At 40.6% G+C, this 72,089-nt stretch overlaps 2 protein-coding genes and 1 long non-coding RNA gene across 5 annotated transcripts; 1 reads left to right on the forward strand and 2 right to left on the reverse strand.

Annotated features, from left to right (window-relative positions):
* Positions 1-24,083: 24,083 nt before the first annotated feature.
* On the reverse strand, positions 24,084-27,171 carry LOC110368227 (zinc finger protein 862). The gene is made up of 8 exons (XM_036145646.1): positions 26,148-27,171; positions 25,891-26,062; positions 25,576-25,814; positions 25,222-25,479; positions 24,937-25,119; positions 24,637-24,858; positions 24,389-24,541; positions 24,084-24,305 (listed from the first exon to the last, which is right to left on the reverse strand). Exons 2-8 carry the CDS (start codon positions 25,895-25,897, stop codon positions 24,267-24,269), a joined length of 1,101 nt encoding a protein of 366 aa, XP_036001539.1. The 5' UTR covers positions 25,898-26,062; positions 26,148-27,171; the 3' UTR covers positions 24,084-24,266.
* Positions 27,172-28,029: 858 nt separating this feature from the next.
* LOC118565357 (zinc finger MYM-type protein 1-like) lies at positions 28,030-31,786 on the forward strand. Of its 2 annotated transcripts, XM_036145637.1 has the most exons (5): positions 28,058-28,091; positions 28,174-28,283; positions 28,498-28,573; positions 29,312-29,419; positions 29,549-31,786. In XM_036145637.1, the coding sequence occupies exons 2-5, from the start codon at positions 28,279-28,281 to the stop codon at positions 31,673-31,675; spliced, it is 2,316 nt and encodes a 771-aa protein (XP_036001530.1). In that variant the 5' UTR covers positions 28,058-28,091; positions 28,174-28,278; the 3' UTR covers positions 31,676-31,786. The 2 variants fall into 2 exon arrangements, with proteins under 2 accessions (XP_036001531.1, XP_036001530.1); XM_036145638.1 differs by lacking the exon at positions 28,498-28,573 and having other exon boundaries at positions 28,030-28,283.
* A 25,950-nt stretch (positions 31,787-57,736) lies between these two features.
* LOC118565360 lies at positions 57,737-59,906 on the reverse strand. 2 transcript variants are annotated; one of them, XR_004932338.1, is made up of 2 exons: positions 59,616-59,906; positions 57,737-59,322 (listed from the first exon to the last, which is right to left on the reverse strand). It is a non-coding gene; the product is annotated as an uncharacterized LOC118565360 (long non-coding RNA). The 2 variants fall into 2 exon arrangements; XR_004932337.1 differs by having other exon boundaries at positions 59,592-59,906.
* Between the last annotated feature and the right edge of the window lie 12,183 nt (positions 59,907-72,089).

Below are 72,089 nucleotides of genomic sequence, written 5' to 3' on the forward strand. Positions count from 1 at the left end.
CCAAACTTTCTGTGATTGATCATCATCGGGTCTTCTCTACAATATCCAATGGACAAATGATGACATCACTTAGGCCACGCCCCCTGACAACAGGAAAAACTGCTATATCTCCTACACAGAAACACACAGAGGCACCAAACTTTCTGTGATTGATCATCATCGGGTCTTCTACAATATCCAATGGTCCAATGATGACATCACTTAGGCCACGCCCCCTGACAACAGGAAAACTGCTATATCTCCTACACAGAAACACACAGAGGCACCAACTTTCTGTGATTGATCATCATTGGGTCTTCTACAATATCCAATGGTCAAATGATGACATCATTTAGGCCACCCCCCTGACAACAGGAAGTGTCATGTTTTATTGTTAGCAGTCGCTATGTTACCCCTCTGAGCTAATCAACATGAAACTGTGTCCACAGACATGTTGCTGTGTTGTGGATTCCAAGCCCAACTGGATTCCATGTAGCAGTGCGGCATGGTGGCGTGGCGAAGTCACCTGAAACGAACGCCGCTGCCATATGTCCAACTTCTTCCATAGGTATTGACAAATTTATTAAAAAGTAACTTAAAATTACCTTAAAAGGACAACATTTTAAAAGTCAAAAGGCTTATTTGATGCTTTGAGAACATCTCTTCTATTCGGCTACAAAATCAACTGGATTCGATGGAGCAGGGCGGCGTAGTGCGTGGCAAAGTCACCTGAAACGCCGCTGCCATATGTCCAGACTTCCATAGGATTTGATAAATTTAATAAAAGTAACTTAAAATTACCTTAAAAGGACAACATTTTTAAAAGTCAAAAGGCTTATTTAATGCTTTGAGAACATCTCTTCTATTCGGCTACAAACCAACCAAAACAGGATGATCTTTTAAGCTATAAGACCATTTTAAGATGTCAATACATAGATTTTAAGCTGGTGGGTCGCCACTGCCTCCGGTGGCCAAATGCATCGCTGCATCAACTGATCTGCACCAGTTTAATCTCGTCATGGCAAAATTATTTTTTCTCTTCATGTGTGGCCCTAATACTCCATCGTAAAACACCGCTGTCGTTACCGCGGGCCTGGGAAAAAAAAAAACGCTGCTGCTCCTGGGGGGAATTTTTGATTATGCTCACGCATAGATGTGTAAAACTTCACATTGCAATTCAGACAGGCGCAGACTGAACCGTGCAGTTCATTTTAAAGAGGCAGTTTTGGCGCATATTCCGATAGAAACGGGCTGCGGGGAGCCTAAGTGTGTTGTCGTGGGCGTGTTTACCCGCTGCAGGTAACCGCTGTGAAACAATCAGAAAGATTTCCCTGATTAATAACACTTTTATGGGCGCTCATCTTTATTGTTACTATGTGCTGCTTTACCAGTTCTCTCTCTCCTCTCGCTCGCTCGCTCGTCATCGGACCAAAAATCAAACTGCTTCGTGTTTGTATTTGAAATTGTGCGTCAGACTCAGATTTAGAAGTGTTGTTACGACGTTTGAGCTGTAACTGCAACCGTTATATATATAATATATATATATATATATATATATATATATATATATATTATATAATATATATATATATATATAATATCTATGGTAACTTTACTGAATTTGCAGCTTAAGAAGATTGGGTTTGACAAACAACACCAACTCCCCTCAATCCAGTGCACACAATACCACAACAGACCTCATCACGCTCTACAGTACATCAAGAAAACTAAATCAAACTAAACAAGTTCACTAAAACAAGTTCATGTGCATTTCATGCACATGAAATGAAGTTAATCCATATTTGTGTGTCAGGGTGTCTAAGCATTCTCCAGAATTTGACATCTCAGCAGAGCCTGTAATAATTATAGAAAGTAACATTATAGTTGTTCTGCCTTTTGTTAAGACAGCAAGGAATTCATGTCGTGAATACATTACATAAATAGGATAATAATTCTTAGTCAGAGGAAATCCAAGGCAAAAACAGTTAGAAAAGTTTTGGGTTCATATTTAATCAGAGTGAGACATCACAACTTTGTTAGATCTCTATGTGAATTACGTGAGATAGTGAGTGCTCTCACCTTAAAAAAAGATCTTTGACGTATTTTGCTCCGGTTAAAAGCTGCTTTTCAGCGATGAAGCTAGGGAAACTGCTAATGTTGGAGTTGAATTTGTTCTACACCGCTTCTGCCTTGGAAAATATTTGTCTTTTTACAAAAAGAATGTTTAAAGCCAGATTTGGGAACAAAGGTTATTCAGAGAATGCAAGAAAAGGAAGCTTTTGTGGGGAACTTTTGTCCTAGCTGTCTAGCTGCATATGGCCCCAGGACAGCACAATAGTTTTCTTGAAGTTTAATTTTGGAGAAGTAGAAACAAGTATTAATTTCAAAAGGTAGGTAAAAAAGGAAAAAAGTTTTTACAAAATCTTAAAATGTTGGATAGTCGTTATTTCCATCTTGCTGTGAAAATTGGTGAAATATTATCATTTTTAATGCTTAGATATAAAATCGCAAGGCCATTACTAAAATTGCCTTTTGTTGAAAATGTTTTTTGGCATGCCATACTTTATATTTATAGGTAGCCTAGATGTGCATAATAAAAAAGAGTGGAACTAAAACCTGGTCTAAAATTATTATGGAGCTTTAACTTGCTAAGAGTAATACTGTTAGATGATTATATCTTAAAATGAGATAACTGTCTCAAAAAATGTGATAGTTTATTTGGTCTGAAGAGAGTGATGCAATTCAATGTTATTTATATAGCGACAATTCATGAAATATGTCATCTCAAGGCACTTTACAACGTCAAAATCAATCAGATTATACAGATTGGGTCAGATTATACACATTGGTCAAAAAATTCCTATATAAGGGAACCAGTTCATTGCATCAAAGTCTTGACAAGTAGCATTCTCTCTTGAAGAAGCGTAGAGCCACAGGGAGAGTCGTCTGCATTGTCCATGGCTTTGCAGCAATCCTACCTACTGAGGCAAGCATGAAGCGACAGCAGGAAAAAAAAACTCCCCATTAACGTGAAGGAAAAACCTCCAGCAGAACCGGGCTCAGTATGAACGGTCATCTGCCTCGACAGACTGGGGGGTTACAGAAGACAGAGCAGAGACACAACAAGACAGACAAAAAAGCACAGAAGTTCTACATTAGATGGTAGTAGCGGATGATCTGTCTTCCCTGGATGAAGCCACAGCTAACAGAACGCCAGACCAGGTGTGCCTACAATGAAGAAAAAAGAAAAATCAAAAAGTTAAAAGCTGAAATTAACAACAGTCATTCAAAATTGAAGAACAATAGACCCTGATGTCCTCCAGTAGCCTAAACCTATAGCAGCATAACTATAGAGGTAGCTCAGGGTAACATGAGCCACTCTAACTATAAGCTTTTTAAAAAAGGAAAGTCCCAAGGGCCAGCTTCTAGTGGAGAAGTTCAGTATCTTGGGGTCTTGTTCACGAATGAGGGGAAGATGGAGCGGGAGATCGACAGGCGGATTGGTGCGGCGTCTGCTGTGAAGCGGGCGCTATACCGGTCCGTTTGTGGTGAATCTGCACCAGATTTTTTGTGAGTCGTGGGGGAGCGCTGCCGAACACGTTCGTGTAAATCGCCCAGTGGACGGGCGGGCAAAATGCGTGACAGCATCTGCGGTGGCGGGCGGCCGGCGGTGCGCAAATCCCAGCGGTGGCCAAGGCCGGAGCGGCGCTTTGCTGCGAGGGCCGCTCATCACCGCTTGCGGTTTTTAATTATTATTATTCTGCCCCCCAAAAGAGGGGCCTTTTGGGGGCTTTCTCATTTTCAAAAACTCACCAAACTTTGCAGATGCATGGTGACTATTTAAAAATTTTGTATTTTAAGGTCGTCACAAAAATCTAAAGAAAAATGCCTCAATGGCGCCACCTAGAAATTTTCAAAGGAACCCTTTGCTATTCACTTACTTCATCGTAGAGACATGAGATTTGATACAGTGGTAGAGCTCACCAAGACGCTCAGAATTACAATTAATGTCATACTGCAAGTATCACAGGAAGTTGGCCATTTTAGAGCTGAATGTCTGATTTTGACATCAATTTTAACATTTACAGCGTTTGTATTAGATCAAACTCCTCCCAGAAATTTTGAACGATCAGCTTGAAACCTCGGGCAGTCTGATCATAAGGCATGGCCGATTAAAAGTTATCAAAACGGTTAGTTTTTGAGCATGGTGAAGGAGGGTTAGCAGGGGTCAAAGTTCACCTACTCGCCATGAAACACAAAACTGTTTATATTTCATACACAAAAACTCACAAACCAAACTTTCCAGTAATTGATCACCATCAGGTCTCCTACAATATCCAATGGTCAAATGATGACATTGCTTAGGCCACGCCCCCTGACCACAGGAAGTGTCATGTTTTGTTGTAAGCGGTCGCTATGTTACCCCTCTGAGCTAATCAACATGAAACTGTGTCCAGAGAGAGAAGACATGTTGGTGTGTTGTGGATTTCAGGCCCAACTGGATTCGACTGGAGCAGGGGGGCGTGGTGGCGTGGGGAAGTCACCTCAAACGCCGCCGCCATATGTCCAGACTTCCATAGGATATTGACAAATTTAATGAAAAGTAACTTAAAATTACCTTAAAAGGACAACATTTTTAAAAGTCAAAGGCTTATTTAATGTCTTTGAGGACATCTCTTCTATTCGGCTACAAAACAGGATGATCTTTTAAGCTATAAGACCATTTTTAAGATGTCAATACATAGATTTTAAGCTGGTGTGTCGCCACTGCCTCCGGTGGCCAAATGCATCGCTGCATCAACTGATCTTCACCAGATTTTTTGCGAGTCATGGGGGAGCGCTTGCCCAAGCCTTCGTGTGTATTGCCCGGTGCAGACCCGGCTGCAGAAACAAATTACAGGGGGGGCATTCATTTTTTTAGGGGGGCACACTTTAAAAGAAAAAAAATTATATATATATATATATATATATATATATATATATGCTTCAAGCTGAACAGTGGGCTCTGTGACTACTGCAACGAAAAAACAAATAGCAATAGTGTAGTCGGTGTTGCCAAATTAGGCAGGTTTCCAACCAATTAGGCTTTTGAACAAATTGAGCTGGAAAAAAATAGCTTATGGCAGATTGTAAAAAAATTCGAAAGCTTTTCATTGCATTTGTTGGGCTTTTAGAAAGAATTACTAACAAAATATATCAAAATAGTCATTATCTATTTTTTAAATAAGTGTGAATCTGTCGATCTGACATCATCAATGAATAATACTTATAATGAATAATATTGTCATAATAAAAGAAGAAAAGAATAATGGTTATTCAAGTGTTTGGTCAATGTAAACGCCCAAGAGGGGTTGAGTTCTACCTATCACTTAAAAATATTTCATGACTGCGTGTAAGAGAAATGTTTGATTGGCCTATACTGAGAGAAATTAAATTTATATTAAGGTAGATTTACAACTCATGTTGGGAAGCTATTTATAATTTTATTTTTTCTGGGTGAAATATCCTGATTGTTTAAAGAGATCTGTGTGTTATTTGGTTGTCTGATTGTACATTTTGTTTGAAGCCCATGTGCGTTTTTTTTCTTTGCTTCACCGCAGTTGTGTGCTAATAGCATGTTCTTATGTGTTTAATAGTTTTCTGCTTTAACATGAAAGAGTTTGAGATTTTGGGCTTGTTTTTTTCTTTAAGTTGGGCAAGGTTTTATGCTGGTTTGGGTTACTGGAAACTAACCGTGACAGAGGGTAACATGTGGTGCTGTGTCTTAACTTAAAAGTCCAGCATAAGCTACACGCTAATAAACATGAGCGCTGGTGTCAGGCTGAACATTGACTGAAGTAACAATTCTGACTAGAACAGGTTTTGTAATTACAGCAGCTATGAGAACAAGGAGCAGAACAGCTTGTGCTCGTAGCTGTCCTAGCTAACCCTGCTAGCTGTCCTAGCTAACCCTGCTAGTGTGAATGTTACTCCAGTTTAGACTTCAGTGCTGGCATTTCAAACAGAAATTAATAGCGCTCATTCCAGCTCGCTCTCTGCTTCGTTGTCACTTCTTGTTTGGTAATCAGACTAAATTTCCATCCCGCTCTACCGACACCGACGGTGACCACAGCTGAACACCGCGTCAGCGACTGAAGGCTATGACTCAGTGTCCCGCCCCACTCCAGCTGTGATTGGCTAGCATGTTGCCCTTCAGTCGTTGATTTGATTGGTTAACTTGTATGATTGACACATCAAAGATAGTACTAAAAGGACGATGGCCACTCTGAGGTAAAAAAAAAAATACAGCTTCCTGTCCAGGGCGGGCACGGCCCCTCAATGCCCGCCCATGCCGCCGGGCCTGGCCCGGTGGCCAGGCAGGGAAAATGCGTGACAGCTTCTGCCGTGGCTGGCGGCCGCGGTAAGCGAACCCTGCGGTGGCTAATAGGCCGGAGCGGAGCACAATAAAGATTTAAAAAGAATTGTAAAATATTTTTCTGGAGCTTGACTCAAAGCAAAAACAATGTTTATAATTATTTGTAAACATTTGTATACTCTGTTTATCTTGTTTTTAAGTATTTTATATTTACAATAAAATGCATCATTTATTTTTTAGACTAGTTCCATATGAGAGGTTGCAAGAAATCTTGTAACTTTACTGAATTTGCAGCTTAAGAAGATTGGGTTTGACAGACAACACCAACTGTCCCCTCAATCCAGTGCACACAATACCACAACAGACCTCATCACGCTCTACAGTACATCAAGAAAACTAAATCAACTAAAAGAAGTTCACGAGTGCACATGAAATGAAGTTAATCCATATTTGTGTGTCAGGGTGTCTAATTCTCTCCAGAATTTGACATCTCAGCAGAACCTGTAATAATTATAGAAAGTAACGTTATAGTTGTTCTGCCTTTTGTTAAGAGAGCAAGGAATTCATGTCGTGAATACATTACATAAATAAGATATAAATTAATTATTAGTCAGAGGAAATCCATGCTAAAAACAGTTAGAAACGTTTTGGGTTCATATTTAATCAGAGTGAGACATCACAACTTACGTGAGATAGTGACTTATTTTCGAACGCGGAAGTAACTACGGGTCCCAACTTCCGTTTGTGTGTGCCGCACTTCCGTTTCAGCGCTTCCCTCGGCCAAATAACACTAGTTTGACTGAAATGATCAAGTATCGCGGCAACACTGTCAAAAATTGCAGAGCAATCGAAGTGGCAGGTCAGGGCCACAGCTTTTTCATGACTGAGAGGATGACATGAAAAAGTGGCCTCATCTAACGTACGAGGACATTTTAACCTGTTTTGTGTCGTCACTTGGTGCGGACGACTCTGCAGTGCGACTTTACCGAAGCGAACCTCCGCAGTGAAAGAGTTGGATCGGCGTTAATAAATATCAACAAAGATAACCTGGTATTCATGGAGGCTGATGTCCGTTCAAGCTAAAACTAGTCCGACGTTCACTCTGCTGGATTCTGACTGCATCAACCGGCTCTACCGAGACGACCGAAGCGCTCTGGTGCTGCGACTCCAGGGGAAGCCTTCAGTCATGCAGCGGCGATCTTATGGAAGGTAGGCTGATGAATTATCTGATTCAGAAACATACTGTCTGTTGGCTTGTTGTGATTAGATTGCTGGTCAGTTAATTTTGTAATGTTTGGGATTAAACTGATGTTTTAAGTGGACATCTAAACATTCTGCCCACTTCTTGTTTTGGCTTAAAATTTTAAATTTAAATGGATAGTTTAAGTTATCACTATAAACTATAATCCATATTTTTATATAAATATTACACCAAGGACTGTAATATTAAAATTAACGGTTTCTTTAACTTTGTTAAAAGGTGCAGTTTGCTGTGGCCAAATGTCTGACTGGATTGTTCTGCACAGATGAGCAGCGCCGTCCCCAAAAGGCAGAATGATGGATGTTTTCTGCCCCACAAAGAATTAAATGGCCTACAAATATGCTACAAGTGAAATGTACATAAGATATACTTTATTTCTTTACATGTCCAACGTCAACATCCACTTGATCAAAAATATGAATAAATGCAAATTACATAAGAAAGTGAAATGGATTGCAAAATTTAATAAGACACATTTTAGTTGGACGCAGTTTTTGTTTAAGTAAACATCTAAATAGTCAGGAATTAAGGATATACAATACTTAAAGTTATTAAAAATTAAAAGTAATTCCAAAATGTAAAACCTCAAGGTGCTAAATAAATAATATTTAAAAGCAGAAATCCCAAAACACATTGTTGTGTCTAATAATTCCTCTGGTTTACAGTAGAATATAACTAATCAGGATCTTGTTGACATGTAAACTTCTCTGCTTCCTCATGTATGATTTCCCCTTCATGCTCACAGGAGCTGCACAGATTCTAAACATTGTTTCTATTTTATAAACCAACTTCATGGTTACAGTCTGGGAGATTACTGTGAAAACTCTGAGCCTCCTGATAAGTCTTTACACATGTATGTGGACATTTGCAATCCTCCTTGTGGCATTTACATCCTCATCAGAGGACTGTTCTCCTTTTATAAGTGAATGCTGGTAGAACAAGGTTAAATCTCCTCCCAAACAGCAGATCTCCGAGGGTAAAGCCTCTGTCTGCCATTACTTCATCGCCAGGACAAATATACTCCAGGAAACCCAGCCACATACATTCTTCTTCTCTTCTTTTCTCCTTGGTGTGATCATCAGTGCCTGTGGTGTCAGCATCTCTATTCATAGGTGACTGATTGTGGAGCGGTCCGGTCAGCCTCTGCATCACAGCGGCTGTCATCTGTCAAACACAAGATCGCAATCAGTTTAGCAAACAGCATAAAATATGTCAAGACTACTTAAAACTATGTTAAGACCAAGCTAATAGAGCAGCACCTGTATCATTACACGTTCAAATATTCATATCACACGTTCCTTCCAGTTTTTACAAACACTGGAACCCTGCCTTTTATGTTTTTTGACAGGCTAAATATATTTAGCTGTAAAATCGTTCATTGGATAACTTTACAAACGGACCTCCATAGACCTACCATCAGGGATGAAACTAATCCAGATAATAATTTACAGAGAGAACAAAGCTAAAGACGGTTGTATTCATGGGAAAGCGTATGTTTTATCAGAAGCAGCAAAAACTAACGAATTAAGAGTTAAATAGTGCTAATGTAAACATCCCTACGCTTACCTCTTTTCTCTCTTCTTTACGTCTCCTGTTAATGTTTTTCATGGAACTTCGCAGCCCAGACACTTTTCTGGCATCGTGTGGTCTTCTGTTGGTCTTTTGTCCACAAAATGAAAACAACATACGGTGGTTTCTTCAGATTTTAAGCTTTTTAACCACAGGCGAAGGGATTCCTCCTTCTTCGGCTGAGGGTGAATGAAGTAGGGCGCGTCGTATCCACAGCTTTTGTACACGGTTGATGATTAAAACACTCCTGCTCCACGTAAACCTTTCTTTTACACCCGTTATTATGACAGCCTCTAACCGGACAAACGATCCCGGTCTTCCTCGAAGTCATAATGACGTGTAATTTCAGACACAGTAGCTGCATGAGCCGCTTCTCAGCTAGCTAAACACTGACAGGAAGTGAGCGGGCGGAAGTCTCGCACACACAAACGTCAACTCGCTGCCTCCATGTTTCCGTCAAAAATAAGGTGGAAAAGCTGCTTTTCAGCGATGAAGCTAGGGAAACTGCTAATGTTGAAGTTGAATTTGTTCTACACGCTTCTGCCTTGGAAAGTATTCGTCTTTTTACAAAAAGAATGTTAAAGCCAGATTTGTGAATAAAGGTTATTCAGAGAACGCAAGAAAAGGAAGCTTTGTGTGGGGAACTTTTGTCCTAGCTGTCTAGCTGCATATGGCCCCAGGACAGCACAATAGTTTTCTTGAAACTAATTTTGGAGAAGTAGAAACAAGTATTAATTTCAAAAGGTAGGTAAAAAAAGAAAAAAGTTTTTACAAAATCTTAAAGTGTTGGATAGTCGTTATTTCCATCTTGCTGTGAAAATTGGTGAAATATTATCATTTTTAATGCTTAGATATAAAACTGCAAGGCAATTACTAAAATTGCCTTTTGTTGAAAATGTTTTTTGGCATGCCATACTTTATATTTATAGGTAGCCTAGATGTGCATAATAAAAGAGTGGAACTCAAACCTGGTCTAAAATTTTTATGGAGCTTTAACTTGCTAAGAGTAATAACGTTAGAGGATTATATCTTTAAAATGAGATAACTGTCTCATAAAATGTGATAGTTTACTTGGTCTAAAGAGATGATGCAATTCAATGTTATTCATATAGCGCCAATTCATGAAACATGTCATCTCAAGGCGTTTTACAAAGTCAAAATCAATCATATTATACAGATTGGGTCAGATTATAAACATTGGTCAAAATGTCCTATATAAGGAAACCAGTTCATTGCATCAAAGTCCCGACAAGCAGCATTCACTCCTGGGGAACCGTAGAGCCACAGGGAGAGTCGTCTGCATTGTCCATGGCTTTGCTGCAATCCCTCATACTGAGCAAGCATGAAGCGACAGTGGAAAGAAAAACCACCCATTAGCGGGAAGGAAAAACCTCCGGCAGAACCAGGCTCAGTATGAACGGTCATCTGCCTCGACTGACTGGGGGTTACAAAAGACAGAGAAGAGACACAACGCAGCTGTTTTAGAGCATTGAGCTTGGGTCCCAGATGTTCTGAGTTCAACTCCCACAGACTGCCACTCTGGGTCCCTGAGCAAGACCCTTAACCCCTGATTGCTCCCCAGGCGCCAAACAATGGCAGCCCACTGCTCCCCAAGGGAATGGGTTAAGATACAGAAGTGAATTTCTCCATTGTGAGATCAATAAAGTTCAATAAAGTTGAATTAATGTTATAACTATTGAGGTAGCTCAGGGTAGCATTAGCCACTCTGACTATAAGCTTTGTCAAAAAGGAAAGTTTTAGACTTAGACTTTCTTTATTGTCATTTTGTATGCACAGAGTGCATACAGAACAAAATTTCGTTTTCATACAGCTCAGAAAAATTGCAGTAACTCTACAGGATACCTTGCAGTGAATTACAGTACAGGATAAAAATGCAGTAATAAAACGCAGTTCAGTTACAGGATAAGTTCCAATTGACTTCCGGGTAAAGTGCAGCAGTGAACAGTAGGCAGTTGAAATGTAAACAAATGTAAACATGCAGTAAGTTTCCAATAAAGTGCAGCAGTGATTCAACAGTGGACAGTTGCATTGTAAACAATTATGCAGTAATTCCGGATAAAGTGCAGCAGTGATATTGGAGACTAAGAGTTGAGCAGCATTTATAATGCTGGATAAGGGTACTGTACAAATGTGCAAATCAGCAAGTGTGGTACACAGTCCATTTTATACTTCAGCAGTTCAACAGTCTGATGGCAGCAGGGAAAAAGCTTTTGCAGAACCTGGTGGTCCTGCAGCGGATGCTGTGGAACCTCTTCCCAGAGGGCAGCAGGGAGAACAGTCCATGGTGGGGGTGTGAGGGGTCCCTGATGATGTTACGGGCTCGGGACACACAGCACTGCGATGAAATGTCTTTAATGGAGGGAAGAGGAGCCCCGATGATCCCTTCTGCTGTCCTCACCACTCTCCTCACGATCTTCCAGTCGGAGGCACTGCAGCCTCCACACCACACAGAGAGACAGCTGGTCAGAATGCTCTCTATGGTGCTTCTGTAGAAGGTCGTGAAGATGGGCGGCGGCAGGTGGGCTCTCCTCATCCTCGGCAGAAAGTACAGTCGTTTCTGTGCCCTCTTCACCAGTGACGTGGTGTTCACAGTCCAGGTGAGGTTGTCCATGATGTGCACCCCCAGGAACTTGGTGCTGCTGACCACCTTCACAGCTGAGATGTTGATGAGCAGTGGAGCGTGGTGAGGCCGGTTCTTCCTGAAGTCGACGATGATCTCCTTCGTCTTCTCCACGTTCAGGATCAGGCTGTTGTCTCTGCACCAGCCCACCAGCTGCTCCACCTCCTCTCTGTAGTCCTGGTCGTTGTCGTCTCTGATCAGGCCCACCACCGTTGTGTCGTCCGCAAACTTCACAATGTGATTGGTGGTGAAACTGGGGATGCAGTCGTGTGTCATCAGAGTAAACAGCAGGGGGCTCAGGACCAAAACTGGGAGTTGGTTCCACAGGAGAGGAGCCTGATAGCTAAAGGATCTGCCTCCCATTCTACTTTTAGAGACTCTAGGAACCACCAGCAGACCTGCAGTCTGAGAGCGAAGTGCTCTGTTAAGCCGGGCGTACACTGTACGAGTTTTTCAGTCGTGGTACTTATATACATCTCAAACTGTGCGTCGGAACCGCGGGGTTTAAAAAGTTCACCGCTCACGATCTGTGCGGCGCGACGCTCGGACGAGACCGGACTGCTCACACTGTACGTCGTGTCCCCTCTGGGACCGCTCGCTGTGGTGGCAGAGGCAGGCGAGCGACGGTGGGTGACAGGGACCCAGAGCAGGGGTTCGAGCCCAGCTCTGGCGAAGCCCGCAGGAGGCACCGGGCGTCGGGGGAACGGAGGGGAGAGAGGAGGGACGAGACGCACCGGCGGCCGCGCGGCACGGCAGGTCGCCCGGCCCGCACCCCCCCCCCCCCCGCGGCCAGCGCAGACCGCGGAGGAGTGCTGAAACAGGCGGCGGACCGCGGAGGACTGCCGAAACAGGCGGCCAGCGCGTTGCGCGGACCGGACGGCTCGCCCTCCCCAACACCGGCCGGAGGTTGCTTCAGGGACGCCCGCTTCCCTCCCTCCGCTGGCGGGGACGGAGAGGAGGGGAGGGCGCCCCCTCGTAGCTCTGCTTGAACAGCAGGATGCGCTCACGAAAACCTCACGACAGCCGACTGAATTTCAAACATGTTTGATTTTCACGATCGTCCGATTCCTGATCGGGAGGTAGTCGTGAGAAGCCAGTCCCCCCTCCTCCCCCCCCTCTACAATCAAGCTGAAATTCGGCCCGATTCAAAAAATGCTCGCATGACTGAAGAATCGGCCCGAAAAGGGGAAAAACTCGTACAGTGTACGCCCGGCTTTAGGAACATACGGGGTAATCAGAGCTCTGATATATGATGGAGCTTGATTATTAAGGGCTTTATGCGTTAGAAGAAGAATTTTAAATTCTATTTTTGATTTAACAGTAAGCCAGTGAAGGAAGGCTAAAATTGGAGAAATTGTTGATTTTCATCATAACTCCTTCTGCAGCATTTTGGATCAGTTGAAGACTTTAAACTGCATTTTGTGGACTTCCTTATAGTAGTAAATAATTACAATAGTCCAGCCTTCAAGTAACAAATGCATGGACTAGTTTTTGAGCATTGCTCCTGGACAGAATGTTTCTAATTTAGAAGGTGAAAAAAGGAAACTCTGGAAACCTTTTCAATATGGGATTTCAATGACCTGTCTTGGTCAAAAATAGCCCCAAGATTTTTGACTTTATTACCAGATGCCACATGTGGAATATTGCTAAAGTAATATGTAACACGCCTGGTTAAAAGGTTAAAATAAAATGTATTTGGTTTAAAACGGGTTGATTTACGTTTTCTATACAACCGTCGTTTATTTTGAAAAACGGAAGTTATCGTGACGGTAACAGGAAGTGATATGTAGGAAGGCCAGATAGCGGCCGTTTCTCAATTCACGAGAACGCGAGTCCGTACTCGCGTTCTCGTGAAGTCTGTTCTCGGTAAGAACACAGGAAGATCGGACTTGACGAGAACGCGAGCACGCAGCACGTATTGTGCATTGGAACAGAAGTATACTTGTGACGTCATCACACCCACAGCTCTTGAGCATTCCTTTAACGTTCAAAACTATTTATACACTACACCATCATATCTTATTGAAAACGTTTTTTATTTAAATTAATTTCTAAGTATAGGTATAAAAAATATCTAAAATAATTACAGAACTGTGGGTATAAAACTAGGAATAGCGTGAATTTCTTTGTGGGGAGTTGTAATTGTTGTAGTTGCAGAGGCGATTGAATCTTTAAAAATCAGCACTTTGTAGAAGCAAAATGAGCAATATTGCTGTTGCTTCGGTCGTTGGTCAGCTTTACCAGCAGGCTGAAGAGGAGGTGATGCAGTTGAGGAGGAAAATCCGAGCAAGGAGAAGATTGATGCAGCAGAGGAGGCTCAGAAGGCAGGCTTTGCTCACCCATCTATAGACCCTTTTCACATGACGTCACTCAACTTCCGTTTTGAAGCGGAGCAGGGTATCTTTACTTCCGGCTACATGCTTTTACATAGAAAATTCGGGAGGTGAAGACGTGTTTCACTGATAATCAGCGCGATTTCATAAGGTAAGACTGAGACCACAATGTGTCGCATTGTCTATCTTTATTTTCCTTAGTATTTGTAGCGATCATTGCTGTTATATAGATGCTTTGATCGGGACAGTAACATGAAGATCAAAGCTAACATGCAGCAGCTTGCTAGCTTACCTTACCAAACTTTTACCTATCAGTAATCAGCGTGATTTCATTAGGTAAGACTGAGAGCACAATATTAAACGTGTCTTATTGACTATCTTTATTTTCCTTAGTATTTGTAGCGATCATTGCTGTTATACAGATGCTTTGATCGGGACAGTAACATGAAGATTAAAGCTAACATGCAGCAGCTTGTTAGCTTACTTTACCTGTCATTAATCTGATGTAGATGTTATAAAATTATTACTGTAGCTTTGCTATTATAGAAATAAATCTTGTTCACTGAGTGAAAAAAGAGACATTTATCTGCTACATTGTTTCCCTTACTTGATTATGGTGACGTGTTATATATATTTGCAGTCACTGAATTAAAAAGATCTTATTCCATTTGAATATTTTTGTTCATTCCCAAAAAAAATTACCGTGGGTCTATTGGACAGTACTTGTGTTTGTGTATTATAATTAATTTCTTCATAATATTATTTGCACTTATATTAATGCACTTTTTTTTTTAGTTTTTGTGCAAAATGCCTGAAATTGTTTTATTATACTGTATTAGTAATGACATGTGCTGCTGACCTCTTAGTCAGATCAACCTTTAAAAAAAGAGATCTTAATCTCAATGGGAGTTTATCTTGTTAGATAAAGGTTTTATAAAGTATTATAATTAATGTATTTTTTCTCCCCTTGTGTCCATCTCTCAGCAGCATCATATCCACCAAGCATGGCACAATCACAGAGAAACCGCTACTGCAGTGTCCCATAGTGTTCGAACAACAAAAAAAACTTTCCATATCTCAGTTTTCACGACTTCCCGGCTGATGCTGAGACTGGAGCCTATTGGGTGACAGGAATAAGAAGAGACAGGGGCCAAATTTTAAAATCCTTCGCAGCAGCACTTACGCCTGCAGTCAGCACTTCTCTTCCGAGGACACCTATGTTTCTGCAAGTGGTCTTTAAGAAATTAAACTCCATCTTTATTTATTTAAGATAATTGAGTTATAAGTTTATTTAGCTATTCCCAAGATAATTTCAGTGGCTCACCACGTAAATTTTTATTAGAGCTGTCAAAAACAATTTGTTAATGAAAGGAAATTATTCTGAAAAAATTAATTTCTGCACATACAAATGGTTTTTAAAAATACTCACCTGTACACTGTGATCGCACACTGTCTCTTTCTCCTGCATTGTTTACATTTCAATTGTTTACTGTTAAATCACTGCTGTAATTTACTGTAATTCTCAAGCTGTATGCAAACGGAATTTCGTTCTGTACGCACTCTGTGCATACAAAATGACAAATAAAGTTGTCTAAGTCTAATTGTCACCATTTGTCTATGGATGAACCCAGAACCACACACACGGGACTTAAAATGAAAGTCTTTATTGAAGGTTTGATGGGATGGAGGGTGATGTAACCAGCGAGGTAGAACTGCACGGGAACAGGGTGATGGTGTTGGCAGGAGCTGATGGCCCGGAGAGAGACTTCTTGGAACCAGGAACCCACCAGAGCTCGGCAGCAGGCTCTTCTGTAAGGCAGAGGGAAACTGGAGCAAGGCAGCAGGATAAACAGGATAGGTAAAAGGTAAAATGGACAGAGCTGCTATGAAGTATCTATGTAATAAATAACTAAAATATATGAACTGTGATGTCTGAAGTTTTTTAAAATCCATGTTTTTTTGGTCAGTTCCTGAAAAATAACAGTATAGGACACAAGGGGTTTGCCCCGACAGCAGCATAATCCATAAATACTATAATTAACTGATTATTAGTGTGCATGCAACATTATTGACAGCGTCTTTCTCAGTCTATGGTGTCCTAAACTATCGCAGTTTTAACAGGAATGGGCAGAATTATTTTATTAATTGAGGCTCCAAATCTACTGACGAGACTGAGAAACACACTGAACCCACAGAGGAATTTTGAGGGATACTGCAAAGTCTGCAACCTCAGTAAAATACTACACAAAAAAAAAAAACGGGAGGGAATGAGGCTCCTCATTTTTATTCATAGAGCAGTGACAGCGTACTCTAACTGTGACCAAGTGGCCAACAGCATTGACACTGTTCCAAAACAAAGTATGAAAAGGCTCAACATTATACATCAACTATATCCCTGGTGTGACTCATTGGCTAAAAGCTGTGAAACAAAATAACTGATATAGCAATAAAGCTAGCGTAGCAATATAATGGAGAAATAGAAAACTAATAAATGACAAAAGTCCTGTTGGTAGCATAGCTACCATTATCCTAGCATCTATGCTAACAACAGAGCTAAGAAGACAAAGCTCTTACCTTCATAATCGAAAAGGTATTGTTCCACAAAGAACTTGTCATCTTTGTCGAGTTTGGAGGCTGGTGTGGCAGAAAGCTTTTGTGCCAGTCTGTGCACGTCTCCCAAACAAAATTTGGGTGGATTGGTGAGGGACTGTGTGAATTCCCTATGTAAAAACACTGCTCGCGGAGAAAGCGGAAGTAAAGATACCCTGCTTCACCGCAGAACGGAAGTTGCATGACGTCACTGTGAAAAGGGTCTATTGCCAACTGGTAGGCATTTTAAGATTGACAGCCTATTTCCTACTTTTATCTTTAAAAAAACCCATTGATGATGATATTAAAAACGTGATCAGGTTGAAATTGTGACTATTTTTCCTATATTAATAAAAATGAAGACCCAGTTTTAACATTAATAACAGTAGGGTTAAGCTACTTTATTGCACCTCCTGACCTTCACAGCATTGATTAAGAAAGGAAAAAAAAAACATTTTTATGTCTGTCCACCTTTACAGTGATTAATCTATAAATTATGTGCAGTTAGTTCAGCCCATTTTTTCAGTGAAATGGTAAAAATACCAGAGAAGGGAAGCCATTTGTTACATTTACTATACATTTTACCTTTTCTTTCTTGAGAACTATAATAATCTGCATGTTAAACAGGTATAGTTTTATGCATAGAAAAGGTGACAAAAAACAATTATGGTAACATTTGGCATTTTTTATTTACATGAAGAAACAGAAACAAAATATGTGAGGATAAACACTTCTGTGCCAATCCTCCAAATATTTTTTAATGAAGGGGACCTGAAACCAGCCTTCAGGCTAAACATGGCCACCATCGTCCTCCTCCTTCAGCTGCTGCCCATCCAGAAGGTCCATGGATGGCCACAGGAGAAAAAGGTGCTGGTGATCCTCTACTGGCTGGCCTGTGGTGCATCCTATAGGGAAACAGCTTGCCAGTAAGATCTCTTACCTTCTTGTCCTTAAATAGAGCCAACAATGACACACAACTGATACATAGATTATATTAATTGGATAGAAGATTAAGACAAATCAGCATATTACCTAAATTACAAGTTAATTTTATATTTGGTCCAGGTCAAGTGGAGGCACGCTACAACAGACACCACGCCAAGGCTGATAAACATCATTGAGCGTGTCTTTGGTGGTCTGAAGACACGGTGGCGTTCCATCTTCTTCAGGGCGCTGGAGGTCCGCCCGACGTTTGCCCCAAAAGTAATCACCGCCTGCTGCATCCTTCACAATATTAGTATAGAGGCAGGGGACCAGCTGGACGTGGAGGATGAGGAGGTTGATCCAGAGGAGGACGGCCACCCGGCAGCTGAAGACAGGGAGCTGCTGCAGCTGGCTGCATGTTTAAGTGAACATGACTACACCTGACCTAATGTAGATCAGTTGGAGTCATGTTCACATGCTGCTTCATTTCTTTTTTTTTACCACCTGGAAAAATACATAAAATAATGTGTAAATTAATTTCCATTCCAACTATTTTCAATTGTAAGTTTATAGGCATTGTCTGTTTGTATAAGATCTTAATGAGTTATTTCTTTGTTTTAAACCATGTTAGTAACTGTTAATAATTTGTTGAATATATTACACCTTCATTCTTTTCCAAAGATTAAACATTTGTGTAAAATAAATGTCTGTTTTTTCATATACTATTATTACTATTATTTTCTTTCCCTCTTTCTCCTCTCAATTATTCGTGTCCTGACTCAGAAGAAACTCACTTAGATAGGAAAAACATTTATAGAATGTATTTATTTATTTATTTTATATGCTGCTGCCGTCCTAGGCAGACATATACAATTTATTCCAGCAAGTATTGAGTTAATAAAGCAACACACGTCATATAAACACAAAACAAATAAATAAATCATAACCAGCGGTATTATGCACTCTACTTCTTTTAATTATGCTCTAACTCTGTAAACAGGCCACATAGAGAAAACTTAAAAGTATAATGTTCTCGCCTCAAACGATCTTAAAACGTACTTTTGAACAACAACAGCAGCAGAAAAGGGAATTTTTTAACTTACCGCTGTGAGCTCTGTTTGCGCTGTCTCGAGTCAAGCTGCGGCCGCGGTGCATTCTGGGCAAGCGGTCAGTCTGAAGAACGCACAAGTCTGCTCTGATGCATGCTCGATAAAGAGGGCGGGCGAGAACAACATCCGGGGAATTCGGCGCGTTCTCGATTTGGCGTTCTCAGCATTGGAACAGTGCTCGGGCTGAGGCTGATGACGTGTTACGAGCACACGAGCACACGAGAACGCTCAAGAACGCATATTGAGAAACGGCCAGCGTTTTTCCCACTGAACTATACAATACACTGGAGTGCTGATTTTGCCGAAAAACTGAAGTCACTGGCCGCCATCTTGCTACTCCCTACTCTCACAGAATCCCATAGGATTTGCTTGGAATAACAAGCAGTTTTCTGGCTGTGTGAAAACGTTTCACAGGTAATTGTACAGTCAGTGGATGTACTAACACTATCAACTACTAGGAAATTAGGTGCTGAAATATTTTACATGTTATTCATATTAAATATATATAAATGTATATATAAGTACGTGTATATGTATATATGTATATATATGTATACACATATGTAAATATATGTTTTTGTATATTGTTATTTATATATTTATAAATTTTAAACATATATATTTAAATGAATAAAATGCAAAATATTTCAGCACATGACTTTCTCAGTACTTGATAGTTATAGAACATAACATAAAAGTATATGGCATTTGACATTTTAAAAGTCTTAAGCCCCCCCTGAACATGAGAAAATCCTCGTTATTCGATGCTGTAGCGCACATATTCCATAGTTACTGGGGGGAAATAGGGAGTACCAATATGGCGGCTGGTGGCTTCAAAGCGACTCGTTCAAACAGACGGTGATTAGCACTCCAGTGAATTATATAGCTCAGTGGTTTTTCCCTTGGTCACTGATGCACAGAGCGCAAGTCTACTCTCCTGTTGGTTGAAAAATAAAAAAAGAAAGAAAGGAGGGTACGGAGAGCGTTGAAGAAACACGTTTATTGCTGTTTTTCCTTTTTGATGTTAAACTTCTTGGTAAGCTGGCACACATGTTCTCATTTAATGTGCTGGAACTGCTCCTAGCAGATAAGCTAACTCATTGTTTCGGTTTTTGCACATTTTCAGTTTTTGAAAGAATGTTTTGTGTTTAAAAAGCATTTATTTGAACAAGTACATTCATAGTGATAAGCACTGCATAAATAAAAAGTGGAGCAAAAGAGATTAAAACTTTAAAGGGACTAGTCACACTTGCAAATTGTGACTGCAGCCAAAATTACAAAGGTATTTTGGGATAAATTTGTAATTTTAAGTTATTTAAAATGGAAACAAAACAGCTAAGCTGTGATTTGTGTTACATTTTGTTTATTTACAATCTAAAATCCTCTTTAGAAGGGTTTTCATAAGAACTGTTGGTTAAACATTATACTGTAAAAAGTAATGTGTTTGCCATATGTAAGTGAATTCATTGGTAAAATGTTATATTTCATTTTATTGTACATTTTATTTGTTAAAATTACATTTTGGCAACAATGGAGATTATATTTAGGAAATAACTCTAGTTAACCGTTGTTAACTCCTGTTGGTTATTATTCCAACTGAGAATTTGAATTTCTGTTGTACAACACATTTAAATGATTATTTAATCATATTTCCAGGCTTCAAGCAATTGCATATTGGAAAATTGGGACTATAAAACCTGTTTTGTTAATAAAGGTCAGGTCTTTTGACTACGTTGAAATTGATGAATCCAGCCTTAATGTCCAATGAGGTTGATGAAAACTGATCCATTGATGGCGAGCCTTCCCAGTCGGAACGTTAGCTCTACCACATCATTCACCAGATTCTGTGGTAGGATTCTGTCAGTTCGTTGACAGACATCAAGAGAACCTACTTTGGATACAATCCCTGACTTGACTTATTCCCCTGACTGACTAACTGACTAACGAACTTGAACAATTATTGAAGTTTGAAGCTACAAATTCCAGAAGAACATTCTCCAGAAGGACATTTTATTTTCTTAGTTTTATTTTGGGCCCATAGGTATTGTTGTTTTTTTATTGTACACTTTTAAATATCTGTTACTAAAGGTACATTTAACTACAAATACTTGTGTCCATCACTTATTGCTATCTTCTCAGCTCCTATGAACCTAGAGCGTTAGACGTGTACATACCCTGAAATTGGTTAAAAATACTTTAGCAATATTTCCAATTGATAAAGTGTTACTGTTACAGTATTTCTTTTGGGTGTGTATCCACCAATTTAACTGTCAAACTTTCATAAAAGCTGTCTTAATGCAAGAAACGAAACCCTTAAACACATGAAATAACAATTAACTTTAAAGAACTAAAAAGGTTTTGTTAACTTTTGACATAAAGCTGGATTAACAGCTAGTAAGATACCTCTGATTAAATTGGTATACTAATGTTTAAACCAGGGGTGTCAAACGTACGGCCCGCGGGCCGAATCCGGCCCGCTGAACGCTTTAGTCCGGCCCGGTGGCCCAATGCATTATCATTATTCAACAGCTGTATCTCCTCGCCGCATCGACCGATCTTCACCAGATTTTTTGTGAGTCGTGGGGGAGTGCTGCCCAACGCGTTCGTGTGAATCGCCCAGTGGACAGGCGGGAAAAATGCTTGACAACTTCTGCGGTGGCTGGCGACCGGCGGTGCGCGAACCCCCACGGTGGCCAATAGGCCAGAGCAGCGCTTGGCTGCGAGGGCCAATCATCACCGCTTGCGATTTTAATTTAAATTAAATTGCAATAAAGTTACTCAAAACATCCGCAACAGAATCCTGAGGGTTTTCAGGTGAATCGGTGGCTCAGCGTGGATCCAGATAGAGATCGGCCACTCTTCTAAAACCTGAAACGTCTCTGGAGCAGAGATCATCCAGGTGCACTCAAAGACTAAACTCTGATAATCTACCTGTGTGTGTGTTCTCACTTTATTTATTTCATGTACCAGCTTGTAAATCTGAGTCTGAATACAAAGTTTGAGAGAGAGAGAGAGAGAGAAATTTCGCCTATTCACTTTTTAGCACTCTTTTCCATCCTTACCTCATCTCTCACCAGCAATGGCATCCACAGCACAGCGGCAAACTCTAGGTGGAGAAAGTTTAGGCAGTGGAGGGTGGGTCACATTACCAGATGGTTAAACATGCTGTTATTTAGATAGAAAATTAAAATAAAGAATAAAAATCAAGAAGTCATTCATGAAAATATCTTTGTAAAATGCAATGATGTTACTTAGGAAGAATTATGTGAGAAATTATATATATATATATATATATATATATATATATATATATATATATATATATAAGAGAGAGAGAGAGAGAGAGAGAGAGAGAGAGAGAGAGAGAGAGAGAGAGAGAGAAACTGGTTAAGCGGCACAGAGTAACAATAATAGAGCGCTCCATAAAGCTGTTATTAATCAGAGAAATAAAACATCCTGATTGTTTCACAGCGGTTACCTTCAGCAGGTAAACACGCCCACAGCAACACACCTCAGCTCCTGGCAGCCCCACCTCCGGTTTCCCTGTTTCTGTCTGAATATGTGCTAAAACAACATCTTTAAAATGAACTGTGCCTGTCTGAATCACAATGAAAAGTATTACAGCTCTGTGCGTGAGCATAATCAACTGTCGCGTCTACACCGATTTCTCCCCAGCGGCAGCGGTGTGAACATGTAATGCGTATCAGTGGTTTTAGCGGTTCAGATTCACGGCACCACAAACAGCACTGTTTATAGATGCTGCGCGATCAATAGAGAGACAGTCACTCAATTTAATCTCGTAAATAAAACTTCCGGCCCAAATAAATTTTTTCCTCTGCTGATGTAAACGACGTGAAGTCAGGAGAGAGAAAGAGACATTTTCTGAATTTCGCTCATTTTCTTCTTCCAGATCCGTTGCAATTCTCTCCTTTGTTGCCTCTTATTCATCTCTCTCTTGGATCCTCCCCTGCTTGATTTGACCTCAGATGTCTCACCTGCCTGACAGTTTCCCTGGTTTCAGCCAAATGAGTATATTTGCCAAAATGAATGAAGTAGAGACCACAAGCCAGGTGCGCATTTACAGTAAAATGCGTATTTTTCATCTTAAAATCAAGCGTAGATTACTTTTAAATAATAACTTGATAAAGTGTTACTGTTACAGTATTTCTTTTGGGTGTGTATCCACCAATTTAACTGTCAAACTTTCATAAAAGCTGTCTTAATGCAAGAAACGAAACCCTTAAACACATGAAATAACTAAATAATAACTTACAGGATAAATGTGGATTTATCCTGTATTTTCTTTTGAAGATATAGAATTATGCAGAGGTAAACAGAGGTAAAGCCCACTCTTATTTTTTTTTATTTAATATGCTCTCTATCTATCATAAAACAAACCAAAATAATACATTCAATGGACTGCAAATACATTTATTGTACTTGCATGTGCACAGGAATTAGAAGAGGAACTGACACTGAGCATTTAAAATATTAACTTCAATATACAAGTTGTACAACTGGGCTGTAGTAACTCTGTGTAGCCCATTTCACGTACTTTATCGTAACATTCCAAACACGTTTTTTACATAATATATACTGTATGAAGTGTAAATGACAGCACCCAAAACATGAAAATTAACTTGAACCTAACTTGATTTCCACACATTAAAGCTGGACAGTAAATCCTGTATTCAGTGTATTCTCTTTCATCTAAACATTCCCAACATGTGCCTACGTCTGTCATTAACAGAGACAAACTGCTGACAAAGATCTTTTAGATCAAGCTGGTCCAGAACGGTTTGATGAACATGACAGACTGCGACGTTATTGAGGCGCTGCTGAGTCGTGTTTGATCTTAACCATGTTTTTAACCTTCTTAGTGCACTAAAGCTTCGTTCTGCCTCCGCTGATGCCACAGGGACAACCAACAACAGCCTGGTCAGTTTTTCCACCTCATCAAACAAGCCTCTGACTTCACTGGACATCCCCTTCAGAATATTTGCAGCTGCTCTAACAGATGTAAATTTATGCTTAGAGTGAAACATTGCCAGCTGGACCCTCAAACTCCCTGTGTCTATTTCTGGATACTGCCCTATACTATCATCCACTTGTCCAGTAAGGAGAACATTTTTAACCTGTTTCAGTTTTTGCAAATCTGGTTGGTTAAACCGTTCCGTAAACTGACTCTCCAAAGTTTCCAACACCTTAAAATATTCAGCCTTAAAGTGTTTCTCAGGTGATTTTGCCCCATGGGGGGGTGTAGTGGAGTTGTTGTTCAGGGGGACACAATGACGGAACTGAGCTGTAACACTGTAACACCTTTTTTTATTTGCATTTATTTGCATTCTGTATGTAAGACTACTTACATTTTATTCTATTTACATGATTGATTTACTTGTGGCACATTTTGCACATGGTGTCACTACACGCAATCCTTCTTGGCGTTTCAAAAAACAACTCAAGAGCCCTGCCATAGTTCAGCTGTCCCACTGGTGGTCCATTTATACTAATGGCCCTGCAGCCTGTTCCGCAAGTCTGTCTTGATCTACACAAAGACAAAAATGAATGTCAGATTTTTACTCAGATATGTCAACTAACATTAGCTTTCTGATTAATGATGATACTCACCCTATTCATTGCTGAGAAGTCTCTCTCACAGTTGACACTTGACACTGGTATGGTGAGGGCAATGGCAGCCAGGAGGGAGAGGTTTGGGTACAGCAGGTGCAGCTCTTCGTATCCTGACGCCATTAATTGCAGGACTTCCAATTGGGACTTGTCCTGATAGATTAGAGAAAAAAACAGTGACACATAAAACCAAGAATGTATATGTAAGCAACTTATGATTGATAAGGTTATTTAAGGTTATGTCTCACCTTCATAATGCCTGAAGTCACAAGGATGTTGAACGACTGCCACTCCTGCAGAACTTCACGTTCATTGATGGTCCTGAACCGCTGGGCAAGCATCTTCAGATATTCGAAGGCAGTGGTGTCTTGCAGCCTTCCCCCAAAAATGCTGAATGCACCAAGTGTGCCAAGTTGCTGGAACCTCAGCTCCAAATGTTTGATGAGACCATCTATGTAAGGCTCCATGACCTATCAACGAGTTTCCTTAGTTGTACCCAGTGGTAATTTTAGAAACTGAGACTAGTAATATTACTGTGTATTGCTTACCTGAGTCTGGAAACGGCCCCAGAAGGTGGTGGAGGTAGGTTCCTTTCGTCTCGCCATCCTCTCTTCTTCTGCATCTATGTTGAGGAGGTTCACTCTCTCCGTCACCTGAGCAAGAAAGGACCCAGGTGCCTGCTGCTCTCCTGCTACTTTTATTTGTCGCAGAGTCTCAATGGTGACAGGAACCTTTTGAGTGAAACATATGTAAATCAGCAATTGTAATATATACAGTGGGGACAATAGTATAGTTTCAGCAATAATCAGAGCAAAGTACTAAAGATGGCTTACATGCTGACTAATAGCCAGAAAGTTTACATTCTCCTTTTGAAACAACTTTGACAACTGGGTCAGGTGAGGCAGGATATCAGCTTGCATAAGAACTGCTGCAACAAATCGGTAGGTTGCACAGTAAGTGTATAACCCCCGAGCCACTGGGTCCTTTCGGATGTCTGCCTCCTCTGCCAAAGTGGCAAGAACAGCAGGCAAATTTCTTTGAAGGTTTGCAATGGCCTTCTCCTGGGACAACCACCTAGTGTCCTTAACCTCCTGGAATGGCATTTCCAAATTAATGAGATTTGTTTTTTAATTCAAACTGAACTGCAAATTTTAATTAGGAATATTCTGTGAACCATTTTCTCTTACTGTGACTTTCAAGTCCGCTACATTGAGGACAGCTGCAGCTCTCTTAAGAGCGCTGGTGTGGTTTGCACTATTCCGAAAATACAGGTGCAAGTCCTGCAGGTGCTTCCGGAATATGGTCATGTAAGGGACCTCTTCTGCTGCATCTTTGCACACTAGTGCCAGACGGTGAGCTGCACAGTGCACTGATACCAGTCCTGGCCAGATGTCTGACAGTAACTTTGCAGTCCCATTGCGTTTTCCTATAAGGCACAATAATTGTGAACTTATGTGAAATTAATTTTTACTTCACATTTCACATAGGCTACACTGACTTACCTGTCATCACTGCTGCCCCATCTGTGCCAAGGCCATAGATGCGGTCCTGAGGTACTTTTTTTTTTTTATCATTACCCCTTTTACAGCCTCTGCAATTGTTGAGGCTGTGCCATCTGGAATGGGTACAAGATCTAGAAATTGACAGAACAGCTGTTCTTCTTTGTCTGTGTACCTAAAAAGTATAAATGCATTTTCAAACTGCTGTTTTCACATACAATGACTCTCCAATACAATCTTTTTAAGTTCTTATTAATTACCTGATGTGTATGTCAAGCTGTTTTTGAACAGACACATCTGTTGATTCGTCAATTTCAATGCCAATGGCCTTTGAGGACCTAATGGCATCCAAAACTGGCTCCTCCACTACGGCAGCCAGTATTTGGAGCATCTCATCCACAATTCTGTGGGATGTGTAATTTGTCCTTTGATTAATCTAGAAAAATATAGGCCTATTAGAATTTGACCAATAGCCTAGTCTACAACACTTTTTGTGTTTAACACTGCAAGCCAACACACAGAAACAGTAGGCCTACAATTTATTTTTAAGTCCTACCTTTAGCTTGGCAAAATATTCACAGCCAAGTAATTCTGCCAGCTCCTGTAGTGCAGCATAATTTGTATGGTGTGCCATTTCTCTCTTGATCAGCCAATAAAGACATTTAAAGCCATTAATAATGGCCCCATGTTCTAAGTTTATTATGGGCTGAAAAGCTTCACTGATGGACAGGTCTAAAATAATAATTATAGAAAGGGAGAAGTTATTATTTTATTGTATTTATTTTGTGCAGCTATCAAATCAGTCACATGAAATCATTAAAATAAAAACCATACTTCGACCAGGCTGGGCAGTCATGGCAACGCTTGCAGCGTGATTTGCGGAGCTCATATGTCGGTCGAGCACGTCTCTCCTGTAGTTGGTGCAAGGCACCTCAATGAATGCGCGCTCTGCAGTACCACGTGAAGCACGGTGGCGATTGGCCCTACATATTCTGCAAAACATTCCTGCAGGACAGAATAGGGGTAATACAATGCAGGCTATGTCAAAATGTCCCCCCGAATAAAATTCAAGCTCACACATGAACAAGATCAGTGCCAGTTAGGCTACACACCGTGTTCTGTGTTGTACAGCCAACCTGCATATTTCGCCTCAACACCCCATTCTGGGTTCCACCCACTACTTCTATGTTTCGTTTGGGGAGTTTGAGGATTTGCCTGAGGTGGTGAAGGAGGACGGCTCGATGCAGACGCCGACGGTGAAGTCGACCTGCTTCTCGCTTCAAAGTATGCGTGTAATTTTGCCTGTTTTTTCCCTGCCATTCCATATGCACGCGAGAAAGCAACAACAAAAAAATGCGTGTTAACGTCAAATACGTCAACGTGTTAACGTCAAATACGTCAACCCTGCTCTCCAAGGGTGATGGGTTAAAAGCAGAGAACAAATTTCGTTGTAATGTATGTTTCAATGTATGTTTCAATGACAATAAAGATGCTATTACTATTATTTCTATTATTACTAAATAAGCATGCAAGCATATCGAAATGAATACATAAAACTAAATCCTATCTTAATTTGTCAGAGCACACGAGGCAGAATTGATCTGACAGAGTGCAAATAGTAATTTTCGATTATCAGTTTTAATTAACTACTTACCTTTCCACATATAGTTCACCGATGATGATGTTGAAGGTTTTTTCCGCCGCACGTCTCCTTGGATGATCAAAGAAAATTATTCCTCTGCCATGGCGTAGTAATATAACCAACCAGCGGGTGTCGCAATTCAATATTATCAGCCGTACAATGCTGTTGTATTGTCTGGGCCTGGCAATGAATTAAAACGTCGGGGCTTTTTTTTTTTTTTTTTTTTTTTTGGAACGTTGGCGGCCGCCTCGCCAAGATAGCGCTGCGGGAAACCCTGCAAAGTACTGTGTCAACGGCCTGGCCACGTACTGTCCACCTGGTGGGACACAGAGGCTTGATCCCCCTTATATGACCCCCAGTCACAGCCTGTCCAGCCAACAGTCCCTTAAACTTCCCAGACTGGTTGCTTAGAGTTCCCAGTTCATGCACCCACTGCAACGCATCACGCAGTAAGGGAGAGGCACAACAAGCAGACTGTGTAATAAGATTCACACAGTGGGCACCATCGGCGTAGGAAGCGGGGGGGACGGGGGGGACATGTCCCCCCCAATATTGAAGCCAGGTGGATATGTCCCCCCCAAAAAACTGTACCGCAAAATATTGGATTTTGAAATTTTTTTAACTAGCGTGCTTTTATTTTGAAGGCGCAGCATCGCGTTACGTCACTGTACTCCCCCTCCCCTCTCTGAACTGCTGAGTGAGCACTCAGAAGGGAGGGAAACAGCGACACAGAAGTCAGAAACTTGTGAATGAGGTAATGGTCTGTCGGGAATGCTGCTATGAATATTGCTTATTTATAACGTCTTGTTGTCAGTTCACTTTCATATATAGAAACTGAATCTTTTTGGTTTAGTCATCTTAGTCTTGGGATGATCTCTCATCCAATATTTAACTGCTAACTTCCTCTAGATGTTTGCTACGCTAGCCAAAATGTCTTTTTTTTTTTTTTTTTTTATATCTCATTTCAGTACAATGCCACCACCAACTAAAAGGCTGAAACAGCAGCAGGACTTACTCAGCTTTTTTAAAAAGAGTAACGTCAGTGTGAGTAACAGTCACACAACACAAGGGCAACACCTGTGTTGCCCTTGTGTTGAAATTAGCCCGGTCTGGGCGTGCGTTTTACGAGGATTTTTTATTTTTTCCGTGGTTTTGCTTAGCCGAAATGGACAGATATTATACCTGCCGCGCTCCTGATCGTTAGTTAAAACCACAGGGAGAGTTAATTTTAATTCTTAGCAGCGGCTAACCAACTAATTAACTTCTGCACCTTTATTTCCTCAAATAAACTGCTGGCTCCTCTTTTTAGACTATAAATAGATTAACACAACATTGACAACTCTGTAGTTTTCTCTGTTCTGTACTGCAAACTGGAATTAAAGGCGCCATTTCTACCAAAGGTCTGGACAGACTGGCGACCTGTCTAAGGGTGTACCCCGCACCAGCACCTCCCGACCCCACTAAGGGACAAGGGTGTACAGAAAATGGAAGGATAGATGGATTTCTACCAAAGGTTTAGAATGCGTTTTTGAACCAGATGCTTCAAAGCGCCCTGTCCATAGTTCTTCAACACACTGTCAGCTCCCTGTCAGAAAGACTTTAGTTCAGAGTCCATGAGATAATACTCTGAAAGGATTTAATCGATTGATTTTATTTGCCTCTGCGATTAACTCTGCGCGTAAAGTCTGTAATGTGACAAATAAAATGTTTTGTTTGATTTAAAATTGGCCATATTAGGCTCAAGAGCTGTACCTCATTTCTGAAACCATCTCATATGTTTAGGAGCAACAATGCAGGGACAGCACAAAGGAGACAGGAAAAGGAGAGGATAGTGCAACCGGGCTAGAGGCAGGAAGTCAGAGTGAGGGAGAGACAGGAGTGGAGCAACAGGTAAGACAGAGTAACTCATACCAGTAGATACTTCATGAGAGTCCACAAAAAAAGTTGAAAATTTTAATCTTTTGCTTGTAGTAAGTGTAGTTCAGGGGCATTGTGTGACATTGTAACTTTTCCTTCTAGGGAGTTCAGACTAGGGACACACAGCTGAGAGACTCTGAAGTCAGTGGACAGAGAACAGAGCCAAATCAGCCACATCCAAAATTCATAGACCCTCAAGCTCTAGCCAACAGAACTTTACATTTCCAAGGAAAGTGGTACAAGGAATTTCCCTGGCTACATTATGATGCAGTGAAAAAGGGCATTTTGTGTTTTTATTGCATGGCAATTTACCAGGACAAACTCACACCATTTGGTGCAAAATCCGAACCCGCCTTTATCACTTCTGGATTTAAAAATTGGAAAAAAGCATTCGAAAAATTTAAAGCACATGAAAATAGTCACACACATCATCATGCTGTTTCTGTGACTGCACAAGAAAGTCATCCTATAAATGCCCAATTATCCAGTGCTTTGGCAACTCAGCAAGGTGACAATAGGCACTGTCTGGAGAAAATTGTGAGCTCCATAAAATATTTGGCACGGCAGGGACAAGCTTTGAGAGGGCATGACGATGATGACAGCAATTTGTATCAACTGTTGAAAAATCTGGCAGAAGATGATGCCCTTTTGGCTAAGTGGTTGCTGAGGTCTCAGAAAGAATACCTAAGTCCACAGATACAGAATGAAATCTTGTGTTCTATGAGCAATAGTATTGTCAGTGAAATAGCAGATACAATCAGAAACCTACCAATTTTTGAGTTTGCAATTATTATGGATGGAACACAGGACATTTCTGGGAAAGAACAAGAAAGCATTTGTCTGCGATACATTGACAGTGACATGAAGCCCCATGAAGAGTTTATTGGCTTGTACTCAGTTTCTGAAACAACAGGAAAAAGCCTTGCTGCTGTTGTTAAAGATGTGCTGCTCAGATTAAACTTACCAATGCATGGTTTACGAGGTCAAACTTATGATGGAGCAGCCAATATGTCTGGGAAGCATGCAGGTGCACAGGCACTGATAAAGCAAGAGCAGCCACTAGCACTTTTTGTTCATTGTGGAGCACACTGCACTAATTTAATTGCACAGAAAGCTTGCTTAGCCTCAGTTCTGATCAGAGACGCATTGGATTGGGTGAACCAGCTTGGAGTTCTTTTCTCTCAGTCAGGGAAGTTTAAGGCAATCCATGCAGCAACAGCACATACAGAGAATCCATCGTGCACTGCAATAAAACCCCTCTGCCCCACAAGATGGGCAGTACGGAGCAAAGCAATCAGAGATGTTTTGTCACAGTATGGGTCAGTGCTGGCTAGCTTGCAGGAGATGGCTTCTGGTGCCTCAAACACAGCATCCACTGCTAATGGACTGCTGGGGCAGTTTAGGAAAGGTAAAACAGTTTTGGGTCTCATCCTTGCCTCACCTGTGATTGATAAGCTTGAATGCCTGAGCATCTCTTTCCAGAAGAGAACTCAAACCATTGCTGGAATGAGGACTGCTGTGAAAGTTGTTCAGACTTCACTTAAGGCTAAAAGAAATCAAGAAAGTTTCAACGCTCTTTTTGAAAAGGCGATGGCTGAGGTTCAGTCTTTGGGTGTTAAACCCATCACAGTTACACAGAGAAGGCCACCCCCAAAACGCTTCACTGAAGGAGCTAAGACACATCAACCTGAATGTGCCAAGGACCACTACAGAGGTGAATTCTTTAAAGTATTGGATGTTGTAGATGCACAGCTCACTGGGCTATTTAACCAGGATGACTTGCTGACTTTGCAAAAGTTGGAAGAGACACTTCTCAGTGGAACGATTGATGCTGCAGTCATTGGGAAATACCCAGAGTTGAATAGAGAGTTACTTTCAGTGCAACTTTCTATGTTTAGACTGAACTACTCATTTAGCAACAGCGCAGAAGCTGCAGGGATCATTGGTGGACTGCCTGGAGAGGTCCGTAGACTTTTTGGGCAAGTGGAAACTCTGGTCAGGTTGCTTTTGGTAGTCCCCGTTTCATCCTCTGAGGCAGAGAGAAGTTTCAGTGCGCTTCGTAGACTCAAAACGTGGCTCCGGTCTACAATGACTCAAAACAGGCTTAATCATGTTGCTGTCTGTCATGTACATAAAGATAAACTTGATTTACTGGACAAGAAGTCAATTTGCAAGCAATTTGTGGCTGCAAATGAAAGGCGGAAAAAACATTTTGGCTCTTTTGCCTAAGCCAGTGTTTGCCATCCTTTTATGTGTCCGGCACATTTTTGGCGAATTATAAATGCATGGCTGTAAAGTGCAATTGTTCAGAAGCACAGAGGTGTTGATCTCTATCTAGGGTTATGTCTCTATCTAGGGTTATGTGGCCTATAAACAAAAGAAACAAAATAAAATCAACAATGCTTCGTAAACTGAATATCTCTGTGCTAACTGCTTTTCCAACAGTTAAAGCACACTGTAATCAGTGAGTTAAAAAGCTTGTCTATTAAATGTGTATTTATTGTTGGTAAATATTTCTTCATTTTTGATTTGGTTTAATTAGTCATACAGTTCGACAAACTGAATAAGCATATTTTGATTGATTTTCTTTTCTTCTTTTACTTAATGTTAAAAATGTGAATAATTTGTTCACTACATTGTCTGTGAGGGCTCTTTCATCTCAGAATTTTGTTTAATGAAAGAGATGGTTCTATGGTCAGTCAACCTATATTAATTCATTTTTGACCATTATTGCAAGTTTGACAAAATAAAACATATCAAACTTTGCACTTGTGTGGCCTACTGAATTGTTTTTAATCCAACTGAAATATTTGATTTTCTAGTGCGTATGCGGACACTAAATATGCCAAGGGCTGAAGCCCTTGAAAGACATCTCCCTTTGCTTAATAAAAGACTCCAGTCATTTTGTTTGGTGATATGCTCACATCTTATGAACAAATGCATTATGTAAATTTTAAATGCATTATTTTTGCAAGACACATTTATAAAGGAATAAAGTAAAAGATTAAATAGCCTTTTTTTTAAGTAGCGTACTTAAGATATATTTCTGTTGAATATTTACGAATCTCAGATTTCCGACATGTGTCCCCCCCAATTGTAAACTTATTCCTACGCCCTTGGTGGGCACCACAGTACACATACAATGCCAATGGCTGCTCTTTTTTCAGCACCGCCTGCGCCCCAGAAAACTTCCCAGCCATATTAACTGCTCCATCATAGGTTTGACCTCGCAATGCAGTGATTGGAATGTACAGCCTCAGTAGTACATCAACTGCTAACTTGGCCATTTGTTCACCTGTTGTCCCTGGCACCTCATATAGTCCCACAAATGCTTCATTTGGCTCTAAGTCCTCGCCCACATATCTCAAACATAAAGAAACTTGCTCTTTCCCTTGTATGTCCTGAGTGCTATCCATTATAATGGAAAATTGGACCACTGGTAAGGACCTGATTGTTGGGCAATTTCCCGAACGATGGTGTTCCCAAATAAAGTTAGATATTCATTTTGGCCTTGTGGGCTCACATAGTCATGGCTACGAGTAAGCCAAAAGGACAAAAGAGAATAATTTTTGCCATAAACTTTACAAGATGATGCAAATTACCTTCATGTTCTTCATGTCCTGGAAAAGCAAGTCCCTGTCTTGCAAGATACCTTACACAGCCCATTATTTCCAGTAGACAATGTCTTGCCTCCCCCTGAGCTTTGGCCATTGCATTAGAAAGCTGAGTATTATCTGGGGCTTGCTCTATAACATTAAGAGTAACAGCATGATGGTGTGCTCTGGTGGTTTGGTGTCAATTAACTATCGATGGCATTTTTCCAATTATTGAAACCATTTAAGCAAAAAGAAGGGTCATTCCGTTTCTCCAGTGTGGTCTTTTTGATGGTGTATGCTTTGACACATTCAAAACACAGAACTTTTTTTATTGTAGGGCTATAATGCAGCCATGTAAACTGACTGTACCACTTTGCCTGGAATCTTAATGTCTTGTTTTTAAGTTGTTGCACTTCAAAAAACTTTGGATCCGGCTGGTATGGCTTACTGCCCATGTCCAGGACACTACACTGACTTGCTTGAGGTCTACCTTCACTCAAACTGGCTGTCCCCTAAAGAGCAAAGAAAATCATACAACTCTGTATTCACACTAGCTGACAAATTAACAACAAGCTCTAATAAAAGACCATTCCTTCATTATTCAAGCAGTTACATTAACAACCTCACCTGAAGCCCTGATGGTCCAGGAACATCTCCCTCAGCCTGCTCTATACTGTCCTGTCTTGACATTTGAGTTTCCTATGTACAATGAATCAACCAAACAAACATGTAAATCAAGCAAACTATACTAAAATTAATGTCATCATTTGTGAACTCCAAAAGAGATCACTGTTCAATTCAATTCAATTTTATTTATATAGTGCCAAATCAGGAAACATGTCATCTCAAGGCACTTTACAAAATCAAATTCAATCATATTATACAGATTGGGTCAGATTATACAGATTGGTCAAAAATGTCCTATATAAGGAAACCAGTTGATTGCATCAAAGTCACGACAAGCAGCATTCACTCCTGGGGAACCGTAGAGCCACGGGGAGAGTCGTCTGCATTGTACATGGCTTTGCTGCAATCCCTCATACTGAGCAAGTATGAAGCGACAGTGGGAAGAAAAACTCCCCATTAACGGGAAGGAAAACCTCCGGCAGAACCGGGCTCAGTATGAACGGTCATCTGCCTCGACCGACTGGGGTTACGGAAGACAGAGCAGAGACACAACAAGAGAGACAAAAAAGCACAGAAGCACACATTGATCTAGTAATCTGTTCTACATTAGATGGTAGTAGCGGGTGAGCCGTCTTCTCTGGATGATGTCACAGTTAACAGAACGCCAGACCAGGTGTACCTACTATGAAGAAAACGAGAGAGAGCAATAAGTTAAAAGCTGAAATGACGACAGTCATTTCAATGTAATACAATGCAAAACTGGAGAACAGTAGACTGAAGAACAGTAGAAATCAGTAGAGTGAGAAAATTAGACCCTGATGTCCTCCAGCAGCCTAGGCCTATCACAGCACAACTATAGAGATAGCTCAGGGTATGAGTCACTCTAACTATAAGCTTTGTCAAAAAGGAAAGTTTTAACATTAGTCTTAAAAATAGATAGGGTGTCTGCCTCACGAAACAAAACTGGGAGTTGGTTCCACAGGAGAGGAGCCTGATAGCTAAAGGATCTGCCTCCCATTCTACTTTTAGAGACTCTAGGAACCACCAGCAGACCTGAAGTCTGAGAGCGACGTGCTCTGTTAGGAACATATGGGGTAATCAGAGCTCTGATATATGATGGAGCTTGATTATTAAGGGCTTTATACGTTAGAAGAAGAATTTTAAATTCTATTCTTGATTTAGCAGGAAGCCAATGAAGGGAAGCTAAAATTGGAGAAATATGATCCCTCTTGTTGATTTTCATCAGACCTCTTGCTGCAGCATTTTGGATCAGCTGAAGGCTTTGAACTGCATTTTGTGGACTTCCTGATAGTAAAGAATTACAATAGTCCAGCCTTGAAGTAACAAATGCATGGACTAGTTTTTCAGCATCACTCCTGGACAGAATGTTTCTAATTTTGGCGATATTCCGGAGGTGAAAAAAGGAAACTCTGGAAACCTGTTTAATATGGGATTTAAATGACATGTCCTGGTCAAAAATAACACCAATAACAAGTTAATGCCTTCCAGATTAAGTGATTGATTAAGAAATTTATTTTTTGAAGACTCTGGCCCAAAGATTACAACTTCTGTCTTGTCAGAATTTAAATGCAGGAAATTTAAAGTCATCCAGCTTTTGATGTCATCAAGACATGACTGCAGTCGAAGTAACTGATTGGATTCATCAGGATTTATGGATAAATATTGCTGAGTGTCATCAGCATAACAGTGGAAATTAATCCCATGCTGTCTGATAATTTTGCCAATCGGAAGCATATATATAGTAAATAGAATTGGTCTAAGGACCGAACCCTGTGGTACTCCACAAGTGACCCTAGAGTTTGAGGAAGATTTAATATTAACATGAACAAACTGGAATCTGTCCGACAGATAAGATTTAAACCAGCCTAGTGCTTTTCCCTTAATCCCTACAGTATGCTCAAGTCTTTGTGAGAGAATATTGTGATCAACTGTATCAAATGCAGCACTGAGATCTAACAGGACAAGTATAGACACAAGTCCATTATCTGAGGCCATGAGAATATCATTAGTGACCTTCACCAGAGCTGTTTCAGTGCTATGATGAGCTCTGAAGCCTGACTGAAACTCCTCAAGTAGGTCATTACTTTGTAAATGTTCACATAGTTGATTAGCAACTACTTTCTCAAGAATTTTAGATAAGAAAAGAAGATTAGATATAGGTCTGTAATTTACTAAGTCATCTTGATCAAGAGATGGTTTCTTAAGTAAAGGTTTAATAACAGCTACTTTAAAAGCCTGTGGTACATATCCATTTACTAAGGATAGATTAATCATGTCTAAAATAGGACCACTGATCAGAGGGAATACCTCCTTAAACAACTTGGTTGGGATTGGGTCTAACATACAGGTAGAAGGTTTAGATGAAGCTAAAATTTTAGATAGCTCAGAAAGCTCTACTGCTTTTAAACAGTTCAGACACTGCGCAGGTTCTAAGGATTCCTCCAATGCTGCCTCACTTACTGAGGACGAGGTAATCATGTTTGGGAGGATGCCAATTATTTTATTTTTAATGGAATCAATTTTATTTATGAAGAATCCCATAAAATCATTACTGCTAAGAGCTAAGGGAATGGATGGATCAACAGAGCTGTGGCTCTGGGTAAGTTTGGCAACTGTACTGAAGAGAAATCTAGGATTATTCTTATTCTCCTCAATTAATGATGAAAAATATGCTGCTCTAACTCTGCGAAGGGTCTTGTTATACAACAATAGACTGTTCTTCCAGATTAGGTAGGATTCCTCTTGGTGTGTAGAGCGCCATTTTCTCTCCAATTTCCTAACATTGTGCTTCAAGGAACGCAGCTCTGAATTAAACCAAGGAGCCAGCTTCCTGTGAATAATCACCTTCTTTTTCAAGGGAGCTACATTGTCTAATGCAGAACGCAATGACGAAGTCATACCGTTTACAAAGACATCTATTTGTGAATTGGAAGAAACAACATTGCTGCCATCTACAGGGCATTTCTGCAATACGGAGGATATTAAAAAGGGGACAGACTCTTTAAGTTTTGATACAGCATTATCCGATAAAGATCTACTATAATGGAACCCTATTTTGGGGGTGGAGAACTCAGTTAGATTAAACTCAAATGTTATTAAAAAATGATCAGATAGGACAGGGTTGTGAGGAAATACTGTTAATTCTTCACAATCAATGCCATATGTCAGCACAAGGTCTAAAGTATGGAGCCAAGAGTGCGTTGGTTTATGCACATTTTGAGCAAAACCAATTGAATCTAGGATAGTTTTAAAGGCTACACTAAGGTTATCACATTCTGTGTCAACATGGATGTTAAAATCACCCACTATAATAGCCTTATCAGTATTTAACACCAAATCAGATAAGAAATCTGACAACTCATCCAAAAACTGAGTGTAAGGGCTTGGTGGACGATACAAAACAACAAACAGAAGAGGTTTTATTGCTTTGCAGTTTGGATGAGGGAAACTGAGGGTTAAATGTTCAAAAGAACTGTAGTTATTAATTGGCCTGGGACTAATTAATAAATCAGACTGAAAGATGATTGCCACTCCTCCTCCTCTTCCCACAGATCTGGGAATGTGGAAATTTGAATAATTGGAGGGAGTTGACTCATTTATCCTTCCTATGGTGTTAGGGTCCCGACGGACCCGTTTTGAGTTTTAACATGCATAAAAGCACTTCATACATTTGTTTTTTGAGTTGAAACTTTTTGACTTTGTCAGGGACTTCCATTTAAACAAAGTAAAATCTTTTTTTATTTTTTTTACTAAATTATAAAGTGCTCTGGTGAAAAAAATGACTTTTGTGGTGTTCGGGTCATTTGTGACCCGGTTAAAATTTTCTATTATAAAACAATAAAAAATGCCCAAAATTAAATCATGAACACACAGTCAACCAACAGCCTCTTCCTCCAACCACTTGAGCTTCATTTAGGGGCTTTTCTCTTTGCCTTTTTGCAAGAACAAACAAAGGGAGACATGTCCAGGCTTGTCAAGCCATTTGAGTGTAGAGGTGGTGACTTGCAGAGTACACATCTCCAATTCACAGGATGCAACAATGAGGAGAAGATATGCTGTTAAAACAAAGGCCCAGGGGGCCACAAAAAAATATTAATACCAATCTTTTCATGGATAAGGGAGCCCAACCAGCTAAACAAGAGTTAAGAAATCATTGGATGATTAAAGATTTTTTAGGGTATTTTATGGCTGATTTAATACACGGGTCCAAAATGACCCGCTAACACTACAGATGGCAGCAGAAAGCTAACACCAGAGTAAGGTTAAACTAACGTAGTCCTCTTGTAGCCAGGTTTCTGTGAGACAAAACAAATCAATCTGTTTATCAGAAATCAATTTGTTAACTAACAAAGTCTTTGGAGGGAGAGACCTTATATTTAATAGACCACATTTAATTGTTCTGTCTCTCTTCGAGGTCGGTCGTGTCTTTCTCTCCTCTTCAGCTTTCACCCCCCCCTACCCCTCTCCTGCTTTGCTATGTCTTGTCTTCTGAGCACTTTCTTCATATCAACCGAACTCTGAAAAACATGGATCTGGTAAGCTGGTCTCTCAATGCTATTGATAAAATTTTTTCGACGGGTAGGCAACGAAAGGGGGACCCGTCTGGTCCGATTTGACTCATTTTGTGGGATACACCCTATATTCTTGGATGGAAAACGGTGTGTCTTTCGACTTTGTCATTCCTGGACGTTTGAAACGATTACATGTTTGGATTCAGGATACTTGGATTTCTACTTATTGGATCTGGTGGATTTTTGATGTATCAGCAAATACAGCGGATATCGGTAGCCATTTGGCCTTAATCAGTCTGCCAGCTGCATGATGCACTCACTAAGGGCGGTGAACGGACAGATCTGGAAGGTGGAGGAGCAGAGCCGAAAAGCTGGATGTGCTGGTACGCAGACTGGCTTCGGTGGTTGAACTCAAGGGGGTGATGGGATAAAATCTGGAAGTGAAGTGCGGAAAAGCCCAACAATTTGGAAAACTGGATTTCACCATTTGGAGCCAGAAAAACACTTAAAGCTGACAGGAAAGGCAGTGCAGCGTGTCTCATAACAAATAACATATTTGCCCTCCCTATCTAAGCACTCCTGGATTATTATGGCGTAGAGTGCTCAGAAACTCTCCCCGGCTACCCACTCCCCCGCTGACAACCTGCAGATGCTTTCTGAGCTGTTGGCCGGCTGATAACATCAAGGACAATGGCCTCTGGAGAGTGTTCACGGAAATATAAATACTTTCACCCAAACAGACACACAACTGATGCTCATATAAACTGATGAACTTACACGCGACTAGTCTCAAATGTTTACCTTCTGCTATATGTGTCTTGTCTTATTTGTGCTTTTTGTGCAAGAGGTTTTTGATATCTCAAACTGTATCCTGTTATAGGATAAAGTATGAGTTATGTTTTTTCCCCTCTCACCTTAGTTTTCTTGTGGCCTCTATCTTTTCACAGAGTAATGGCAGCGCTATCTTGGCAGCAAGGCCTCAGTAAATCGTCTCCCCCTGAAATGTTTGTTGGTGTATGTTATGGCGATTGTACTGAAACAACAATTTTCCTCTGGGATTATTAAAGTATTTTTGATTCTGATTCTGAGAATCCAATTACTCATACTGAACAAAAATAAACTCTCACCCGAAGCCCTGAAGGTTCGGACACTTCTCTCTCTACCTGTGCTGCAACATCACCAATCATTGTATGAGTTCCCTAAATTCAGCCATATCAAATACAAATGGATATTTATATTGTATATAAATAAAAAGCTGCTCCTTTTTTTGGTAATTAAAATCAATTAGACATCACCTGAAGCACTGAAAGGCCAGCTGCTTCACCTTCAAGCGGCCCTGCATCATTATTACTGGATATCTGTGTTTCCTATAATCATATAATGTTACTATTATTCAAGTGTGTTTTTAGTATTAAAGGATTAAATATAACACAACCTTTTATATCATCCTATGGTACTTACTGTCTGAGTGTTGAAATAGCTCCTTATGTCTCTTTTCTTTTTTGGTGGCATCATCTACAAAGCACAACACTAAGCAGGAGCCTATGTTTATTCAAATATAAAATCGCTTTTAACAATTATTAAAAGAAAATATAACACCATCTTATCCGTAATGTAATAATATCCAAAATAAACAGCCAGATTCAAGCATTTTTACCAGACACTAATGTTTGTACTAATTTACTTATGGACTGTGTGGAAATCTATGTAAAATAAAACCAATGTAAATAGTGTTCCTCTGTTTCTACTTGTCTTTATCCTATTTCTAAAAGTAGAAATAGTCAATTAAATAGCCATATTATTATGTGGAACCCTAATTATGCTTTCTAAACAAAAAATAGCAGATGTTTAGGCGCCATCTCGTGTTGTTATACTCTATAAAATAACACCTGCTATTTATACCTGAAATGCCTCAAAGGGTTGTCAAAAATGAAAACAGTAATAGCAACATTGGTAAAAGGGACATCCTCACCTTTTCTTTTTTATCGGCTGTGGCTAAGAATGTGAATTTCTTTCAGGATTTTTTGAAAGCTTACATTCTTTCCTTGTCGATTTTTCCAGCAGTCTTCAGAACTCCTGCCTGACACAGAATATTTAGTTTTATAAAAGCAAAAAAGGTTTTTGTTGATAAAATGTATTATACTTCAGAATTAATTATTTTGAGATGCTAACATTGGTTACTTACATTTCTTAAGTTGCAGAAATCAAAACTACTCTCTCCTGCTTATTCCTTCGCCTGTTATAACCATCTCTTGATCAAGATGAGTTAGTAAATTACAGACCTATATCTAATCTTCTTTTCTTATCTAGAATTCTTGAGAAAGTAGTTGCTAATCAACTTTGTGAACATTTACAAAGTAATGACCTACTTGAGGAGTTTCAGTCAGGCTTCAGAGCTCATCATAGCACTGAAACAGCTCTGGTGAAGGTCACTAATGATATTCTCATGAGCTCAGATAATGGACTTGTGTCTATACTTGTCCTGTTAGATCTCAGTGGTGCATTTGACACAGTTGATCACAATATTCTCTCACAAAGACTTGAACATACTGTAGGGATTAAGGGGAAAGCATTAGGCTGGTTTAAATCTTATCTGTTGGACAGATTCCAGTTTGTTCATGTTAATAATAAATCTTCCTCAAACCCTAGGGTCACCTGTGGAGTACCACAGGGTTACTATATATATGCTTCAGATCGGCAAAATTATCAGACAGCATGGGATTAATTTCCACTGTTATGCTGATGACACTCAGCTATATTTATCCATAAATCCTGATGAATCCAATCAGTTACTTCGGCTGCAGTCATGTCTTAATGACATCAAAAGCTGGATGACTTTAAATTTCCTGCACTTAAATTCTGACAAGACAGAAGTTGTAATCTCAAAATCTCATTTTTTGTAATCTCAAAAAATAAACTTCTTAATCAATCACTTAATCTGGATGGCATTAACTTGGCCTCTGGTAATAAAGTAAAACATCTTGGTGTGATTTTCGACCAAGACACATGTAATTTAAATCCCATATTAAACAGATTTCCAGAGTTTCCTTTTTTCACCTCAGGAATATCGCCAAAATTAGAAACATTCTGTCCAGGACCGATGCTGAAAAACTAGTCCATGCATTTATTACTTCAAGGTTGGACTATTGTAATTCTTTACTATCAGGAAGTCCACAAAATGCAGTTCAAAGTCTTCAGCTGATCCAAAACGCTGCAGCAAGAGTTCTGATGAAAATCAACAAGAGGGATCATATTTCTCCAATTTTAGCTTCCCTTCATTGGCTTCCTGCTAAATCAAGAATAGAATTTAAAATTCTTCTTCTAACGTATAAAGCCCTTAATAATCAAGCTCCATCATATATCAGAGCTCTGATTACCCCGTATGTTCCTAACAGAGCACTTCGCTCTCAGACTGCAGGTCTGCTGGTGGTTCCTAAAGTCTCTAAAAGTAGAATGGGAGGCAGATCCTTTAGCTATCAGGCTCCTCTTCTGTGGAACCATCTCCCAGTTTTGGTCCGTGAGGCAGACACCCCGTCTACTTTTAAGACTAATCTTAAAACTTTCCTTTGTGACAAAGCTTCTAGTCAGAGTGGCTCATGTTACCCTGAGCTCCCTCTATAGTTATGCTGCTATAGGCTTAGGCTACTGGAAGACATCAGGGCCTATTTTTCTCACTCTACTGATTTCTACTGTTCTTCAGTCTACTGTTCTCCAGTTTTGCATTGTATTACATTGAAATGACTGTTGTCATTTCAGCTTTAACTTTCTGTTCTCTCTCTTTTTCTTCATAGTAGGTACACCTGATCTGACGTTCTGTTAACTATGACATCATCCAAGGAAGACAGATCACCCGCTCTTACCATCTAGAACAGATTACTGGATCAATGTGTGCTTCTGTGCTTTTTTGTCTCTCTTGTTGTGTCTCTGCTCTGTCTTCTGTAACCCCCAGTCGGTCGAGGCATATGACCGTTCATACTGAGCCTGGTTCTGCTGGAGGTTTTTCCTTCCCGTTAATGGGATGTTTTTCTTTTCACTGTCGCTTCATGCTTGCTCAGTATGAGGGAATGCTGCAAAGCCATGTACAATGCAGACGACTCTCCCTGTAGCTCTACGCTTCTCCAGGAGTGAATTCTCCTTGTCGGGACTTTGAAGCAATCAACTGGTTTCCTTTATATAGGAAATTTTTGACCAATCTGTATAATATGATTGAATTTGACTTTGTAAAGTGCCTCGAGATGACATGTTTAATGAATTGGCGCTATATAAATAAAATTGAATTGAATTGAATTCACAGAGGATTCCCTTCGAAGACGACTCGATCCCTCAGATCCAGCGCCTCAGCCCACAGACCAGCTGACAGCCTCCCGGCGCCGCCTCACGACTAGATCCGATCGCCTGGCATTCCCGTCACAGCTGCAGGCACAGCAGCCCCCCAGCTTCGGGTCTTTCGCAGCAGCCGCTCTCTCGCTCTCCCCCGGCGAATTATTCCTTCAGCCGCGGTAAGTGTCTCATCACCTAATTCCCCGAGTCATACTTCGGTGTATTTACGCTCATCTCTGTTTCAGACCAACGCTTACCCCGGCTTGCTCCCAGATGCCTGGAGGGTTCTCCACGTGTTCACCTCTATTTACAAATAAAGACTGTTAAACTTGGATCTGGGCTTCCTCAGTGTGTTCTCTGTACCATGACAGCAGAACACTCTGGCCAAACAGACCCAGTGGACACACTGAGGAGGGCTCTTCCTGACCAACAGGAGCAAATCCTGGGTCAGAACGAAATGATCCGTAGGTGACAGGTACAGACCGTTTGCGAGCAGATTACTCACCTAACCCATGCCTTTCAGGGGCATCGTCCGCTCCACCGCCACCTCCCGTCAGTGAGCCTTCGCCGGTTTCTCCTACTCACAGTCCCAGCGTCCGTGGAGCCGTGTCTCCTTCCCGGAGAGATTTTCTGGGGTTCCCCCCAATCCTACCAACAGGATGAGGCCAAGATTTTGTTTATTCTTAGCCTTCTGATGGGACGAGCCCTTAGATGGGCCGAGGCCCGCTTCTCAAATTGTCAAAATTTTAACCTTACATTTGATGGATTCATTCAGGAGTTCAAGTCCGTTTTTTCTGCCGAATCAGATCCCGCGGAACTGTCTCGCTGCCTTTGGGCCATTAGACAGCGTAATCACCTGGTGGCAGATTTTTCAATTGAGTTCCATACCCTGGCAGCAGCAGCTGGGTGGGAACCGTGTGCCCTTAAGGCCACGTTCAGGCCCTGGACGATCCGTTAAAGGATGATCTTACTCGCCTGGAAGAGCCTGAAACGTTAGACGAACTCATCGCGCTGGTAACACGGTTGGATAATCAATTAAGAAGCAGGAGGCGGGCACGGGCCGACAGATTCTCACCGCGTCCATTCACTCCGTTCTTTGAACGGAGTGAATGGACCCTCATCCAAGGCGGAAAGTTCTTTCCGCCTTGGATGGGGATCGTTTACCGGCGATTACCCAACGTACTATGTTGGTTAATTTAGTAGTCTCTGGTAACCACCGCCAGCAATTGTTTTTTTGTCTTCCCTGTGAAACACGCTCCCTTGGTCCTCGGTTTCCCCTGGCTGCAACAGCATAATCCACATGTAAATTGGTCAGAGCGCAGGTTGGAGGCCTGGTCCCCACGTTGTCACTCACTGTAAGTAGTCTGACAGAGCTTTCTGGGTTTGTTACTGGTATCGCATGAGGTGAAAGGAAACTGGGCTCGGAGCTAGGCATTTGGGTTGCTGCACAGCATGAATTAGAGCTGTCAGATCAGCATACTGACCAACAAAAATGGTATACATGACGTTAATTATAATTTCTTAAAGAGAAAATCAGTTTTGACTGTATTGTTACTTCATTAAAGCAGAACCTGCCACACACAACTGAAGTTTCAGGAATGATAAGAGAAGAAGCCTCAATTAATTAAACCAAATTATGCAAAATTAATTTGAAATTTGAGTTAGACTTAAACTTAGACTTAGACAAACTTCATTGTCATTTTGTATGCATAGAGTGTATACAAAACAAAATTTAGTTGCATACAGCTTACAATACTGTAATGAGATTGCAGTTGGAATAAGATAACATTACAATATGTTATGCCGGAAAACTGTTTCAATATGATTATTATTAGTAATTATAATTTGTTATAATAATTTTAATATTAGGTCATTCAAACTCAAATGGTAGCTATAACAAAATATAGTTCAAATGGTGGTGATCCCAGGGCTATAAGCTTGCAATTATTAATACCAATAATGCATTTATTAATTAGCTGTTATGGAACAAGGTGATCTGATTGGTTCTGACCGATGAGATTTACCCAGAAAGCGTTGGGAACTCAATCATAACTGCAAATAGAGATTAAATCTTTACTCCTTTATCACCATCCAATGAGAATGTCTCTGTATTAATGTCAGATGTTAACTCAAAAAGAGATAATTCTGTATTCTGAAGACCATGCAAACTCTGGATTGAAATGAGCACAAACAATTACTATTCCACACGTTATTATTTATTAAACCAAAACAATTCCCTGTTACAGTAATTATTCTAATCCAACAACCTAGGAAACTCTACTCACTACTAAAATAAACATGCAAAAATATTAGAATAAACAAGTCAAAAATGGATTAAATGAGAGGTAGCAATTCTTAATTCAACTCAGTAGTTTAAACATAATAATAATAATAATAATAAAAATAATAATAATAATAATAATAATAATAATAATTGAACTTTATTGATCTCACAATGGAGAAATTCACTTCTGCATCTTAACCCATCCCCTTGGGGAGCAGTGGGCTGCCACTGTGCGGCGCCTGGGGAGCAATTGGGGGTTAAGGGTCTTGCTCAGGGACTCAGAATGGCAGTTTGTGGGAGTTGAACTCAGAACCTCTGGGACTGAAGCTCTGTGCTCTAACCACTAGGCCACCACTCCCCAAATATCACATTCAAGACATCGGTACTTGACACAGCAGTATTGAAAGACAAAAATAGCTCTGAGAAGCTGGATGGGCGCTTCAGTGTTCTTCAACAAGCTAGCTAACAGCTTAACTATGCTGCACATTCCCAAGATGGCTACTATGACGACACATGACCTACAACCTTGCGTGATGCTTAAAGGGGGAGGTCTTAATGACGTAATCAACGCCTACGCTGGTGTGGGGTGTGCCTTGATTAGAGAGGCAATCTAAACTGAACGAGGAATTCAAAGAAAGGGCTTGAGCTTTCAGACAAAGAGATTGGATTGAAGAAAAGAAGAAGAAAAGAAAAATAAGGGGAAAAGATGAAAAATCGACCCACGGCGGGGTCACTTATGAACCACAAATCAAACACAGCCAAAATCGCTTACAAAATGCATGCACATAGATCAGGAATATCCAGCAGTTAAACAAACTCCGTCTTGAAATAATTAAGCATTAAACTAAATCCTAATAAATTCTGCCCAGGCACAAATATATTACCTTATGGGTGAAAAGAGAAATAAAAAGGGGAATATTTTTCTTTACTCTGACGTTGCCCCAGCGGGTGTCCTGGTCTCGGGTCCGCGAATTTGGTCTCAGCTTCGGTGGGGCTGTCCTTCGGTCAGCGAGGAAACGGGGGGAAGATCCCTTAGTCTCTCTGGGCGGTTTGGTGGGCTTTGTTTGGCCCAAACGAAAGCATAGTCCGACGACCAATGGGAGACAAGCGGCTCTCATTCTTTGATCGAAGTGGATTCAAGGTACTTTGTAATGTCGACTTCCTGCACCTTGAGCAGGGATGAGTTGCTTCGGAAGATCTCGATCCAGCGAGAAAATGGAGCACGTGGCGCGAGGGGGTTTAATCCCACGGAGTGAAACAGCTGTGTATGCCTTCTCGGTCTGGCGGTGTGCCAAAGGAAGGATGAACGCAGCGCGTCCATCGCTTATAAAACCCTACGTAGCAACGTTATCTCGTGATTAGGGTCGGTGGCCATTTTGACTGTGTCGCATGATGGGAGTTGGTGGCCATTTTGACCACATTGCACCATGGGAAATGTGGTCTGTCACATCCTGAGGTGGCGTAAAAAATATAACGTGCAGCAGTGATAAGAATGAAACAATGCAGGAGAAAACCGTTTTTAAAAAACAAAAAGAGTGCAGAAGAATGTTCCATCATGTTTATGGTGCAAAAATAATGGTGCAAAAAGGCATTAAAATTAAAAGGTTCAGTGCCGTGCAAAATAATATGATGCAAAAGTACAGTAAACATTCAGTTGTGTTCTATTTAAATGGATAATAAAAGTTCTGCAACGCTGGTAGTGCAATGATTAAAGTGTGATGCAGAGTCCAATTTAGAGTTCAACAGTCTGATGGCAGCAGGGAAAAAGCTTTTGCAGAACCTGGTGGACCTGCAGCGGATGCTGCGGAACCTCTTTCCAGAAGGCAGCAGGGAGAATAGTCTATGGTGGGGGTGTGAGGGGTCTCTGATGATGTTATGGGCTCGGGCCACGCAGCGCTGCGATGAAATGTCTTTAATGGAGGGAAGAGGAGCCCCGATGATCCCTTCTGCTGTCCTCACCACTCTCCTCACGTTCTTCCAGTCGGAGGCGCTGCAGCCTCCACAACACACAAAGAGACAGCTGGTCAGAATGCTCTCTATGGTGCGTCTGTAGAAGGCCTTGAGGATGGGCGGGGGCAGGTGGGCTCTCCTCATCCTCCGCAGGAAGTACAAGTGCTTTTGTGTCCTCTTGACCAGTGACGTGGTGTTCACAGACCAGCTGAGGTTGTCTGAGATGTGCACCCCCAGGAACTTGGTGCTGCTGACCACCTCCACAGCTGAGCTGTTGATGAACAGTGGATCGTGACGAGGCTGGTTCTTCCTGAAGTCGTCGATGATCTCCTTCGTCTTCTCCACGTTCAGGATCAGGCTTTTGTTTCTGCACCAGCCCACCAGCTGCTCCACCTCCTCTCTGTAGTCCCGGTCGCTGTCGTCTCTAAACAGGCCCACCACTGTTGTGTCATCTGCAAACTTCACGATGTGATTGGTGGTGAACCTGGGAATGCAGTTGTGTGTCATCAGAGTGAACAGCAGGGGGCTCAGGACGCAGCCCTGAGGGGAGCCCGTGCTGAGGGTGATGACATCAGAGGTGTTCTGTCCAACCCGGACTGACTGAGGTCTGTTGGTGAGGAAGTCTAGCACCCAGTTGGGAATGGGGTGTGCTGAAGCCCAGTTGTTCCAGTTTTCCTACCAGATGCCCATCCCACAGGATGGTGGTGTTGAACGCTGAATTGAAGTCCAGGAACAGCATCCGCACATGGGTGCTCTTCTCCTCCAGGTGTGCCAGGCTCAGGTGAAGAACGGAGGAAATGGCGTCCTCAGTGAAGCGGTTCCGCGGGTAGGCAAACTGGAACGGCTCGAATGTTGGGGGAAGTTTGGAGACAATGTGTTATTTTACCAGCCTTTCAAAGCATTTCATCACGATGGGAGTCAGTGCAACAGGCCGGTAGTCATTAAGGTTTTTTTGGCACCGGAATGATGGAGGCAGACTTAAAGCGTGCTGGCACTGTGGCTTGGTCCAGCGAGATGTTAAAGATGTCTGTGAGGGCACAAGCCAGCTGACCTGCACACTCCCTGAACACGCCCAGGTATGTTGTCGGGCCTGGGGCCTTCCACATGTTGACTCTCCTCAGTCTTCCACACGTCGTCTGTGTCAAGGCAGAGTGCCTCCTCTTCCTGATGGGGAACAGCTTTCACTGCTAGAGGGCTGTTTAGTGCCTCAAACCTCCCAAGGAAGTTATTTAGTCCATTAAGGAAGGGCTGCTCTGAATGCATCTTAGGCAGGTAGAATAGTCTCCAGTTAACAGTCTAAAGCTCTATGTCCAGAGAGCAGTAGCTGGCGACAGATCTAGCATTTTTACACTAGTTGTTGATGTAAACACACAGCCCGTCACCTCGGGTCTTACCGCTGAGACTGCTGTTTCTGTTGGCACAAAAAGTAGTAAGCCCCTCCTGGCTAACGGCGATTGTCTGGGATTGATTAGTTAAGCCATGTCTCCGTCAGGACGAGAGCGCAGCCGTTACTAAACTCCCTCTTTGCAGAGAGTTTGAGTTGTAGATATTCTATTTTGTTGTCCAGTGAGAGAACGATGGAGAGCAAGACCTAGACAGCCGTGCTTCCGCCGCCAGTTACAGCGCCTTCGCTTGCTCCTCCTCTGGCGTGTGCTGCTCGGCGGGTCCGCTGCATTGCGGGCCTCTGGGTCTTCTGATCAGCGATCGATGAATGATTGCTGATCAGATATGTTTTACATTTTTGATTTTATGAATACAGTTTTGAAATGCATTTTGTTTTGCAAAACATTTTTATTCAAGTGCTTAGCACGACAGACACCATTGTTATGCCTTCATGACGTGACAGACTGCATCTCCCAGCATGCAACACAGTGTTGTGCAATTATACACTGTTTAAAGTTATTTAATGTTTAATAAATAACTCTGTCTGTTATGTATTGTCTGGTGATAATCAGTTCTTAAACTGATATCAGAACAATGGTTGAAAGGGATGAATTCGAGCACTAGCGATCTTTTAACAGCAAACTCTGCACACACATAGAATAAAGGAATGACAACTTCTCTTCAAGTTAAAGAATTTATTAACAGAAATAAAATGAAAATACAGAGAACATCACTATATAATGTTGTTTAGCTTAATTAACACTATATTTTGATTAAAAAATCCTCTCTACTAGGCAAGTGAAACTTAACTAAACTACTAAGCAAAATGAAGATTGTTAGAAATATGTGAATGTAGTAATTTTCTTTTTATTAAGTTACAGGCATTTAGTCTTTTTAAAGAGCTAGCTTGCAAGAATGTTCTACTGTTTTAACTTCACACAGGAAGAACAGATGCTTCCAGGCGAGGAATGTCTTGCTGTGTGTTTTATGAAATGTTTATTTCAGGGTCGGGAGAGATTGGCGCCACACAAATGATGACTCAATCACTGATCCTGCTAGAATAATTGTGCCCTTTTATTATTCCCCACAGAGGAATAAAACAAAGCAGCAAGCTTTCAAACAGGCGTGATGCTCAACTGATTCTAGAATCGCTCTTACTGTTGGCACGGGACTGGAGAGCCGGTCAGTCTGGATTAGAGCAACAACACGCGGCCGGGCGTCCGTACGAAAACCCACGGCAGACTCTACCAGACTGAGGGCAATCTCCTCTTATATACTTATAAACAAATGACCAGGTGTGAAGCGAAAAAAGGCCAGTTCTCTCTCCCAGCCGATCTGTTCGTCCCGTTTCGAAAACATGTTTCCAAAACAGAAACTGTTCCCAGCATCTCAGCAGTGTGTGAAACAAAATAACACTGCAAACTCAGAGCGCTAATATAAGCAAAATAAGGAATACAGAGATTGACCAGTTCTTCCCATAATATAAGTGAAACAAGTTATATAACTGGCCAGTTTTTCCCATAATATATTGTCAAAGAGCAAAAAATAATTATTTGGTATATCACTGTGTATGTTAATCCTACACCTCTTTGTGTGCCAAACCCCATGTTGTAAACCCCCCTTGTCTCTTCTTTTGTTTTTTAACCCCCATGTTGTGAACTCCTGAATCCTCCTTCCCTTCCTTGATGTCCGACAATAAAGGCATTAAGACAGAGATAGCCCGGTGCAGATGAGCCAAGACTGTGATGGAACAGGTTTTCCGCTCCTGGCCCCTCTGCCCTCTTTCTGCAGAAGAGTCTAAACTTGTGTTTTTATTTTTATTTATTTATTTATTTATTTTTTTCAGTATCTCTTAAAACAGATTTTTTTAAAGAACGGTTTCTATACATGTTTATTTATTTATTATTATTTTTTTCTCTTCTTTCAAATTTTTATTGTGAATATAATGTAACATGCTCCTTTATGTATCTATTTATTGTCTTATAATGGAATTTTTATAGTAGTGTTATGTGTGAATGCAGTGTGACACATAGTTTGGACTATGTAGCAGCCAGAGTCTGTAACCCAAATCAAATTTCCTTTGGGACAATAAAGTTAATCTATCTCTCTATCTATCTATCTATCTATCTTGTGTGGTTTTCGTTCTAGGATCATAAGGGGTTATTTATCATAACCCTATCAAAGATAAAAGAAACTAAGCTAAGGAACTATTTATATGCAAAAACAAAACAAAAGACAAAACAAAAGTGGTTGATCATAATCAGAATAATTCCTGTTCACTGCAGATCTGACTTAAAGTACATGGAATGGGGTTAAATTAGTAATTAGAATTTAGAAAGACATTTGGCATGTTTTCAATTCATTCACAATGCGAATCCTGAGTAAAAAAAAAGTTATTTGATTAAATAACATTTTAAAGACTGATTTTCTCGGTAAAATGATTACTTTATCATGCGATTATACCTCTGGGAGCTAGTGGTCGCTGTGGCGCTCAGATGCTAAATTTGGTTACTCCTAAAGCTAAACAAAATGCCTTTAAATCAACATCATTAATATTAATGCAGGAATAAGGCTAATAGCACTATCGAACGATGGCGGAGCGAAACGAACCAGCGCTATGCTTTAAAACAAGCTCCTTTTGAATGTCCGGAACTGGATGTAACAAGAAGCTAAATAGCATTTTGGCTTGTGGATTGTTGACGCTAACAAATAAAAGCTTCAGCTTTCATTTTAGTCATAATGAGTGGGCCAGAAAGCATAAACATTAATTTTCCATCAATGTATCAAACACTGAGATAACGTTTGTTATAACCATAAAAACACTCTTGAGTCATATCGGCTAAGCCATGGTATCAGTATGCTAGCAATGAACTATCTCCCAGTGACGTGTAGTCAGGGGAGGCAAGTGAGGCCAGGCCTCACTTGTCATCATGGAAAAAAAGAAAATATATAATAATGATAACATAATATAAATTGTGATTCACTCAGTCATTTGTAATAAACATTCTTTTTTTTAATCTAATTTGCTTATTTTTGATCACATTCTCTTTAAAGCCGCAGATTTTTCGCTATTTTTCATGTGAATCCTTGGTGGCGCTTAATAGCGAAGCCGGTGAGGCCGCAGCAAGCTTGGCCTCCCCTGGGAATGCAGGATCCCATGTTAACTGCGATGACTTCCATTCTGTGAATGCATCTTCCTGTCTCTAGATCATAAATTCAATTGTTCAAACAGTTATGAACTGATTTTCCATAATGTTATGTATGTGGACAGCTTATTGTGTTTTGGTCATCAAACTGTGTGCAGGTAACATGTTTTCGTGCTGCTGGGCGATAATAAACAGCAAAGAACTGATTTTAGGTCAGGCCGGCAGTTCCTTGGCCTTTAGGCAGGGGGTGCTCAAGGCGCACCGCTCCTGATCCCAAAACTATAGAGTGACAGCAAGTTATGGATGTTTTATTAGCGAGTTTTGCTAACAAGTAAATCACCAAAAAGACTCTAAACATACAGCTGGAACATGACTGTTTAAGGAAGGCTTTCCTCCCTGGCAGTGAGCTCCACTGAGACTGAGAGACTTTTAAAACTGAAGAAGATGGGGGGGGGTCACGTGATGCACGCTGCGGAGAAGTCGTGTACCTTTTCGTCTCCTCTCCATATCGAAGTAAATCTATTATTTAAGACAACAACCCACTGTGTGAGCTGAAACAGTAGTTGTGGTAAGCTTTAACATGTCCCAAGAATTTTTTTTTTGTACCTGCTGCATCGAGCAAAAAGAAGAAAGGAGGTCGGAAAGTTGGGGCTAATGCTAGGACACCCGTAGCTAGCCAAAACGACCAAGACGTTATGGCTGAAGACATGGAGCAGGGGTGCATTGTGAGTGATGTGGAAGAAGCTAACACTCTAAAAGAAGACACCATAGTAGAGAGAGTTACAAAAAATATTGAAGAAATACTAGACAGAAAAGTAGCTGCAATTCTTAAACCAGTTTCTGAACTCTCAGAGAAATTCAACAGCATAACGCGGCGAATGGCCACTGCTGAGCAGCGCATTTCTGATCTGGAAGACAAAACAACAACAAGCGCACCCAGAATGGACGGTATGGAGAAAACTATTAAAAGAGCACTGGAAAGGGAGGACAGCCTCGAAAACCAAAGCAGGCACCAGAACATTAACATTATGGGTCTAAAAGAAGGCATGGAAGGCAGCGACCCGATGGCTTTTTTCGAGACGTGGATTCCTGGAGTCCTGGGAATGCAGCAGACACGGATAAAAATTGAAAGAGCCCACCGCACAGGTTCCCCGGCCGGGCGATGTGACCGAGACCACCCACGAGCAGTCCTGGTGAAACTCCACAACTACATCGATAAACAAAAGATTCTCAATGCTGCAAGGAATAAAGGAATAATTCAAGTAGAAGATCGCAGAGTCTCCTTTTATCAGGATTTTTCGGCGGAAATCGTTAGAAAGAGGCAGGAGTCTTCAGGCGCTCGGCGTCAACTGCGTGAGGCTGGTGTCAAGTACGCATTCTTGTTCCCAGCGGTCAGCAAGATCTTCAACCAAAATGGGATGACCACATCTCTTTCTGACATGAAAGAAATTAAGGAATTCATCAAGACACTTCATAAATGACTTCACATGAATCTTTCCACATGTCCGAGTGGGCAAAAAAACCCAGTAATGATGTGAGGTAAACACGACAATGAACACTCATAAGACAGGAACCTTAATAACATTATTCATAATTCTAAATCAGATCTGCTTATACTGTTTTACAAATAAGAACAGTATGTTGAGGTGGAATATCATTAATACATTTCCCATTCATAAATCCTCAATAGCTTTACATTTAGATCCAGAGAGGGCAGGGTGCTTAATTATTATTTTTTTCTCTCTCTGATTCGTTCTTTGTTCTACACTGGACCCCCTCTCCCCACCTGCTGTACCTTAGAGTTAGGGTATGACAAGTTTGTTACTGTTATTTTTTATGTAGTTTTTTATGTTTATTGTTTCCTCGCTAGAGGCTGGTCCAAGCTCTGTGTAATGTACGGGTTTTTGCTTGGAACTTTTTCGTTGGTTTGTCAGCACAAAAGACCATTTGAGGCAGGCATGTTGCAGTTTAAATCTGTATGTTTTTTTTAAAAGACAGCATAAAGTAACATTGATATACTCTGAAGATGAGCATTTAGGCTTGCACATGGAATGTAAAAGGCTCTAATGTAAAAGTAAAGCCCCCCCCCCCAAAAATAAATAAAATAAACACAGTCTAAAAACTGTAGGACAGTAAAAAAATATTTTTGGATTTAATAGACATATGGAGGCATTTCAACCCCTCTACAAAAAGCTTCACTTTTCACTCGTTGCCACATTCAACGATGACACGCATCAATTATTTGTTTATGTCAAATCATTTGGTCCACTTTGTGGAAGAAACAGAGATAGGAACTATTTCCGTCTCTGACCATGCTCCTGTTAGGATGGCGATGCAACCACCCAGACCAATAGATCGCACAGCTTCATGGAGGTTAAATAGATTGCTGTTGCTAAAGGAAGATTTTACAAAATTGCTGGAAGAGCAGACAGACCTCTTTTCTAGAATTCAATGACAACAATAATACTGACCCTAGACTGGTATGGGATGCTTATAAAGCATATATGCGGGGTGTAATAATATCATTTTCCAGTCATAAGAGGAAAGAACAATTAGCAGAACTAAATAGAATTGAAAACAAAATAAAAAAAACTGGAAGAGGAATATATTGTATCCAAATCAGGCAAAACTCTAGAGGATCAAAAGACAGCCCGGGCCTCACTATCCGATATAATAACAAAGAAAGATGAAAAGGATATATTATTTGTGCAGCAAATGTTCTTTGAATACAATAACAAACCAAACAAATATTTAACAAGATTAGTAAACAAATCCCCTGGCACAAACTTCATATCCACAATCCAAGATGAAAACGGGCAACGTCATATGGATAATAGACGAATAAATCAATGCTTCAAACAGTTTTATGAAAAATTGTATTGCTCTGAAGTAAAAAAAGATGCACTAGAACATGATCTGCTGGATAAATTAAATATTCCACAATTGTCACCAGTACAGGCAAACTTATTAGAAGGACCTATAACAACCTTAGAAATTGAAAAGGCCATTTCTTCACTACAATCTGGTAAATGTCCAGGTGCTGATGGATATCCTGTTGAATTTTTTTAAAACCTTAAAAGGCAAAATTAGCTCATTATTAAAACGAGTCTTTAATACATCTTTAGAAAAATTTAAACTCCCTGATACCATGTATATGGCAAATATTATTGTAATCCCAAAAATAGATAAAGACCCAGAACAATGTGCGTCATATCGACCAATTAGCCTGCTTGGTGTAGACTTGAAGATTTTATCCAAGAACTTGGCCACTAGATTGGAAAAGGTAATCCCCAATATTGTCAATATAGACCAGGCTGGCTTTATAAAGGAGCGCCAATCATCAAATAATACTAGACAACTTATCAATATTATTCAACACCTTAATCAGACACAAATACCAGGGATCATTGTTTCAATGGATGCTGAAAAGGCCTTCGACCGTGTCTAACTGGAGTACATGTTTGAGATGCTAAGAAGATTTGGACTTGGAGAAGATTTTATAAATTGGGTAAAACTTCTTTCTAAAAAAAAAACATCGCATCTGTCTTAACAAATGGCCACTTATCTGCATCCTTTGGACTGGGTAGAGGGATGGCGCAGGGAAGCCCTCTTTCTCCGCTACTTTTCTCCTTAGCTATAGAGCCACTTGCCATTGCAATTAGGCAAAGTAATGATATTAAAGGAATATTAATAGGACCGTCCGTCCGTCCGTCCGTCTTCTTCCGCTTATCCGAGGTCGGGTCGCGGGGTAGCAGCTTCAGTAGGGAGGCCCAGACGTCCCTCTCCCCGGCCACTTGAGCCAGCTCCTCAGGAGGAATCCCAAGGCGTTCCCAGGCCAGCCGGGAGACATAGTCCCTCCAGCGTGTCCTGGGTCTTCCCCTGGGCCTCCTCCCGGTGGGACGTGCCCGGAACACCTCACCAGGGAGGCGTCCAGGAGGCATCCTGACCAGATGCCCGAGCCACCTCAACTGGCTCCTCTCGACATGGAGGAGCAGCGGCTCTACTCTGAGTCCTCCCCGGATGACTGAGCTCCTCACCTTATCTCTAAGGGAGAGCCCAGACACACTACGGAGAAAACTCATTTCAGCCGCTTGTATCCGGGATGTCGTTCTTTCGGTCACGACCCAAAGCTCGTGACCATAGATGAGGGTAGGAACGTAGATCGACCGGTAAATCGAGAGCTGAGCCTTTTGGCTCAGCCCTCTCTTCACCACAACGGATCGGTACAGCGCCCGCTTCACAGCAGACGCTGCACCAATCCGCCTGTCGATTTCCCGCTCCATCCTCCCCTCATTCGTGACCAAGACCCCAAGATACTTGAACTCCTCCACTAGGGGCAGCACATCCTCCCCAACCCGGAGAAGGCACTCTACCCTTTTCCGGTTCAAGACCATGGTCTCGGATTTGGAGGCACTGATTTTCATCCCGGCCGCTTCGCACTCGGCTGCGAACCGCTCCAGTGAGAGCTGTAGATCATGCTCTGATGAAGCCAATAGGACCACGTCATCCACAAATAGCAGAGACGCAATCCTAAGGCCACCAAAACGGATCCCCTCAACACCTTGGCTGCGCCTAGAAATTCTGTCCATAAAAGTTATGAACAGGATCGGTGACAAAGGGCAGCCTTGGCGGAGTCCAACTCTCACCGGAAACGAGTCCGACTTACTGCTGGCAATGCGGACCAGACTCTGACACCGGTCGTACAGAGACCTGACAGCCCTTATTAAAGGGCCCGGTACTCCATACACCCGGAGTACCCCCCACAGGATCCCTCGGGGGACACGGTCGAATGCCTTCTCCAGATCCACAAAGCACATATAGACTGGTTGGGCAAACTCCCATGCCCCCTCAAGAATCCTGCTGAGGGTGTAGAGCTGATCCAGTGTTCCACGGCCAGGACAAAAGTATGTACATTGCATGCCAAGGGCAGTTCAGTGTTGTATGCCAAAGAGAAACAAAGGTGGGTATATTGTTGGATAGAGCTTTTGTTCCAAAGCATACATTATCATGATTCGCTTGAAATATTGTAATGATGCATTAATAGTATGATTGAAATTTTAATGCAATACAACTCATGTGGTTTATACAGTAATATACACATTTCAGTGATCTGTGCTGTGTGCATGTGTATCCACTAACTGTACATTGTATTGAACACAGACTTTATCCAATCATGTATTACAGGGTTGTAATACATGTAATACATGATAAATATGGTTCATACACCCTGCTGGAGCAAACAGTGAACAAGGTTTTGGATATCCAGGTAGTACAGGTGAGAAAACTTGGTAATATATAAAATTACACTTCTGTTCAATGTGCAGCCATTTATAATTCATACAGCCCTTGCATGTGATGATGTGAATTTGACATTGACTGTTGCAGAGTAATGAAGTCAAAAATGCATCATGGTGCGAGTCGGAAGGTCTGAAGCGCAGCGTTTCATTCCTACAAGACGCTTATAAACTGAGAATCGCTGTGCTTATCACCGACCGACATATGCAGATAGTGAAATGGGTTTGTGAAAACCTGCCGCAAATATGGGAGTTAGGGTCATTTTGACCTTTTTTCTCTGGCTCTCGCCGATGGGAGCAAGAGGAAAACATCTGGAATCGGTTATTTACTAGAACTGTTCCAAGATATGTCAAGTAGTGGAACTAATCGCTCTGTTGTTGTACTTTTCGTGATAAACACTTCCCAGAATTTAAGCCCTGTTGCCAATTGACGTCAATAGCGTGTAGCGCACACACACCAATGGAGACACACAGACACTTGTGTTTAACGCACACACATTATGTTCCTTTAAAATGACGACCATTGTATTTGAATGTCAGAATTCGCTCCGGAAACCCGTTTGTACGTTTCTAGGCATAATAAAGACGAATTCTCGTTGTTAAGACAAAGGAACGCCATTTTCTCTGAGTCTTTCTTTCTTTTTATAAGGTTAATAATTAAGTAATTCTCCCACAAAATTGGTGACCCCGACGTGATAGGAAAAAAGGGAGTTTTTGCCTTCCCGGACAGACGGCTTGGGTTCCCCCGCACGGAACTGGCCCCTCCGCGCCGGGTGGAGGAGAGAGGACAGAGGTGAGTGAAAATACATTTTTTACTGCTCTGTCTTCTGCTCTCTCTGCTTGTTAGCGATGAATCTGCCGCCTGTGTAATTTGAATTGGGAAGAGCGTTGTTTGTGATTGATTGACAGACGGGAGTGGTCGTTCCTTTGGCTTGACATCTATTTGGTATTTTTCTACGTAGAAAAATAAGTTGTCTTAAACATCAAAAGATTTGGAATGATATTTGCTTCCTCCACAGTTGGGCACACATGACAACTTAAAGAAGTGATTGGTTACTCCCAGCCGCTTTTATCGGATGTCCCGTCAAATATGACGTTAGAAGCGACGGTGTCATGTTTTTGTCACGGTGAACCCGAACTCAGACCACACACACGGAGCACAGTTCAGTAATGTTTATTGCAAGGATGACAGGAAGGACTGAACTGCTGGAGGTTGCTGGGACGCTGCGGTTGCTGCGCCGTAGAAACGGGTACCCCCAGAGCAGGCTGAGAATCCTGGCACAGGGGAGACAGGATTAGTCCAACAGAGGAAGATGGACTTACTTGATGCTGGAGGGAGCGGGCAGATACGGAGGACTCGGGAGCCAAACGAGGAACAGAAGGTGACATCCAGGAAGACGTGGGAATAATCTCTTTCTGAACATCAGGTGATTGAAGGATGAGTGAAGACGAACCAGCGAGAAACTGAAGGTAGAGTGAGGCTTAAATAGAGAAACTAACAGGTGGAGTGGATTCTGTCTGATTGCAGACCTAACAGGTGTAACTGATTACTGGAGGGTAAGCAACGTGAGGGGAACTGAACTCAGACAACAAGAAACAAAACTCAACCCTGACAGACGGCGTATAAGAAATGAATCGGACCAGTACGGGTCTTTGCTGAAGTTTTTCTAATATACATAACTTTTTAGAATCAAAGAGATCATTTCTGAAAGAATTGATCTTATAAATGTTCGGTTGGTCGGAGTCTTTAGGGCGCGGCCCTGTTAATGTAAGCGCTTGAAGAAGAAAAAAGGCAGTTCTCGGATCATTCCATGCGTGGAACTCCGATGAAAATGTGGCCTTAACAGAGTTGACTGCAGTCTGTTTTTGGTTGAGTACTCCAGGTTTAGGCAAACGAGGTAAAAGCCTCCTATCAAATTTGAAGCAAAGAGGCCTTGCTGGTGCACGTGAAGTATAAATGTTTATTTTTAACTTTTTTTTTTTTTTGCTCTGGGTCCCATAAAAAACCTGATTTAAATTTTCTGTGCGCACAGTTAAAATCCAGGAACATTGAACATTTGGACCTTTAAGAAAAACAATAAGTCTCCCGGGAGAGTGAGAGTGAAAGGAAAACGTGAGAATGTGGGAATGTTGAAAGGTGATGATTAAGAATGTGTGATTGTTGTTGACGTCTACGTGTGATTATAAAGGATGAGAGCTTTATTGGATGACTAAAACGCATGGATGAATGAAACTGCATGGTTGCTTTTGTTTTGTTTTTGTTTGTTTTTTTTTTTGTATTCAAGTCCCACTGTTAGAGGTAAAGCTGTCTAGGTTGATGAGCTAAAAAGTGCTTGGAAACTTTTATTGTTGTAAGGAAATCTTGGTGGACCAAGGTGTGTATACTTTTTGAAGCTGTTATGTTGTTAAGATGTGGGTGCAGGTATTTAAACTTTGTATTTGAAAGACTGTTTTGTTTGGGGAAGGAGACGGCTCCGTCTGCCTTTTTTGCCTGTCAGTGGGGCAGAACCACTGGCAGGCTGAGTTATTTTTAGCCTGTTAGTTAAAGACTGCCAAGTAGCTCTCTCCCCCGCCCGAAGGAAAATCTTGCACACACACACTAAGTTCTCCTCAGGCAGAGGAACCACACATACAGCTCTACGCAGGCAAGGAGAGCCACACACACAACGCTTTTCACTCCCTCCTCCCGGAGCGTTGCCCCTCCTCTCCCTCTCTCCCCCGCCCGAGGAGAGACAAAAGGACCTCTGAAAAAACAAAAAGTAAAAAGATTATAGTCTCGCTTTCGCGAGAGAAATTAACCCCGTATTGCATCTCAATTTTTTTGTTTTTTTTTGTTTTTCTTAATGTGGATTAACGAAATGTGGACGATTTGTTAATCTGCGGAAACACACTAAATGACTGTCATCAGGACTCAATCAAAGTTCTGCAAAGATTAGCAGAGGGAGGACACAAGGTCTCCAAACAAAACTACAGTACTGTCAACCACAGGTAGATTACCTAGGATGACAAATACCTCAAGGAAGAGTTAGCATTTCACCTTCTCAACTGGAAGGTTTTAGCAAAGCTCCAAGTCCACGGACAGTCAGCGAAATGATGACATTGTTGGGAATGACAGGTTTCAATGCAGACTGGATTGAAAACTATGCAGGAAAACAGCATCGTTTAGAGAACTCCTAAAAGAAGCAGGAAACCAGTTGTTTAAAGCAGTGTTAAAATGGACAACTGAAGCTAAAATAGCTTTTGAGACACTAAAACAGCACTACGATAAAGAATTTTACCTGTATGTAGCCAACAGAAAAACATGTACGCGTCAATGTACTAATGCAAGAAACCTCACCCCAACCAACTTGTCAGTGATAGCCTGCGTCTGCTCCGCTGTCCCCTGACCAAGAAAAAAAAAAAAAAACTTACAGGGTAGAGTTGAAATGTAACAGTATCTTACAAAAACCTTAACCCTTTGTTACCTCCTTGGCAACCCCTACCGTTTGCCAAATTAAACTCGCTCTGTCCAAAGAACATTAACCCATTAATAGCCCTACTGTCGTCGGTTCACTGGATCGATCATTGATTTTGAGGTTGAGTTGAAGCCTACTTAGTATGGATGTTTAATTGGACGTGTGATGTGATGAATGAGGTTATTTGAATATGTGAAATGCATGTGACAAGGTATTAACATTGCATGTTCGGCTTTAAGCATTAACAGCTGTTTCAATCGTAATGCAGAGCAAACTCGCTGTGTGAAAGCAGACACACACACACACGCGCATGCTTTAAATAACTGCTGACAAGCAACTAGAAACGTAAAACTGTTTATAGCAATTAATAGAATAAATGCCGGCAAGATTATCTATAACATACAAAAGTTTGTGTTTGTCTAAGTGTTGTCTAAATGTTGTGTACGTCTAAGTGTTGTTTAGGGGTATTTTGTGTAAATGTTTAATCTATGTTGCGAAGGCGGTTTACTGACAGTTGTCTGACTTTTGTTTGTGCTATCGCAGTATGTTTTAATAATAATGTTGATAAGCATTATTAACGCAATGACATAATGGATCAACGAGAATTTATTAGTGTAAACAAAGGTCATAAGTTTTAGCTGTCCACAATGCCTGATGTCTCAGTATTCACAAAGGTCCGGACTGAAGTGAATATTGGCGAATTGCCTTAAGATTATGCATTGGATTGTACTAAATTCTTAGGAATACTGGGGTGTCAGTCAGGCTGGAACTCAATTGTGAGGTTTATTAAAAAGAATCATCATCCATAAGCCTTCGTCAGTATCAGGAGTATGGGTGGAGAAAAGAAAAGAGAAGGAAAAGAGGAAAACCATTAATGATGTCTGTGTATTATGTGATAATGATGTCTTAAGAACAATGACCATTAGACTTTTGGTATATTTAAGGTAACATATACTTGCGTTAATGGTTTAGATAATTAAAGTGTAAATATTACTGAACTTTGCGGTTATGCAAAGACTTTGGAAGTGGTTGTGTCTCTCCACTCCTAAATACCAGGATTGACACAATGCCAGGAGCTGCAGAGCTCTGAGAGGAGAGCAGCAGAGAGGAGAGGAGAGCAGCAGAAGGGGGCTGAGACTCCCGACTGCACAACAGGGGCGACCCTAGAAAAAACAGGGCCCCAACATATTAGACGTCTATCGGATCACTATGAGTAAATAAAACACAAAAAGTAAAGCATATGGGAGATCTGGATAATTAACAATAACTTAAACGGCGAAACTGAAAAGGAGGCTTGTGATCAAAAGGTACTTCTAAATTAGTTCTCTTTTGGTTGGTTCACCATTGAGACTGATTATTAAAATACAAGTTAATGTAAGCAACAGCTAAAAATTATAGCATTTACAGTGATTAATAAGGTCTAATTTAAATAGAATTAGAGTTGCCAAAGAATAGGTTGTGATAATTGTCATTCTTGTTAAAAACAATAAAATAAAATAACTTAAAGTGAAGATTAAGATGGTGAATTAATTATTTTGCCATTGGGAAACCTCTGTGACTTTGTGTGATAACATCCAAAATTATAAAATGACTTCAGAAAATTGTTTAATTTGGTACAGGGGAAGTAATGAATAAAATAGAACATAAGCAAAATTAAGGAATCAACTTATTAATCTCTAAATGGTGGATCTGATGAAAAGGGTTGCACATACTGAAATGGCACTGAAGGAGAAATGCCTAATGAGCAGCTGACTGGTGATGGTACAACCTGAGGTTTGTCAACACGGAGAACCAGAACAAAATTTACATCGGCGGGAACCCTGCCCGGATTCCAGAGCGCTGGCTCAGCGCCTGCTCAGACATGGAGCAGCGAAGGACGCTCAGGCCGTCAGGAAACACGGCTGAGCAAAGGAAGCGGTCTCCACATCCGTTGACAATGACCAGGAAAGAGAGCTGCAGCACACTGATATTTGTGAAAACCCAGCGACTGAAGGTCCACCACAAGAATTAGCACAATCCAATCGATTCGATTAATTCTGGAAGTAAAGTAAAACAAATATTAAGAATGGCAACTAGTTGCTATAATGTATTAAATTATATAAGTGGCTAAAATCAAATTGTCCAGTGTAATTATTAACAGAAAATTCCCAGTGATCAGATAAGTTAACATTTTGTTTTATACCTTTGAAGTTGAACTAGTAGAGTGTTGAATAATAAGACGATGGGTCCTCCCATGACAAAGTAATTAATTACCTCCGGCACTGTTAATTAGGAAACAGGCACTTTTAAGAAGAGGATAGCAGAATTTGAGGATTACAGAACAAATGAGGTATCCAACACTAGAGTGTCACATTATGATTGAATGACACGAGTAGATTGAGAAACCAATAACTTATGTATTTGAAAACAGATTTATGGCTTAATGACGTAAACACTAGAAAAAGATTAAAGTCATAAATTAAAATAATTTGGGTTGAAGAAATTTCAGAAATAGTTTTGAACCCTAAACTAAGTACTTTTGTTTATTTCCTTTAAACATTAGACAAGAAGGACATGTTATTTTTTTTTTTTTTATTCTTGAATAAAAAATATTTTTGAAGTGGATTGGGAATCTTTCTGCTAGTATCAGCAGATCACAAGCCTCTGCTCAGTTCAGTGAGTATTTAATTTTGGTAATTAAAACCTTGGGTAACAGTGAATCAATCAGTGACAGTAACCCGATTTTTGTTATAACTATAAAAATCCTAATGTAAAAAGATACATGGTGTATGTGTAAATGCTTCATTTGAAAATTGAGTTTGTTACCGGGTAAACAGACACAGCCACAATACAAAGAGTAATGACAGGACCAGGTTTTGATTGCATGCTTAGCATTAACAACTCAGTCCTGATTGAGAGCACTAACTATTCTGTCTTCAGTCCTGTTTTTTCAGAAGTTGAGATTCTGTCCGGTTCTGGCCAACCTTTTTCTGATGGAAGACACATTGAAAAGACGAGAAGAACAGCTGTAAAGTGAGCATGGAGAGACGGTATGATAAATTATAAAGTGAAAATCAGACTGATGTCAACCTCTGATTTAAGAATAAATCTGAGCAGTCGGTTATATTTTTAGATTAGGATTGCAGTGCAGCATGGAGCAATGAATATTTGAAAAAAAAAGAAAAGAAAAATTCTAAATTGCTGAACAAAAGAGAGAATAGAAATATACCACTTAGTTTTACTTAGTTCTGGAAGGAAAAAGGGGCCTCAACTTCTTCTTCTTCTTTTCTTCTACTTTTGCTCCCTTATCTTGCATGAAAACCCTGGTCACTAAATTTTAATCATAAGGATGGAAATTTTTGTTAGGAATATCTTTCAGGAGCAGACGGAGAGCAAATTTGCATAGGAGTATGGCTGAGTCTGGGTACTGGCGGAGTAAGCCCTGTGAACATATCCTTTTTAAATTGTGAATTTTGATGAACAATTTTGTGACAAATGAGGACATTGTTTAACCTTTTAAATATGTGAAAAGTCACTATTTTGCCGTTGATGTGGACTTTAAGTTCTAAATGTGCTGATGTATTTTATTTTCTACTGTTCCTATGTCCTGGAGTGGAGCATGGTTAATGGAGAACGGGATGAATTGTCGCCGAAGCGGACTTTTATGTAAGGGCTGATAATATAGTGTGAAAAGAAGTTCCTGTCCAGGGATGGTGGTGAAGAGACCAGGCAAACCAGGAGACCTGGTGTACGTGAAGGTGTTCAGACGGAAATGGAACGGCTCGAGATGGGATAGACCCTTTGAGGTCAAACGAGCAACCGCAACCGCCGTCCAAGTTCAGGGAAGTGAAACGTGGTTTCAATTGACTCATTGTACTAAAGTATACGCAAGAGACAATGTGAAGCCAGACATTGGGAAAAAGTGTGAACAGACGATTTGCAGCAATGAGACTAGTATTAATGACATTTCACCTGTGGATGTTGGCAGAAGTGGTGAACCTAACGACAGCGAGGCCGGAGATGAACTCTCACAGCCTGCAGCCAGCGCCACAGCATCAGCTAACGTCAGCTCAACCACGAGAGAAAGCAACGAGTAATGTGGGTCGAGACAGTCGACGTCCAACCATGAACTGTGGGACTTCGGTCTATAAAGGGAAATCCACCTTTGTAGAACAAGATAAGTACAACACAACGTTAATGGGTTTGAACAAGTACACACCAGTGTTTTTGCCAGCTGAACTAAAGTTAACGACTCATCTAGGTCTTAGAGAACAGTTAAGAGTAAAAACAAAAAGAATGCGTAAGAAAAGACAGACCCATGCTGAATTCAAATGGAAAGCAACGGTAACCGATACAGAATTTCATACAGAATTAGATACAGAATTTGAGGTAAATGTCTATTACAATACCAGGAAATTATGCGGAAAAAGTGTTAAATAGGAATATAAAGTGTATGGGGCAGACCAGTGTTCAATCCTTTTATACATTAAGGACGATGGTTTTGGCGTAGAAGTAAGAATAGAGTCCCATTGGGATCCTGAGGACAATTACAAATATGACTTAACAATAAAGAATCCAGGTAATGGTAAAGGAGGTACACGAAATGGTGATTTAGAGCGAATAGGAGACAAGGAGATGATTGCTACAGTTCAAATTGTTAATGATCAAATTGGGATTCATGTTGAACCAGACAGTGATAAATATGATTTGGTTGAAAGAAACGTGATTATCTCTAGATTGTTGCAAAGGGGTGACAGACGAAGGATGTGTAATTCGCATGCTAATGTGAGCCATCAATTATCTAGTATAAATCAAGAAAACATTAATTGTAAAATGACTGTTAAGATTACAAATTGTGGATGGATTATTGAAGCAGATGTTATAGCCTTCCGTATTGACAAAACATACGAGTTGAAATTTGAAGACATCACTTCAAGTGGAAAAGTTGATTCATCTATATTATGGAACTTACCGAAAAAAGAGGCCTTACCAAAAGAAATCATTTGTTTCCCCCTAACAACTATGGCTTCTAGAACTACTGTAGAAGTGAAGAAAATTACTGTCTTAAGTGCACATGTGACGTTACCTACTTCAGTCACTAAATCAGGACTAAATAAACCGACAACCTTAACAGTTAAGACATTAACAGTTACATCAGCATCTACAATCTTAACTAGCACAATACAAAGTTCAAACAATAACGATAAAACTACAAAGGTATATACAAATAAAAAGGAAGTGCTACCTACAGAGGTTGATAGCAATTTAGAAAATGCAAAACCTACGGTGCCTCGACCTGAAAATAGCATAACCGAACCTCCAACAACCGCCACGACTAAAGCAAATCCACGGACAATAGTTTCAACTGCAGTAGAACCCAAAACAGCAGTAGTTTCAAGTACAGTTAAATCCACAAAGGAAGTTTTAAAAAGTACTAAACCTTCATTAACAAGATTAATTACAACAGTACCTTCTCCGGTTGAGGTAACGTCAAACCAGGACAACAACCTAATATTAGAATTCACAGAACCGGATCCAAAACAGTATGGATGCTCTGAAAAAGAAGGATGTGAGGATTTCTCTGAAGGTTTAGATCAATTTTATGAAAAACGCAATCCAAAAGTAGCTATACCAAGAGCAATAAATAAACTACAGGATATTAAATGGCACGGAATCAGACCAAGGGGAGATCCTTTATGGCAAAGAGCCTTACATAATACATGGTATACAACATCATGGTATACTGTCAGGGAGTTAACTAAAAATGATTGCTTAGTCTGTACTGTTGCTCCGGGAGCAGTACCTATGGTTATTCCAGAAAAATACACGTCAAAAGAATGTGCAGTTGTGCAGCGTAAAAAATGTAGCAATGGTGAGTTCACTTCAAGAGAAGACGCAGTGTCATTCTTTAAATTACCTATGTGTGGTTTGAGTTGTAGACTCTTATATGGTTCAAGAAACTCTCATCAATACTTAGAAAAATGGAAAGGGTATAAATTAGAATCATTGTGTGCAGAATTTAACATTAGTACTACAGATAATGTTCCACCTACTGATTATGACATAGATTATGATGCAGACTACGAATGTTTCGTTAGTGGAGGTTTTGAGGACAATGAAGGAATTAATGTAGGAAACACCACTGTGAAATGTAATGTAACCTGGGTGTTATCTTGGTTTAAGCATGCAAATGTAACACCAGTGTTTGCTACAAAGCCCGTTTGGTTTGAAAACCCAGAATTTGTAGAAGAGGACTGTAAAAATATAACTATGACTTTTCCCAAACTTTTCTTTTTAGGAGATCAAACGTATCCAGTGGCAGACAGTTACTGGATGTGTGGCGATGACATGCTAATGAACACTTTACCACTGAAGTGGATAGGACTTTGTGCATTAGTGCGAATGAAAGTACCGATAACCTTAGTGTATGAAGGGGTAAAATAATTAGTTCAAATTGAAACAGGTAAAACTAGGTCTCGTCGGAGTCTAGGAGATTACGGATTAAATGAAAAAGTTTATTTAAATCTTATTGGTCAACCAAGAGGAATTCCAGATGAATTTAAAGCACAACATGAAGTTAAAGCAGGTTTTGAGTCTATTTTGCCTCAGATTACTATTAATAAAAATGTTGAATGGATAAATTACATTTATTATAATCAGCAGAGGATGATAAATTTCACAGTGGAAGGATTTATGGCACTAGGAGACCAATTACATGAAACAAGTAGAATGGCAATACAAAACAGGCAAGCATTAGATTGGCTTCTAGCAAGCAAGGGAGGTGTATGTCACATGTTTGGTAATGAGTGCTGTACATACATTCCCATGAACACAGCTCCTAAAGGTTCGTTTAGGGTAGTAATGGCTAAACTTATGAAACTTAGAGAAGAAGTAAAAGAGAATGCTGGAAGAAACAACTGGTCGTGGAAAAGTCTGGAAGAAATTTTAGGAGAATGGGGAGCAATGGCTGCAAAAACAGGAATAATTTTGGTGATAACGCTGATTGTATTCTTTCTAATTGTGTGTTGTGTTGTGCCTGTTTTGAAAAGGTGGATTGTGGGGACAATGTATAGATGGATGACATCAGGCAGCAGCCATCCGAAGGGCTGATCCCCGGCCGCCTGGACACGTCCATGGACTCATGCGTGTGCTACAGACTCATGCCACATGGAAAGGAGCCCCGTGATCGGGATGAACTCTTTTTGTTTTGCTACGTGTCCAGGAACTCATCCAAGCCAAGCACACAAACTGAAGATGACTAACCCTATTAACCTTGTTTAAGTTACTCAATAAATAAATAAACAAAATACAATACAATGAAGCTTTGATAGATAAGGTAGCACAGGCGGCCGGTTAGGTTAGTTTAGTTTATACTATCATAACATTAGATTCTAACATCCATTTCGTTTTTTAATCCTGCGTATCAATATTATTAGCAAGATCATTTACATATGTTGTTTGATTGTTTGTATTATGATGTTTTGTTATTATATCATGCTTATGTACTCTTTTTATATGACAAGTGCTGGATGTCATTGTGAGTAGCATGGCTGACTTCCAATTGATGCCGTCGGTCAGGTGACCGATGATAACGGCGGATGCTCAGAGGTATAAGAGGTCCATGAAAGACCTTTTCCCCGAGAATGACACATAAATAAGTGATAATTATCGGGGTTTTTTCACTTTCATATCTAATTGGAAAGATGTTATTGCAAAAGCAATGACTGTTTTGCATACGTGCACACTCTCTCTGTCTCTCTCTGACTCTCTCTCTGTCTCTCTGTCTCTCTCTGTCTCTCTCTGACTCTCTCTCTGTCTCTCTGTCTCTCTCTGACTCTCTCTCTGTCTCTCTGTCTCTCTGTCTCTCTCTCTCTCTCTATTATTGGAAATATGTTATTGATTGTAATCTGCACTTATTACATGACATTTTATATCAGCGCTTGTGTAGACACCACAGCGCTTGTGTAGACACCATGATTACATTAGTATGTTATCCATTGGTTGTGTAAGAAATTAGATCTTTTTTTTTTTTCACATGTTTGTTATTATCACAGCTAGACTTGATCAGTGTGGAGTCAGATTTTCAATGAAGAGGTCTTCTAGATATGTCACGCTGTAACGTGCCAAGGGAGGATTTATGGGAGTTAGGGTCATTTTGACCTTTTTTCTCTGGCTCTCGCCGATGGGAGCAAGAGGAAAACATCTGGAATCGGTTATTTACTAGAACTGTTCCAAGATATGTCAAGTAGTGGAACTAATCGCTCTGTTGTTGTACTTTTCGTGATAAACACTTCCCAGAATTTAAGCCCTGTTGCCAATTGACGTCAATAGCGTGTAGCGCACACACACCAATGGAGACACACAGACACTTGTGTTTAACGCACACACATTATGTTCCTTTAAAATGACGACCATTGTATTTGAATGTCAGAATTCGCTCCGGAAACCCGTTTGTACGTTTCTAGGCATAATAAAGACGAATTCTCGTTGTTAAGACAAAGGAACGCCATTTTCTCTGAGTCTTTCTTTCTTTTTATAAGGTTAATAATTAAGTAATTCTCCCACACAAACTATCCACAGATTTGGCATATGGCACATAGCAAAGGTGGGAAGAGTTTATACACACACACACACACACACACACAAATATTATTAATTCATGAAGTTTTTAGACATATTATGTATGTTACATAACAGATCAAAAACTTATCTAAAAGGAACAAATCATAAAAACCTAATAAAAATCAATACGGTTCACCTTGAACCTAAAAATAAAACAATTAAATGTGGTCTATTAAATATAAGGTCTCTCCCTCCAAAGACTTTGTTAGTTAACGAATTGATTTCTGATAAACAGATTGATTTGTTTTGTCTCACAGAAACCTGGCTACAAGAGGACTACGTTAGTATAAATGAGTCAACTCCCTCCAATTATTCAAATTTCCACATTCCCAGATCTGTGGGAAGAGGAGGAGGAGTGGCAACCATCTTTCAGTCTGATTTATTAATTAGTCCCAGGCCAATTAATAACTACAGTTCTTTTGAACATTTAACCCTCAGTTTCCCTCATCCAAACTGCAAAGCAATAAAACCTCTTCTGTTTGTTGTTTTGTATCGTCCACCAGGCCCTTACACTCAGTTTTTGGATGAGTTGTCAGATTTCTTATCTGATTTGGTGTTAAATACTGATAAGGCTATTATAGTGGGTGATTTTAACATCCATGTTGACACAGAATGTGATAACCTTAGTGTAGCCTTTAAAACTATCCTAGATTCAATTGGTTTTGCTCAAAATGTGCATAAACCGACGCACTCTTGGCTCCATACTTTAGACCTTGTGCTGACATATGGCATTGATTGTGAAGAATTAACAGTATTTCCTCACAACCCTGTCCTATCTGATCATTTTTTAATAACATTTGAGTTTAATCTAACTGAGTTCTCCACCCCTAAAAGAGGGTTCCATTATAGTAGATCTTTATCGGATAATTCTGTATCAAAACTTAAAGAGTCTGTCCCCTTTTTAATATCCTCCGTATTGCAAAAATGCCCTGTAGATGGCAGCAATGTTGTTTCTTCCAATTCACAAATAGATGTCTTTGTAAACGGTATGACTTCGTCATTGCGTTCTGCATTAGACAATGTAGCTCCCTTGAAAAAGAAGGTGATTATTCACAGGAAGATGGCTCCTTGGTTTAATTCAGAGCTGCGTTCCTTGAAGCACAATGTTAGGAAATTGGAGAGAAAATGGCGCTCTACACACCAAGAGGAATCCTACCTAATCTGGAAGAACAGTCTATTGTTGTATAACAAGACCCTTCGCAGAGTTAGAGCAGCATATTTTTCATCATTAATTGAGGAGAATAAGAATAATCCTAGATTTCTCTTCAGTACAGTTGCCAAACTTACCCAGAGCCACAGCTCTGTTGATCCATCCATTCCCTTAGCTCTTAGCAGTAATGATTTTATGGGATTCTTCATAAATAAAATTGATTCCATTAAAAATAAAATAATTGGCATCCTCCCAAACATGATTACCTCGTCCTCAGTAAGTGAGGCAGCATTGGAGGAATCCTTAGAACCTGCGCAGTGTCTGAACTGTTTAAAAGCAGTAGAGCTTTCTGAGCTATCTAAAATTTTAGCTTCATCTAAACCTTCTACCTGTATGTTAGACCCAATCCCAACCAAGTTGTTTAAGGAGGTATTCCCTCTGATCAGTGGTCCTATTTTAGACATGATTAATCTATCCTTGATAAATGGATATGTACCACAGGCTTTTAAAGTAGCTGTTATTAAACCTTTACTTAAGAAACCATCTCTTGATCAAGATGACTTAGTAAATTACAGACCTATATCTAATCTTCTTTTCTTATCTAAAATTCTTGAGAAAGTAGTTGCTAATCAACTATGTGAACATTTACAAAGTAATGACCTACTTGAGGAGTTTCAGTCAGGCTTCAGAGCTCATCATAGCACTGAAACAGCTCTGGTGAAGGTCACCAATGATATTCTCATGGCCTCAGATAATGGACTTGTGTCTATACTTGTCCTGTTAGATCTCAGTGCTGCATTTGATACAGTTGATCACAATATTCTCTTACAAAGACTTGAGCATACTGTAGGGATTAAGGGAAAAGCATTAGGCTGGTTTAAATCTTATCTGTCGGACAGATTCCAGTTTGTTCATGTTAATAATAAATCTTCCTCAAACTCTAGGGTCACTTGTGGAGTACCACAGGGTTCAGTCCTTGGACCAATTCTATCTACTATATATATGCTTCCGATTGGCAAAATTATCAGACAGCATGGGATTAATTTCCACTGTTATGCTGATGACACTCAGCTATATTTATCCATAAATCCTGATGAATCCAATCAGTTACTTCGACTGCAGTCATGTCTTGATGACATCAAAAGCTGGATGACTTTAAATTTCCTGCATTTAAATTCTGACAAGACAGAAGTTGTAATCTTTGGGCCAGAGTCTTCAAAAAATAAAGTTCTTAATCAATCCCTTAATCTGGATGGCATTAACTTGGCCTCTGGTAATAAAGTTAAAAATCTTGGTGTTGTTTTCGACCAAGACATGTCATTTAAATCCCATATTAAACAGGTTTCTAGAGTTTCCTTTTTTCACCTCCGGAATATCGCCAAAATTAGAAACATTCTGTCCAGGAGTGATGCTGAAAAACTAGTCCATGCATTTGTTACTTCAAGGCTGGACTATTGTAATTCTTTACTATCAGGAAGTCCACAAAATGCAGTTCGAAGTCTTCAGCTGATCCAAAATGCTGCAGCAAGAGTTCTGATGAAAATCAACAAGAGGGATCATATTTCTCCAATTTTAGCTTCCCTTCATTGGCTTCCTGTTAAATCAAGAATAGAATTTAAAATTCTCCTTCTAACGTATAAAGCCCTTAATAATCAAGCTCCATCATATATCAGAGCTCTGATTACCCCGTATGTTCCTAACAGAGCACTTCGCTCTCAGACTGCAGGTCTGCTGGTGGTTCCTAGAGTCTCTAAAAGTAGAATGGGAGGCAGATCCTTTAGCTATCAGGCTCCTCTCCTGTGGAACCAACTCCCAGTTTTGGTCCGTGAGGCAGACACCCTATCTATTTTTAAGACTAATGTTAAAACTTTCCTTTTTGACAAAGCTTATAGTTAGAGTGGCTCATACCCTGAGCTATCTCTATAGTTGTGCTGTGATAGGCCTAGGCTGCTGGAGGACATCAGGGTCTAATTTTCTCACTCTACTGATTTCTACTGTTCTTCAGTCTACTGTTCTCCAGTTTTGCATTGTATTACATTGAAATGACTGTCGTCATTTCAGCTTTTAACTTTTTGCTCTCTCTCTTTTTCTTCATAGTAGGTACACCTGGTCTGGCGTTCTGTTAACTGTGACATCATCCAGAGAAGACGGCTCACCCGCTACTACCATCTAATGTAGAACAGATTACTAGATCAATGTGTGCTTCTGTGCTTTTTTGTTTCTCTTGTTGTGTCTCTGTTCTGTCTTCTGTAACCCCAGTCGGTCGAGGCAGATGACCGTTCATACTGAGCCCGGTTCTGCCGGA

The sequence above is a fragment of the Fundulus heteroclitus genome, chromosome 13, assembly GCF_011125445.2.
Source record: "Fundulus heteroclitus isolate FHET01 chromosome 13, MU-UCD_Fhet_4.1, whole genome shotgun sequence".
Taxonomy (NCBI): domain Eukaryota; kingdom Metazoa; phylum Chordata; class Actinopteri; order Cyprinodontiformes; family Fundulidae; genus Fundulus; species Fundulus heteroclitus.

What these genes read in the sequence shown, in the direction of transcription:
- LOC118565357 (XM_036145637.1), top strand. An exon ending in TTAAAAAGAGTAACGTCAGT is followed by an intron (nt 28,574 to 29,311) that starts GTGAGTAACAGT and finishes TCATATGTTTAG; the next exon opens with GAGCAACAATGCAGGGACAG. An exon ending in AGACAGGAGTGGAGCAACAG is followed by an intron (nt 29,420 to 29,548) that starts GTAAGACAGAGT and finishes TTTTCCTTCTAG; the next exon opens with GGAGTTCAGACTAGGGACAC.
- LOC110368227 (XM_036145646.1), bottom strand. An exon ending in TTCTGGCTATTAGTCAGCAT is followed by an intron (nt 25,120 to 25,221) that starts GTAAGCCATCTT and finishes TTCACTCAAAAG; the next exon opens with GTTCCTGTCACCATTGAGAC. An exon ending in TGACTTCAGGCATTATGAAG is followed by an intron (nt 24,542 to 24,636) that starts GTGAGACATAAC and finishes CTAATCTATCAG; the next exon opens with GACAAGTCCCAATTGGAAGT.